This window comes from Stegodyphus dumicola, chromosome 11 (genome assembly GCF_044657685.1).
Source record: "Stegodyphus dumicola isolate Sdum_Otavi_A_Nest chromosome 11, ASM4465768v1".
NCBI classification, from domain to species: Eukaryota; Metazoa; Arthropoda; class Arachnida; order Araneae; family Eresidae; genus Stegodyphus; species Stegodyphus dumicola.
Genome location: NC_140778.1, coordinates 58,989,418 through 59,061,506, shown reverse-complemented (window position 1 = coordinate 59,061,506; position 72,089 = coordinate 58,989,418). Strand labels below are relative to the sequence as shown.

General features: G+C 32.9%; 2 protein-coding genes across 2 annotated transcripts; both read right to left on the bottom strand.

Annotated features, from left to right (window-relative positions):
• Positions 1-36,916: 36,916 nt before the first annotated feature.
• LOC146994045 (uncharacterized) lies at positions 36,917-38,065 on the bottom strand. The gene is made up of 3 exons (XM_085826296.1): positions 37,730-38,065; positions 37,314-37,640; positions 36,917-37,201 (listed from the first exon to the last, which is right to left on the bottom strand). Exons 1-3 carry the CDS (start codon positions 38,021-38,023, stop codon positions 36,917-36,919), a joined length of 906 nt encoding a protein of 301 aa, XP_085682422.1. The 5' UTR covers positions 38,024-38,065.
• Positions 38,066-38,584: 519 nt separating this feature from the next.
• Positions 38,585-41,602, bottom strand: LOC118188913 (uncharacterized). Its single transcript, XM_035359439.2, has 10 exons — positions 41,409-41,602; positions 41,206-41,247; positions 40,973-41,014; positions 40,791-40,871; positions 40,602-40,682; positions 40,422-40,481; positions 39,629-40,333; positions 39,236-39,541; positions 38,768-39,117; positions 38,585-38,663 (listed from the first exon to the last, which is right to left on the bottom strand). Exons 1-10 carry the CDS (start codon positions 41,454-41,456, stop codon positions 38,585-38,587), a joined length of 1,794 nt encoding a protein of 597 aa, XP_035215330.2. The 5' UTR covers positions 41,457-41,602.
• Between the last annotated feature and the right edge of the window lie 30,487 nt (positions 41,603-72,089).

Below are 72,089 nucleotides of genomic sequence, written 5' to 3'. Positions count from 1 at the left end.
TAATTATTTCAACATTCAGTGGCTTGGACAACTGAAAGAAGTGGGGAAAAGAGACAAATTCAATGAGACAGTTCATTTGTTTTGGTACTTTTATAAACTTAAGTTCGATTTGCCGTTCGAAGTCTCAGTGGATTTGTTGGAACGAAACTTGTTTTAGTTTCAAGACTGTTCTAAAGGGAAACTTTTACGAAAATTCTAGTCACGATAATAGCAGAGTTTTAGGAAATAAAGCTTCTTCAAAAAAGATCTCCGGTCGAAAGAAAAACAGTAGAATGACGTAATTAAGAACGTTTTAAAGGGGAAAAAAGATAGGATTTAACAGGGAACAATACAAAAACCTCACTGAAACGTTTGGTTCGGAATTTTTCTGTGCGAATGCTGAATTTAACCTCTATAGTTCTATTCTGCTTGTAGCATACAGCAGGAGGGTGATCCTCGGAGCGAAATTTGACATTTCTGAATTTCATTTCTTTTCCAGAATTTCTTTACTTGAAATCTTATATTGTACAGGTATCCTTCTTGTAACCCGGTTTCCTACAACACACACTTGCTCTTACACGATAAAATGTTTCTAAAAAAATCCTCGCGTAGCAAGGAAAGACGTTCCCACTCTAGCACGTTAAAGGATATGCGTAAATCCGCTTATAACACTTTACGAATGTACATATTTGCATAACACGACCTTAATCCCAAATATTTACGAAATTAAATTATGTATAATGCTATCGTATATACTACACAATTACAAGCTATTTACATATATACACACGAAACTAAAAGAAATTCTGGAAATTACCGCATTTTCTTACATTGAAATTCTTTCGAAATTAAGTCCTGCCAATCCTTTATACAGCGCGTATTATCTTGTGCTCCAAGTGTTCATTTGGGTACCTTGTATAAATTATGTGACTGTGATTTGGGTAAATCCTTTTAAATAAGGGCCCACCAGCGGCCGAGCGGTAAAGTCGCTGAACACTGGTAGTTCGGTCCGAGGTTCGAATCCCGCGAACGGGCTGGCTGCATGGGCGTTTTCGTGGTTTTCCCCATGTGTAACGTGTATACGAGCCAGTTTCCCTTAGAAAGTCCTCCACGAAAGGCATCCCTCCCCTTAGGCAGATAGCCCTAGTGTGCTTTCCCATAATTAAATACACACACACACTTTTAAATAAGTGTTACTAACTACCTTTGTCGGATTTAGGAATATTTATTGCGAAATTTTATTTCAGTCCCGAACTACGTCTTAAGGTAAAAAACCAACATTTAAATTAAAATTTATATCTTTAGAGATGAAAATACAAATTTTGTATTGATTGTTAAGGAGACTTGGTACCCCCAAATCGATGAAATTACCGATTTTTCCATTTTTTGCTAGAAAAATACCTTAATATTCTTACTATACTGAAGACAAGTTTTTAAATGATCTGACGATGATGTTAATATAATTTTGTAAACTTAAGCGACTTCTCGTTATGTTTTGGAAATTACAACAGAGGTTTGGAATAGCTGTAAAAAAACCCTTTTATAGACTCGGACAAATTAACAGAGTGCACAGCTTGTTCATACAGAATCAGCTAGCATTTATGGCGTAAATCAAAACTAACGAAATGAATTCACCTCATTTGAATACACTCAAAATTAGCATCCTGGCAGGAAAATGGAAAGGAAGAAAGAAAAGCTAAATATCATAAAATAGCTGGTTAATAAAAATAAATGAGAACTCTACAACCTCAATTCACTATTTTAATTTAGCCATTTTCATTTTTATGCAGCCTTTATATCGAAGTATGCATTTGTTTTGGTGTCAATAAACTTAATTCTTTCATTTTTTACCCGATTACATAACATCACATGCAACAGCTGTAAATATGAAAAACACTTGCATATATACAGCAGCATGTTAATTTCTTTTGAATATATGGTGTCTGTCATCTACAAAAGAAAACTGTAAATTCAAAATATAATTATGTGAACATAGGTCTCCTGTTGGATAATATAAGAAAGTCACACTTTCTGGTATTACTATTATTTTTTATTATTTGTAGGACCTAAGGTCCTACAAATAATAAAAAATAATAATTAAAAATTAAACATTGTGTAGAGAGTAAAAAGCATAACGCAGAAACTTGTTGAAAAATTAACATGTATATCACTTTGCCTGAGTGTTATGGTCAGAATCCCATTCTGTATAATATATGCATTTGACATTATTAGGTATTGCTAATTAAATTAACATTTAAATACTTCAATGAAATATTAAGAAAATGAGAAAAATTATGAATACTACTTACTATATGATATGAATTTTTTAAAAGTGAGCTAATTAATAAACAAAGAGCAAAATATATAGTTCCATATTCCTTACGCTGAAGTCTACTTCATGCTGATTATATCATCCTTAGTTATGAGGGCAGAACATTTGTGGTCTTCACCTTGCAAAATCATGAGGAACATTTTAATAATATAGGAAAATTTCATATAATGGCTAGTAGCTGAACTGAATGAAATGAGTATTTTAAATTCACTAGAAATTTAGGGTCGTGTAATGTTTAAATATTTCAAGTGTTGGAAGAAACTATTTAAAATGTCTTCTTTTTTGGAGGTGAGTTGCTTTAGCTGCTTTTGGGCTACAGATTCCAGCCATATAATCTCATAAATAGGATTTAAAGATTAATTTTTTAACCCAGGCAGATCATATTTCCTCATATGAAATTATTGTTCAAAATTTATTCACTGCCTTACTTATTCATTACACACAGTATATTCATATACTAATTAATAATATATTAATACAATATTCAAATACTAATAATTAAATCCTTAAAAAATGTTCCTCTATTAAAAGGAAAAACATTTTAAAATGTCCAATTGAGCAGTATTTATTTTACCTCAAAATATGTCACTATTGTATTATTTTTCAAATTCGTTATTAATACATGCATTAAGTAAACTCATGTATTATTTAGAATTGAGGATTAGTGATATGGGATGTTTAGAATGTTCAGGGTTTTATGGAAAAGTACTACTGAATGGTAAAAAGGTTTATTAAAATTCAAATACAGTAATTCAATGAAGTAATATACACATATAATTAATATGCACAACAAACAATTAGTATGAAATGCATGACAGAGCAAGAATGAAAACATACATGAATTTACAATAACATAAGTTGCAAAATAAACAGAATACAGGAAAACTCGCATAAATTTACAATAATATGAAACAATTAAGTGTTATGAGTAATAATATTACCCTCATTTTTTTATTTCATTGATTTTTCATTTTTAGTTAAATCTTCATTTTCATTGCTCTTTTAATATCTTGTGTTGGTGGTTGGCCTGCACGCATTCTTTAAGCGATAATCTCTGTGGCACTTCATCAAACCCTAAATTGTTGAAACAAACATTACCAAATGCTAACTTGTAATGACATTAATACATGCATCATAACAAATACACAATGAATATTAAGAAAATGTTAATGTACAAATATTTCTTGTTTCAGTAGTATCAATTCTTGAAATATCATAAAAGAGGAATTAAGGTATTTTTGATTAAACATTCAATTATACATCTATCAATTTCAGCGTTATAGTGTGGCACCAGGGTAACTACGGCAGACACACTAATCCCCTCGAAGATTTCGGATTTACAAAATAATTTTGGCAGTAACTTGTAAAGGCTATAAAAATATTATCAAAAAGATACAATTCTTAAGTAATTACGTATATTTTGCAGAAATACTTCGGAACTGTTTGAGCTGGTATTCGTGAGAATCCTTGAGTAATTTTTTGAATGCAGAATAGTTTAACTGAGAAAAAACAGAATGCAGCCAAATTATATCCCTAAGTATTCTTTCACTTCACTTTCTAATGCATGCATAATAACATTAATTAAGAATTTAATAAAAACAATAAAAATAATTACATGAAGCAAGATCTCTAAAATTTCAAAATCGCATATAATTAAAATCTAGTTTAATATCTGCAATACATTTTTAACTCATCATATTTTCATAAATTTAACTTTACAATCTAAGACTAATTAAAATAAAGCATACTCTATGACAAAAGAATATGAACTTCCAGATAATGTGTAACTTTTAGTCTGAGATTAAAAACTATGCTAGGAAACATTCTGGAAAACCACATTTAATACGTTTTAAACTATTTTACTTTCCTAGATAATCTCATCAAAATTATTATATATTCATCAATCTTTTGTTCGTCAGTTTCTGTTACCTACCAGTGAGGAAGAATGTATACACCAAGACACAAAGAATATGTATTACATACATGTAAAATATAGAAAATACAGTGGCTTTGCTCTGCGCGAGCATGCAACCTATAATTAACTTACTACAGTTTCAGGATCTTATCCTAGACCAATACTTTCGAGAACATTCTGGCATGTTATATAATCGCTAGTACACATACTGAATACGCGCCATTTTTCGTCAGACTGCTTTCTTCTACCGCTGCTACAAGAACTTGCAGCTGCTCCTCCCATTTTATTCTTTCCTTTGTTAAAGCAGATATGACGTAAAGTCTAAATTTAATCTTAGTTTAAATCAATATTGAATACATAATTTTGAGAATTTCATCTAAAGGCAAAATGATCTGCTGGGAGAATTGAATAAACATGTGGGATCTAAAAAGCTAAATCCTTTTTTGTCGTTATTTTGCAACCTTCTACCCAGCCATAACAATGCCCGGCCTATGATCTAGTTATATTGTCAAGCTTTGGTCATTCCTGTGCCTGCCAAAATATTACATATATACGTATGAAAATTATTAACATAAGCTACATAATGTAATATCCTACGATTGTTTTGTCACAGTAATTAGAATAAAAGTATGAAATATTGCCGTGTCTTGCAAAATATCAACTAAATCTGTACAGAAGATACGAAATATCAACTAAATCTATACACAAGAATTTTCCATTAAAATTTCTGTGCAGACCTGATAATCATTATATATACTACTCTTTGTATAATGTACTGAACTGTAACGCTCCATGTATACAAAACATTTCAAGACACTCGATATTTATTCTGTTGCAGAAGCAGACAGTTTATTTTCAACCCTTGGCTAAGCGCCTTGAGCGCGGGGCGTAGGTTTGTACTTTTGTCTCTTCAATAACTCAAAGGTTTCCTTCTTCAATTTATTTTACTTCATGTGAAAAAAAAAATTTAAATCCTTACTTGATCTACGAAAAGATAAACCAGAAAAGGGTGATGAATGCACCCAGTTCTCAATATATTTTCACCACCAATGTTCCTGAGATCTCCTAGATGTTGACTCGTCGTTTTCCCTCTGAGGATGTCCGAAGTTGTCTGAAGAATTTGTTCATAATTCCCCTCGTCTCTCCAATAAGGGACTGATCAACTGATTTGACCGTTTCACCACCAATGTTCCTGAGATCTCCTAGATGTTGACTCGTCGTTTCCCTCTGAAGATGTCCGAAGTTGTCTGAAGAATTTGTTCATCATTACTCTCCTCGTCTCTCCAATAAGGGACTGATCAACTGAATTGGCCATTTGATCCTCTTCGTTCTTCATAAATCTCTTCGTATTCTCCCCATCCGGAACTGCAATATTTACCAGAAATTCAACGACTCCATGCATTCGACGAACATTTTTTTTTTCTCTCGTTTCAACAGCAGCAGTCCTCATGAGCTTCAATGTAAGTTCTCCTTTCCTTTTTTTGTTTATGCTTGGTTAGTCAGGTATTATAGATTTCTGCAGTAAAAAAAAAAAAGAGCTTGAATTAATTTAATTGTTGAACCTAAATTCTTGTAAGTGATAATATTATCCTAACTCTATAGAAATCATATTTTTTTTCTTGGTATATCGATTAAATAAAGGCATTAAATTTAAATAAGTATTATAGCCTTATTAAAATTATGGTAACTTAACTTAATAGTTTTGAGAAAGACGTTCTTCAGGAATTAGTTAATTGAATTTTTGTTTGTATTACTGATTGGTGAGGTTGATTAGTAATAGTGCCTGTATTAGAGCATTCTTGCTCCTCTCAGTACTAACCTGTTGTATAAGTGTAAAGGTGTCACTACATATCTTTATCCGGTAAAACCATATTTAATTAATCAAAAAAAATATAGAGAGAGAGAGGTTAAAAATTTGCTTTAATAGTGTTTAAATGATGGTATGGAGTGCAATATTATGAAATATTATTTTTGTATTGAGCAATTAGGTGTGAAGTGGATAGTGTAACTTGTTAATTTTTTTTTTATTTTATTATTTTGCTCCCCGGGGGAGGGTATTGTTCTTAAATTTACAGTATAATTTTTCTTTTGGTATGGTTTACCTGTTGTTGCAATATTAAATTTAATAACTACAAGGATGTTATACATAAAAGGAAAAAGTAATTACTCAGAAATGTTGGATGTGTGAAAACAATGGTACAACTTTTGGTGAATATATTTAAATTTTTTAACTAATGGATATATCAGTCATTTGCTTTAATAGTTAAATAAATAAGTTTTTCTAGATCATTCAATGGTTAAATTTATTTTTGTGTGTTCATGATTTTTACCAGTCTTTACTCAAATGGATTTTAAGGTTAATCCGTAATAAACACAACGCAAAATTTTCAACTTTATTGTTACTAGTATTTTTCTGTGGTAAGAATATTCTGGTGTTATGGTCAATTAGTAGGGTACCTTTTGGTAACTTAGGAAAATTTAAAGGTAAAAATTCAAAAACACCATAACATTTTTGGTGCCGTGACCCTTCGAACCAAACTTAGCACTATAACATATTTTTGTTGTGCTGTGATTTTTGCACCACTTTTGGCTTGCTCTTATAGTTGAACTTAATTTTGACTTGAGACTGGTGATTGTCATGTGTACTATTGCATATTTATGTGAAAGTTTTCTTCAACATGTCTAGGCTTTTTACTGAAACCCTACTCGTTAGTTAGTTACAGTGACAGGCCTATACAGTGGTCGTATTACTGTGCTTATTTTATACTTATTGTTTGAGGTTGCATACCAGATATGTACTACTGATACACATTTGGACTTTGAAACTATTGTATCCAAACACAAACATTTTCACGCAGTACCTGTTTACTTAAGTATTTTCTTTTTGTGCAAAATTTTGTATTGCATTTTTACATATTGATTTTGAGGATTACTGTTTCACACTTTTTGCAACTGTATGTTTGCAACATAAGGTTAAAAGGCACGCGTGTTAATCACACATTGGGATACATTCCTACTTTATGTGCTGGCAATTGCTGATTGCAGTTTAAAATGCCAAAGAAAGTGTCAAAACGAGCAGCCAGAGCGGCTAGTAATAGACTGGGAGGAGAGTCAAGAAGTTATGGCTCTATCAGTTTTTGGTTCTGATCCTCTGGATTCTGTTCCTCTGTTCTCAGGTGCAGACAAGGGAATTAGTCTGAACGACTTCTTAGATAGGATTGATCTCATTGCCACTCATGTGGGTTGGTCAGATGAAGACAAGTTAACAGACAAGTGATCAGAGTCAAGGTGGCAGGTGAGGCTGCTGAATTAATTAGGAATAATCCTAGGTTAAAGAAAGAAGCCAGTCTTGACTATGCCGTTAAAGCGTTGAAAGAGAGGTTCAGTGCACAATTTGCACTCTAACATCCGTGCTCTTATTCAGGCTTTTCAGAAACCACACGAGTCAGTGCGACAATTTGCAGCACGTATAGAGGCTCTTTCGTACAAAACTGTACCAGTGGAAAGAAGAAGTGACCCTGCAGCAGAAGCTCAGAGGCAGGATTTACTTCTGTCAGTGTTTATTGAAGGATTGCAGTTGCATTTGCGACGCTTGTTGCTGCCACAGAATCACAAAACTTTTGCATCTCCTAAACAGCATGCAATTATTGAGGAAGACATGTGGGCTAAGAGCCATGCTAGTAGTGATTTTGCAACACCTGAGGTTAGAGCAGTGAATGCTGCTAAGCCAGCAGTCGAGAAGTCAGTTACAGCACTATCAGTAACCAACTCAGAACTCACTACAGCTATTAAAATGCAGCAGGAAAATATAGCTCAGCTTACAAAAATGATGGGCACTCTCCAAACACAGGTGCAGAGTTTAATATCACAAGGTACTCGTTCAAGACCCATACAGCCACGTTGTTACAGATGCAACAGAATAGGGCATGTTAGCAGGGACTGCTATGCGAATTTTGTGCCTAATCAGCACTCTAGACAGGGTCAACAGAGATTTAGAAATAACCAAGCAGCCATGAGACATCCTAATAACATCACACCAGCTGTTTCGGGTACTCCAAATACCACAAGTGTGGCTACAAATACTTTGAATCCCCAAGCACCAAGTTTCAATTTAAACTAATTCAGGATGGGGAGAAACCAGTCTCCGTTTCGTCTCCTAAAACCCTTTTGGAGGTGCCATCGGTTTTTACAGTATCCACTAGTGAGGCGTCTTTGCCTATTGTTGAGGGATTTATTTTGGGGAATAAAGTAAAGTTTTTATTGGACTCAGGGGCAACTGTAAACATCTTAGAAGCTAAATACATTAAATGTTTTGGAAATAAAATCTCATTGGATTCATGTAACATATATTTAAAGGGTATTGCTGCAGAAAAAGTAAAAATAAATAAGAAAATGAATTTAATAATAGAATTTCAACAACAATATTTTGAAAAAGAATTTTTAATTACTGACACACCTCTTTCATCTCAGTATGGTGCTTTATTAGGAACTAAATTTCTTGCAGACAACAATATGCATTTGGATTTCTCCACTTCTCAACTCTTAGGATCAAATGTAATTCTTAAATGGAATCTAAGTCAGCCTAGTGCTATAAATAGTAATGTTTTCTCTACTTCAGTTTCTCACTCATTTTGTTACTCTGTAACCAAACATATATTACCACATTTCTCTGAAAATATCATTAAGCTCACTGCTCGTTCTGAAAATTTTACTACTGATACTGTCTTAATTGAACCTTTAATAGAACATGCTCAAAGTTAATTTTCCATAGCCAGGTCAGTTAATCAGACTTCTTCATCTAACGAATTTTATGTCAAAATTGCAAATTTTTCACCGAATACACTACATCTCAATAAAGGAATGAAATTGGCCAGTGCCCAACCTGTAAATGTCATCACACATAACTCTGAAGTTGTAAACAATACCACCATAGGAAAAGGTGGGAATTTCGAGTCTTGGGGTTGTGAATTTGATCTTACACATTTACCTGAGCAGCAACAACATTTATCACACCTTCTCAATCAGTATAGTAACATCTTTGCTGCCTCAGTCACTGAGTTAACAGGGTGTGACACCATCTTGCACAACATCAACTTGCGGGATAATATTCCTGTTAGGCAAAAGCCTTACATCTCAAATGTACCTTACCATCTCAGAGATGAATTAGATAGACAGGTGGCAGAGCTGCTTGAAGCCAACATCATTCAAGGAAGTGACAGCTCTTACAGTGCTCCTGTTTTATTTGTTAAGAAAGCGGATAACACCGACCGTTTAGTCACTGACTTCCGCAAGTTGAATGAGAAAACGATAGAAGACAGTTTTCCTCTGCTTTCCATGATTGAATTGATAGAACAGTTAGGAGATTCGAATTATTTTTCCCCACTTGATTTAACTTCAGGGTTTTTACAGATGAAAATTCATCCTGATGACACCTTCAAAAGTGGTTTCTCGACTCCTTCTGGGCACTATGAGTGGTTATGAACACCTTTTGGCATGCGAAATGCTCCTAGTTCCTTTCAAAGGTTGATGTCTATAGTTTTGGCCAATCTTTCACCATTAAAAATAGAGATTTACATTGATGATATTGTCATTGCTTCTAAAACTTTTGATGAACATTTGGAAAAATTGAAGTTAGTTTTTGATAGACTAAAACAGCATAATTTAAAACTTAAACCTTCTAAATGTCATTTTCTGAAAGAACAAATTACGTATTTGGGATATAAAGTTACCAAGGGTATTATACAGCCTGATGATAAAAATTTAAAGACCATTCAGAGTTTTATTGCACCTAAAAATAGGAAACAAGTTAGGCGATTTTTAGGCCTTATTGGCTTTTACAAAAGGTTCATTCCAAATTTTGCCCAAAAGGCACTTCCTTTAACTCAGCTCACTAAAGATAAAGTTCCATTTTATTGGTCACATGAAGCTCAGCACTCCTTTGATATTCTAAAAGCTGAACTTCTGAATGAACCCATTTTGGCTTTACCTAATTTTCTTAAACCTTTTTCCTTGTGTACAGATGCTTCTAATTATGCACTGGGTGCTGTCTTGTGTCAAGAAGATTCTAACGGTTTCCAACATCCAATTTGTTATGCTAGTAGAAAATTAAAAGGTCATGAAACACGTTATAGTACTGTAGAGAGGGAAATTTTGGCAGTTGTTTGGGCCACAGCACATTTTAGACAATATCTTCTTGGTAAACCATTTAAAGTATATTCTGATCAAGCTTCATTATCTCATGTTTTAAAACTTAAAGATCGCACTTCTAGAATTGCACGTTGGATTATGGGTTTATCCCAGTTTGATTATAAGATTGTTCACAAACCAGGTAGATTAAATTTAACAGCAGACTATTTATCTAGAGCAGTAAATGTTACACAGTTAATTCAAACTTCCATTACTCCTGAATTGTTGGAATTATTCAAAAAAGAACAAGCTTCTGATCCTTCTTGCCAACAGATTGTAAATGATCTTAAGAATAATAAGTCTCCTACACCTAATTCTCAGATATTTTTAGTAAAGGAAGATGTTTTGTATTGCAAATACAAGAAACCCAAGTCACGTTAGCAGAAACAAGATAGACTAGTTGTTCCTAAAACACTAGTATTAAGAATTTTTCAGGAGCATCATGATTCTCCTACTGCTGCACACTCAGGCTATCACAGAACACTTCATAGTCTTTTTTCTGGAAGGGTATGCATAAACAGGTGCACAATTACATTAAGTCCTGCCACTCCTGTATCCAGAGGAGGGGTCATAGACCTGCTCATAAGGCTCCCCTCGTGAGAATGCCTATGGCTACCCGTCCCATTGATCGAATTGCGATGGATATAGTGGGTCCCCTTCCAGTTACTATGGCAGGCAAAAGATATATTTTGGTCGTAACTGTCTATTTTTCACGATGGCCTGAAGCTTATCCTTTGCAGGACACCACATCCATATCCATAATTGAGAAATTAGAACAATTTATTTCAACTCATGGTATACCTCAACACATTGTAACAGATAAAGGTACTAATTTTATTTCTCAAGCTATAATGGAAGTTTATAAGAAATTGGGGATTACTAAACATACTACTACGAGTTATCATCCACAGTCTGATGGTGTAGTAGAAAGATTAAATGCCACTTTAATTAATTCACTTAGCCACATAGTTTCTCAAACTCAGGAGGATTGGGATAGACATCTGTCTTTTGCCTTATTGGCACACAGAACTGGTCGTCATAGTGCACTTCAGGAATGTCCAGCTTTTGTTTTGTATGGCAGAGATTTGTGCTTACCAATTGATTTATTATTGCAAACCAATTTTAGAACTTATGATGACACAAACAATTATTCTAAAGATTTGGTTTTGAGATTACAAAAGGCTTTTAAATTAGTCAATCAGAATTTAACGGAGGCTGCTGATAAGCAAGAAAATTTACGTGGAAAGAATTCTCATGATAAGGACATAAAAGTGGGAGATTTGGTGTATTTATACACTCCAGTAGTTCAGCCAGGTATAGCTAGAAAACTCTCTAAATTGAATCAGGGACCTTTCAGGGTTATTGAGAAAGTCAACTATAAAATCTCTTCAATTACAAATCCTGATCGGATTCAGACGATACACGTGGACAGACTCACGAAGATACCAGAGAGAATTACTTTTCCCACACTTCAAAAGGATGACTCAATTTTGACAGATAATGTAAAGAACTCGTCACACGATTCACCTTACCATCTAAGGCCTAGAGGTACACATGGTTTTGTGTCGAAAAAGTGAAATGAAATATTTTGAGAATATAGTGTGTTTTGTATACAATTTTGGTTAAATTATTATGTGTTTCGGGTAATTGTATTCTTTTAGCTAAATTTTATAATCAATTAGTATAGTTGTGTAGTGTTCTTGGCTTATCATTGGTCGAGTGTTGCATTTGGATTTTACATGTTTTGGCATGTGAGGTTGTGATCAAGTTGTCTTGGCTTGGAACTTTCTAGTCTCAATAGCCCGGGTTTGTATTTGTTTTTTTTTTTGGAGGTTTTGCTGGGCTGGTCCCCGCTTTTCTCCTCTTCTTAAGTTCAAAATTTTTTTTTCTCTCTCTTGAAATCCCTTAGCCATGGTAGTCGGGATTTGTTTCGGTTAGAATTTTTGACTAGATAGTTTTCCAGCCAACACTTCGTGGTGATTGTCTTCTGTTCATATAGTGCAACTCGTTTTAATTTTCTTATGCCAAGAATTTATTAGTAGTTTAGTTTGCGCTGAACAGTCGCGGTGTTTACTCGTTTGCCCTCTCGTATTGGTGGGGTGTCAGTTCTTAGGGAAGTGAAATTCTGTGTGTTAGGGAAAATTAGGATTTATACAGTACACTTTTCCTTAAGCGTACTTTTGAGTTGATATTGTCACTTCAATGGGTGATTGCAAGAACTAGTTTGTTTACATTTTGTGTCAAGCGCCAGTAGCTCTTGAATTGTTTTGCTTTGAACACTCGTATACTCAGTGGTGTTTGTTTATTTACATATACTTTGTTTTTTACACACTTTTCACTTGATTTTCCTTTGGGGGTTTCGTGATTTTACATTTTACTTTACACATTTTATAATAGGGCGTGTCGCGTGTTGTTTGACAAAACTTTTATTTTGTTTTGATGTATGCTTGTTGTGTGCCAGGGTCACTTCTTGACCCTCTTACTCGGTTCACTAATGGATTTTTGCTAATCATACAATTATGGTAGGATTTGATTTTGCTAACCAATTATGGTAGGACTTTGGATTTGCTAACCATTGATTTGGTAGGATTTATATTTGCTAAACATGACTCATGGTAGGATTAATTGTAAATAGGTATATGTATCCTTCTTTGTGATTAACATGTGGTACCATTATGTACTCTGATTTTTTTTCTCTTCGTATTTAGTAACTTATGTAAACCTTTTCCATTGTCTGTGGGTCCAAAAATTTTTTTGGCTTCGCCAAAAAAATTTTTTTCCCGATCATAGGAGAGAGGGGGAATATGTTATGTCGAGAATTTCAATTATTAATATGTGTTTCAAGTTATTATTATTCTAATAGGAATATGTTATGTCGCGAATTTCAATTTTTAATATGTGTTTTAAGTTATTATTATTCTAATATTTTTATTTGTATTCATGTGTATTTTAATCTGGAAAAAAGGTATTCTTAAGCTCTTATGGTTTTATTTAACTCATTATTCTTGAGTTGGAATTGTGACAAAGGCGAGAGACGGTTGTGAGGACACACATCTGGTTTATGGCCTTTTCCAACAATGGAGGCAGTAGGGTATATGTGTCGCCCTTTTTAGCTAATGCGTGTGAAACGGAAATCGTTCGTCTTGTCGCTTTGTAAAAGTTTGCAGTTTTGCGAACTTCAAGACAGTGGGTGGTTAAACTAACTTTGGGTAATTGGATTCTCGTGGAGCTTATTTTCCGCTTGTTAGTGGGGGGTCTACTTTTTCTCACGTTATGCGTACAGATGTTTTTCGGATTTCATTGTCAGATTTTCTGGTGTTTGATTCGTCATGGGTGTGTCATTTTCTCAATTTAGATAACGTAAAATTCCGGGATTGGTAAGATTTAATTTTATGATTTTTTGAAAGCCTATGAACTCACAGAGGCGGAGAAACTGAGATTTCCTGGGTGCTTGCACCAGGCTAGAGATCATTCTGTTTCTTGATTCTTTCAAGCTAAGAGTAAGAAGAAAACGTGTGGCGGGGGCTTGACCCTTTTGCGGGTCTTGCTCTCGCGAATGCCGTGTACCAGCGGGCGGCGGTATCGAATTTCTGTCGACTTTCAGCTGATGAGAATTTTGCTCGAGTTGAGACTAAGTGCTTATGCAAAGTATAGCTTTGCTGCTGCTTCGTTATATTTTCCCAAGAACTTTAATTTGACATTCTCGAGGTTACTTTAGTACAGATTTTGTTGTAGCGTTAGCGTTCCTGATTTAAAGCAGTTGGACTAGCTGTTGAACTATCTAAAACTCCGTATTAATCCGCCGATGATGGCATTTTCGATCTCTTCGAATGGTCAACGAAATGAGTAGGACGATCTGTTGAACTCTCTAAAACTTCGTATTAATCCGTCGATGATGGCATTCTCGATCTCTTCGAATGGTCAACGCAATGAGTAGGACGATCTGTTGAACTATCAGCACTCCATATTAATCAGTCGATGATGGCATAGGAGTTGAATGTATGAACTTCACCCTGTGATTGAATTTTTTTCTGTCTTTTGTATTTAAATTGTAACCGAGTAATGATACTATATTAATATACGGTACAACCGCCTAAATTGTGAGTTATGTAATGTGAAAAAAATTTAGTACACCTAACATAAGATTTAAAATGATATATATGTTAATTTACCTCTTAAGGTTAATTTGTAGGGGACTGATCAGTTTACCTAGTTATCATATGTTTGAATATTCTAGAAATTAATAAATGTGTTTGATATGTATTTTATGTTTCATTTGTTTAATTTAGTGTAGTTTCTGTGGTCTGTCATGTCCCTCTATTTGTTTGAGCCGGGAGGCTTTTAAGGAACATGGAGTTTAATTGAATTTGGAGTTATTGATATTTCCTTTTACATAGGTTACTCACAACGCAAACCTTAAACGTTAAATTGTACTACCACTATACGATTGATTGATAGATATTATATACGATTGATTGATAGATTTACTATACGAATATTTATAAGAATGTCGAAATGATATATGAATATTATGAATTAGATTTTGAATGATGAATATTATGAATGTGAATTATGTGGTTTTTTTTTTTTTTTTTTTTTTTTTTTTTTTTTTTTTTTTTGTTTTTTTTTGTTACTTTTTGTCCGGCATCATCAATCAAAGTTAAAGTTAAAAGTATTAAAACAAAACATAATTTTTTTTCTACATAACAATGGTGCCGTGACCAGGATAAATTGTTTTCTATAACATTTATTTAGTTTTGATTAGTTTAAAATTATTCAATTTTTTATTTAGTTTAAAATATTTGTATGAAATGTCAACATATTTTAACATTTCAATTTATATTTTACTTCAATCTAAAATTTAATAGTTGAATATGGTTTATATTTAAACTTTTTAAAATTTTTTCCTATAATTTTATATTCTTTTTTCCTCTAATTTTAAATTTTAGCATTTCTATATAGCTATAAGATGTAATATATATTTAAAATTTAATTATTAGTATTTAATGAAAGAGTAGGAAATTTACATTGTGAAGTAAATGCAAAACTGGGCAAACTTTATTCTTTGTGTTAAATGCGCTTCCAGTTTGGATGATTTCAGCGGGAAATAGAATTTATCGATATAAGCTTTGATTCAAAGAAGTAATGGAGTCATAAAAATCCAGTCTAATACTTAATATGAATAATTGCTAATTACTGACCACCAGTATTTTATTTCCTTCTTGTGCTATAAAAATTTGGAAAAATCTCAGTAACCAAGGAAAAGATAATCTCAAGTATTCATTTACATAAAACTGCCTTGCTGCTTAGCAGGCAAAGCGGTGGTTATAGAACATGTATTAGAAGTTTTAGAAGTTGTTGATAGAGTTTTCAAGCTATTTAGAAAGTTATGAAACTTTTTTTTAGAAGTGGAGGTCCCACCAGCGGTTTAGCGGTAACGTCGTTTAACATTGGTATTTCGGTCTGAGGTTCGAATCCCGCGAACGGTCTGGCTGCGTGGGTGTTTTCGTGGTTTTCCCCCATGTGTAACGGGTATACGAGCCAGTTCTCCTTAAAAAAGTCCTCCACGAATTGCCGTAATCTAAAACACCAATACTTTCCAAGTTGTTTTAAATGTACGTTTGTTAAGATAAAATATTTAGGTCTTAGATCCTAGGTAGTCGCTTTGTAAGTGGTGTATGACCTGAAGATCTTTCCCACTCTGCATTGGATTTCTAGAGTGAAAAATATAAGAAAAGTAATTAAATTGGCGAAAAACGCCAGTACATCAGAGTGTCCAATTTTTAGCCGGGCCAAAAATGGAGGAGAGTGAGCCGCGTAATGGATTTTAACGTCAAAATATTCAAGTCTAATTCTTAATATAATTAATTGCTAAATTACTGGCCACCAGTATTTTATTTCGTTTTGAGGTATAAAAATTTGGAACATGTTAGTACTATGGCATCTGGAGCTACAGAAAACAAAAATACTAAAAATCAACTGAGCTGGACAACTCCAAAAGGAAAACAAAAATAAACAAGAAAGCAAAACTAAAGAAGTCTCATTTTTTGAGTGGATAAAAACCCAAGTCATAAAAGCGAAAGAATCCTTTACAGAATTTAAAAAAGCTAAAAACATCATGGGTAAACTCGAGGTTGGAATGGCCGCAATTGAATATTTCACTTCTTTAGACTATGTCTTTTAGAACTCATAGCAATATAAACGCGATGATTTCAGCTACCAAGAGCTTTTTAAAAATTTCCTATTTCAATGCGAACGGTGTCGTAAAACAATATCAACAACTTAAAGATTATTTGGATAAGTACAACATTGATGTCACGATGATAGGTGAAAGTCACCTTAAAGCTTGCGATAAATTTAAAATTAACGGCTGTAATATTATAAGGAAAAACAGAACCCAAAGTAGATGGGGTGGTACTGGTATTATTATTAGAAATCACTAACCCTACCCCACTTTTCGAATTTTTGACGTCATGAACAAATCGACTAGTTTCGCCTGGATGGTAGGTAATTCTTGAGCATGCGCTGAAGGACGAGAAGTAACATAAACAGAACTTTGGCTTGCGCTTGTAAACAGTATTAAGTATATTGTCTGAAAGTGTATTCGTTTATGTAATTGCATAATTTTACTGTGTCTGTAATAAGAAAACTTCATTCAGATAAAATTTATTTTAATATTATTATTATCTGGCTATAGGATTATACGAAATGCTGAATACTCTAGGTACATCGTAATCTTCGCATAACCTTTCACATTGGATTTTGCCTTATCATTTTAAAATAAATTGTATTATAAAGATTAAATCAAAGCAAATAACTTTGTTAGAGATGTGAATGTTCTAACTGAATTTTCTTTTTATCACTTATTATTTATTTCCTCTTTGAAAACACATTCATATTTGACAAATAATTATCTCTGCTGAAAATTTTTTGATTGTTTAAAAACTATATTTGTCAATAATGTAATAAAAACTCACTAATCTAATGCTTCATAGATCAATATGACAACGAATTCAAAATGTTTTAAAAACAGTTCTGTAATCTTTATTTTGTAGTAGATGCAACTAATGTCACAGAGAAAAAATATTTCAATAAAAAAGTTCTCCATGTTAATTCAATAGCAAAATTATTTCTATTTCAGTGAGAAATCCACTTTCAATACTTATACAACAGAAAAATGTAACATAAGCATTTTAGAAGTTTTAAATATAAGCTAAAGTTTTATTGTACAATTTTATGTAAGAAACGTAATAATTTACTTTCATTCCTTTTAAATCAGCATATTAGTTTCCAATCAACTAAAATTTTTGGCAAGTTAGAGACTTAACTTAACACACAGTATTCCGTCACTTAAAATATCAATTAATTGTTCTTTTTCATTTAGAGATACATTGGAATTGAAAATACCAAAGGCAAAATGGGTCACAGATCCAACCTAATTCCTTATTTGGAAATTTTTCAAAAACACTTCTGTCAGTTTTATCATATGTTGTTTTAAAAAGGAAATCTGTATTATTTTCTTTAGTAAATTGTCAAAAGCATTTTTTTTATTATTCAATTCTGCTTGCCAAAGTATTGGCTTAGTTTTAAAAGCTTACATTAGTACAAACTGCGACACAGTGTGTTTAGGTAAGATTATTTGTTTCAAAATGTCTGTTAATAATTTCAAATATTTTCTCTCCAGTTGCTTTTCCTTCCCAAATATTACAACATAAAAAATATTCTACTGCATCGTTTTCAAAAACATATCTCACATAAACGATGAATTGAAACATTTTAGTAATGTCGGTAGTTTCATCAAGTTTTATAGTAAAGACTGGATTTTGTATTCTATAGTGTCTGATATGACAAAAATTTGGTGAGAACATTTTTCTGCATGCATAAATGATGTCATTTTAATTGCTGACGGAAGAATGAGCGATTCTCCAATTGTACGAGGTTTTAAATTTTTTGCAATTAAATATGAAACTTTTAAGGATGCCTGTAAATCCTTCTCAGGAACTGTTGTATATTTTTTCAAAAATACATTTTCATTTTTCATGCTCTCAGCTCATTCCTTAAAAAAATTCTTCAGATTTATTTACTTAATCTTTATGTTTAGTTTCTGAGGTACTTTTCAGTTTCACTGGCGCAAATCTTGCCAAGCAGACTTTGTTGACGACAACATACAATATACACATACATAAAAAATGTTAAGAAACGTTAGTTCTAAGAATTTTTTATTTTGAAGGCACACGGTACTACTATAGTATTTTAATATCTTTTAAAATTTTGTAAAAAGCCAATAAATAAAGATAATAAATTTGTAAAAAGACATTAAGAATTTACTATGTTTTCATGGTTCAACATCCTGATTCGCCGGTTCGTATCACGTAACACCACGTGATCTCATCTCACGTAAAATACGCTACAAAAATCTAACTCTCTCAGTAATTATCTACATTAATTTTAAGTTAAATCTTAATTTGGAATACAAGTTTAAATGCAAAAATTTTTTCAATTCGTACAAATAGCTTACTGAGAAAATTATGTAAAACCGCAGTGCTTTACTTCGCTACTGCATTCTCATTAGAATTGATGAATTTAACCCTTGATTTTGCCTTTTCTATATTTTTGTCTTCGGGTGAGTGGTGTGATTGCAGTCTAATTGTCTTAATTACCGCAAATGGTCTTGGGGCATAAATTTTAATTATCTTGTAAAAATTCTATGTAGTTGTATGCCAGTATTGAAAGAAACAATCTGATAAGAAATGGCTGCGACTTGTTTTGAATATGAGCCGTAAAACGTTGGCAGCGAAGATATTCCGTTTGGCATCAGTAGTACCGTTGTTGGCGACTTTATTGTTTGCGACTGCAAAACGGGAAAAGTACCGTTTCTAAATATATTTTTAATTTCGCAGGTTTCATGCTTTCCATGTGCCAAGTTTTCACTGCATTTAACACACAATGGATATTCTTTTTCCATTGATAATGCAACATGTAAAACAGTATAAAATAAACTCTTCTTGATATTTACTCAATTTTTTTTAGAAGTAGAAAGAGAGCCAATGGTTACATTTTTGTTTGCATTTACATTAATAGTTATTCTCGAAGTTTATTTGATGTTGGTGCATCCATCCCATTTCTCTTACAAGAGATTTTGGGTCATTTAACCATCATGAACAAAATTGCAACGAAAACAAAATTGTTTTTATTATCCTTTGAGACACTGCTGAATTTTCCAATGCTTAGGAAATGTTATGCGCTTACTTGACAGCAAATTTGATTAGAAATAAGAAATATAGCTTATAAATGATGCATATTACAATTACAAATTGCCTGCAAGACACTACTAAGATAGCCGAAAAAACTAAATCTTAGCTGTGCGTATGCAGTTGCTTTGAAATTTGATTCGAGTTTTTTGGAAACCATCAAACATAACACATAAATCAAGTGGAAAGCAATAAAATCAGAATTAAAATATGGAAATGTTTAATTTAAAATTCCTGGCAAATGTTAAAGAACATCCAAAATTCTCTTCAGATTCCGTATATCTTTTATTGTCAAATAAATTTCTTTGAATTTGGTGACACCCCCGCAAATTTGTTCATGACTCCCAAGTTAAAATTTTGTAAAAAAACAAGTTATCAATTGCATTTTGGAAAAAAAAATTATTTCAGGCTTGTCTGCAACAGAACAGCATACAATAGAGTATTTTCAAATTTACGGGAAAGTACGACTTATGTGAAAATTGATAAACATTGGCTGTCCAATGTGAAAAGTGAATTACGGTTTAATATGTTCATAGCTTGTGTATTGTAATGTATTTGCAGTAATTTACAAAACAGACAATCTTCTTAGTAGAACATAAATTTTATTTTTAGTTCTCGGTGATAGACAAATTTTATACAATTCTTAAGTGGCAAAATTTTAATACTACTCCTAGCTGCTAAAATCTTCAGAATACTAATCCTCTTTAACAATATCTCTCGTTGCTGAGTAACGGTTTGATACAAATATGGCGTTGCCACTTCAACAATAATTATATTTATTTATTAAATAACAAGATATTACAACCTCTCCCCCCTCCAGATAAACTTTAATTTATATTTTTATAAATTAAAGTTTACAGTTTTTAAAACAATAATATCAGCACAACACAGAATTAAAATACATTTAGAGAATTAAACAAGAAATAACATAATAACATACACTGAAGAAGAGAGAAAGGAACAAAATATTTTTTTTATCTATATAAAGAAACAAATTATTTAATCAGGCCAGGGAGTACGACTTAATGCGTCTACATTTTTATGGTTTTTACCACTTCGATGAACGATCGTGTAATTGTAAGGTTGTAGTACCAGTGCCCATCTCATAAGTCGTGGATTTAGACTCACATTATTTTTGAGCCAAACTAAGGGATTATGATCGGTCATGATGAGGAATTTAGTATGCCCGTCTAAATAACATTGAAGTTTCTTTACAGCAAATATTATGGCGGCGCATTCCTTTTCTGTGGTAGAGTACTTTTTTTCAGTTTCTGTAAACTTCTTACTGAGGTATAATATTGGATGTTCATTGTCTCGTTCAACGTTTTGAGTTACAATGACACCCATACCAGAGTCTGAAACATCAGTTTGCAAAATAAACTCCTTATTGAAATCAGGTGAGTGTGACAGAGGCTTTTGTGGCAGTTTTTCTTCTTCAACAACTTGCTCTTGTCTGTTTAGTTTATTTAAAAACTTCTCCTTGACTTGCATCTCAACTCCAGAACTTGGCAATTCATCTGGAACTTTTAACTGAGAATCGTTTAATTTTGTCAGTTCTTTCTTTTCAGATAGTGTTTGCTTGTTGTGAGATGAACTTTTGTTCTTATCTGTTACTTGCATTCTCATTGAATGTGGTAACTTTGAGTATCCTCTATCATGTTTATGTCTCTTTGCTAAGTTTTCTGACGCGAGCTTATATTCTGAATGTATTTTTAATTTCTAAGCTTTAGAAGCACCTTCATGAGTTCTTTTATAAGAGTTTCTTTGATCTGCTGCTAACGAACTGTCAAACACATCTTTACTTTTTGGAGAAGAAGGAACTGGGGAACTTGTAGAGGAATAATCATACACATGATCCATAGAAGATGAATCACCAGGTAAATAAGGTGAGTCAACTTCCATATAAATAACTTCAGTTTTCTCATCAAGAGATGAACGCTTAGATTGTTTGTCAGATTTCTGTGAAGCATTGACAGGAGCTTGACTTTTAGGAGGGTGAGTATTGACCAAATTACCCTGAGTTTTAGCACTATTATTTGTTTGGTTCTGTATCAAAGTTGTGTAGTTCTGCATTTGATCCCTATATTTTTCAGGAATTTCCGTTTTTATCCATTTTCCTTTTCACCACCAATCCGTTTTCTTTTACTTTGAAATCATTTGTCTTGCTGGAATTTTCATTTTTAGCTTCCTTAAGTAATGACGTTAGATCTCTGCTTTGATGCTGAGATTCAATTAATTCCTTTGAATTAACATTAATCACTTTCTTAATTTCCTTGTCTTCCTCATCAGCTTGCGGTAAAATATCTTCGTCAGTTTCAATAAACTTCACTTCTTCTAGTTTCTCCATTTCAATTTCTCTGCTTCGGTCATCTTCATGAGATCTTTTTACTTGAGATCGTGTCAAAACCGCATTTATTTTTTCTAAATTTAAGAATGATTTATTTTTGAACAATTGGGCAGTTTTGTTACCCAATACATATCTGCCAGGATCATTTGTAACAACAGCTGCCTTTGTTTTTATGTGACCAAGTTTCAATTAATTTCAACTTCAGCTAACGGTAGACACACTAAATGGTCATTTAAGAGATATTGTACCCAGACATGATCTCCAGTCATTTTTGCTTTATCTACGTATTTTCGAGAAATAACATCAACAGTGGCTCCTGTGTCTCGAAGAATAGGCATTTCATACCCATTCACTAAACCGTTAATTGTCTATGTCTCTAACAAATCATCATTTGAAGATACGCAATTTACCTTTTCATTTGGTTTTAAGCGAGGACACTGAGGCTTAAAATGTTCATATGATCCACACTCGAAACAACGTGGTCGATATCTTTTGTCATATAAATTTTCTTGGTTTTTGTTTTGGAACTGATTCCTTTGCTGATGATCTTTCTTGTATTTTGAATCATTCCATCTATCAGAATGCTTAAAATGAGGCGGATGCTCTATTTTTTTCACAAAATTATCATAACGCAGTTTAAATGATCCTTTGTTAAATTTCTCAGTCTGATTGGTAGAAAATTTCGGTTTTATTGTTTTTCTCACATCTTCAAAATCTTCAATTTTCTTAACCATTTCAGTAAGTGAAATGATGGTTGTCCATTGATCCATAGAATGTTCTTTGAAATCAGGAGAAGTACGCTTTTTTATTTGATCAACAAGCATGAGATCTTTTAGCTGTTCAAAAGTTTTAATGTTTAATCCGTTAAGCCATCCTTCTAAATAATTTTTTAATTCATAGTAGAAATCATACCAAGTACTTTCAGTAGATTTTTGGTGTTTATTAAATAGTTGTCGAAATTTTTCCGCAGTCAATTTAAATCGTTGTAACAGTAAAGTTTTTACATATTCATACTTTTTCGCTTCCTCTTCTGGTTCTCTAGCAATAAGCTGAACAATGTCAGGAGGCAGTAATGAAATAAGTTGAGTCACTTGATTTTCAGCAGGTATATTCATTATTTTAGCTTGACGCTCAAATAACACCAGGAATAAACTTATTTCATCTTCTTTAGGGTTGAAACGTGGCATGACATCGTGAATTCTGATTTTTAAAGGCTGCTCAGGTAACTGCGTAGTTTCTGCCGGCTGTGCTGTGGCAGCCATTGCTTCCAGTTGAAGTTTCTGTAGCTCAAAGGCTCTAATTCGCTCTTCTCTTTCAAGCTCTTCTTTTCTTTCTTCTCTTTCGCGTTCTTCTCTTCTTTCTCTTTCTTCCCTTTCGCGTTCTTCTCTTCTTTCTCTTTCTTCTCTTTCGCGTTCCTTTTCTCTTTCTCTTTCTTCTCTTTAGCATTCTTCTTTTCGTTCCCTTTCTTCTCTAATTGCAGCCAGTAGTTCTCGAGTAAACTCCTCATCATAATCGGGACTTTCCGTAATCAGTTTATGCAACTGAGCAATCTTAAATTCAGGTTTCACGGTTAAACCTAACTCTTCTGCTAGTACTTTTAAATCCTGTTTTTTACTCCTAGCTAAGAATGACATGTTGACACAAGTTACTTTTAATAGGCTTCCTTTTGAAATTCAATCTAAAAGCTCGTACTTGTATTAAAAATATATAATTTCTGGCGAGATTTAATTTCTCGAATACGAAATTCACACGAACCAATTGGAGAGAATTATTTAAACAACTTTGCCAGGTTGGCACAAAATAATTTAATACTACGTCGGGTTGACGTTTTAACTCACTATTCACAAGCCTCGTTAGCTATAACTATATAAACACCTTTGCCAGTTAGGCAATACAATGGAATTTTACCAACGTCAGTTTGACGATTTTACTATCTATCTCCACGCCTGGTTGGCGATAACGAAAACAATTTTTGCCAGTTTGGCAATACAACTTTTAGAATATACAATCTGTAATACGTCGGGATGACGTTGCTATCTACCACACGCCTGGATGGCGAGAACTAAGAAAAAAACTTTTGCCAATTCTGCAGTATAATTAAATCACACTACGTCAGTTTGACGTTATTACTTATTTTCACGCGCCTGCTTGGCAACAAATTCAAAAACTCAGCTAGCAGTTCTTTTTTTTTATAAATGCCGGGATGGCTTACACATATCAATTATCAACATAAAAATTCAATACAAATAGAAGTAAAGCATAAATAATAATTTTAAAATACTTCTTTACCACAAATATCAATTATAAATTTAAGCTGAATATTCTTAGTGTCAGTTATTTTAAACAAAATCTTACACGATATACTATAATTCTGAAACAAAGTATTAAAATTCAATAAAAGCTTTTTTAAGAAAACCAAAAGTTAATCTTATCTTCAGAGATCACCAGTATCCTGTTTTTGACAATTTTTTCTCGGACGCAAGTTATAGAAGCACAGAAGATAACCTTAATGATCCGCTTCAAATCTGGATTTAAAACAGCAGACTTCTTACATCCATTTCTCCTTGAAATAAACAAACTCGGAAATTGGTATTAGCAAACTTGTTCTAAAAAAATTCAGCAAATTTCTGGGATTAGGAGACCAGCACCATCAAAATTGATAATTGCACTCCTAATTTCCAGTATCTCGGCGGAACCTCCAATTAATTAAAGACTGTAATGTATTTGCAGTAATTTACAAAACAGACAATCTTCTTAGTAGAACATAAATTTTATTTTTAGTTCTCGGTGATAGACAAATTTTATACAATTCTTAAGTGGCAAAATTTTAATACTACTCCTAGCTGCTAAAATCTTCAGAATACTAATCCTCTTTAACAATATCTCTCGTTGCTGAGTAACGGTTTGATACAAATATGGCGTTGCCACTTCAACAATAATTATATTTATTTATTAAATAACAAGATATTACAGTATTTTGATTAACTAACTAAATACAGAATGATCCGTTCTTGCAAACTTCTGCTGGAATAACTGCTAGAATATCTATCCCGTTTCAGATGAACAGAAAGCAAGTGTTGTACTCTTATTCAACAATTACAATACTCTTGCATAATACTTACAAGGAATGAGTTAGGTTATTTAACTAAAGTGCAGTCAATTTTATTTCTTATTTACCTGAATGATGTATCACACAATGCTGTGTAGGCTGGTGACCTAGCGATGATGACTCAAAATGCATCTTTGCATTCGGGCATAAACTCTTTATAAGAATATAACCATGCACTGGAGTCCTAACTTCAGCAGGTACATTTTGTTGTGCTATGCAATCTCTGTTGGGTCCTAAATTCTAAAAACTTTTCCACTCCTAAATTCAAAAAATTTTGCTACTTGATATTTCTGTAAATTCCAAAAATTGCATACCTGCACTGGCTGTGGCCTCAGTTATCCAATATTCCAACAAAATCAAATATTGTAATGTTATTTTAGACCAGACTTTTAACCATCATGAACAAAATTGCAACGAAAACAAAATTGTTTTTATTATCCTTTGAGACACTGCTGAATTTTCCAATGCTTAGGAAATGTTATGCGCTTACTTGACAGCAAATTTGATTAGAAATAAGAAATATAGCTTATAAATGATGCATATTACAATTACAAATTGCCTGCAAGACACTACTAAGATAGCCGAAAAAACTAAATCTTAGCTGTGCGTATGCAGTTGCTTTGAAATTTGATTCGAGTTTTTTGGAAACCATCAAACATAACACATAAATCAAGTGGAAAGCAATAAAATCAGAATTAAAATATGGAAATGTTTAATTTAAAATTCCTGGCAAATGTTAAAGAACATCCAAAATTCTCTTCAGATTCCGTATATCTTTTATTGTCAAATAAATTTCTTTGAATTTGGTGACACCCCCGCAAATTTGTTCATGACTCCCAAGTTAAAATTTTGTAAAAAAACAAGTTATCAATTGCATTTTGGAAAAAAAAAAAATGATTTCAGGCTTGTCTTCAACAGAACAGCATACAATAGAGTATTTTCAAATTTACGGGAAAGTACGACTTATGTGAAAATTGATAAACTGTAGATCGCAACCCCCATCTACAGAAAGGGGTCGTAAAAATTTTAGTAGTTTTGGTATTTCTTAAACTTAATATAATAATTTTAAAATTACCCAATATTTTTACACAATGTATCTGAAAATAGATAAAGATAAGACAATACAGACAAAGAGAAAAACAAAAATGTTTCAACGCATTCTGTTTATAATATAAATGTTCATTTTACTTGCTTTGCACGTGATGCTGTCATTTCGTCAGTTAATTAATTAAAATTTTCACATTGTTCTATGTCTTAAAATGAGAAATTAAAGATAATGACCTAAAACTGCAATACTGTCTTACAATACAAGTGAAAAATTGACAGTTTCACTCATGTGTGTGTCAGATTTTTGCAATGCTTATGGGGTCCCACAAAATTTTCATAAATATTTTGGGGTCGTGAAAAAATCTATGATAAAAAAGGGTCACGACTGAAAAAAGTTTAAGAAGCCCTGTTTTAGACCAATCAGTTTCCTAGCGCCAATCCATTTTTTTGCCTGTTTTGTTTCTCAGCTGAATTATGTTATTTTCTATATTTTTACTGTTTCAGCTGAATGGAAAAACACGCTAAAATGTTTCAAATGACTATTAGGGGGAGAGAATCGAATATCCCACATTATTATTATCTCTATTTATCTCCTGTTTTGATTCTGAGTTATGTTTTTTGATAGAATTTTTCCATATTCCATATTACATTCAACAAAAAATCAACTTTTAAAATATTGAGGAAAAGAATGTACTAAAATGTTTCAAAATGAAAATTTGGGATAAATAAATAAGTTTTTTTCTAGGAGGTCTTATATATAGTATATAAAGAAATTTAGAAACAACTTTTCACAAAGACTAAAAAATTGAAGTTCAAATGATCTTCATAAAATCCTATAAATGTGGAACAAGAATAATTTAAATTGTAAAAATTAACACGTTGACTGCCGCGGGCATTTTACGTGATTTGCGCATGACGCCAACTTGAAATTTTTATTATGCGATATATATTATGTCAAAATATTATCTACAGAACATAATGTTATATAATTGTGCTTCATGCTGGGGGTCACCAGCGACCTCCAAACATCTGCAGACCATTTTTGTGATTTATAATTTAAATTTTTACTATTTATTATTCTTCAAACCATTATAGTAACAATGGTACTATTTAAAAATTTATCAGTATCAATATTTATTCTAATTATGTATTTTACTCTTGGTCGCTTTGCCAGGGGCACCCACGGCGCTGTAGCCAAGTCGAGTGCAGGTCACCGGTGACCCCCACGGCAGTCAACATGTTAAAATAAACCATCACAAGAAAAACCAAAAAAGTAGTATAAAAGAACAAGAAAGGCGAGGAATCCAACCAACTTTAACATAATATTGTCAAGAGGAGGTATGTCGAATTTAATTACATTTCCCCTTCTAAAACAAAATCCTTGCTTTTCTGTATCCAGAATCAGCTGATGAACCATTTCAATATATTTTTTATCTTAATAGTTCACCAAAAAATTCTAGTCCTCCTCAAAGCGAAGAAAAATCATTGAAAATATCTTCCGATTTAAAAATATTTTTCTAATCTAAAAAGAAAGAAAGAAAACATGCCCTTAAAAATGTAGAAAAAATTAAAATCCTGCAGTGGAAAACCTTTGAAAGTTCAAAATTTAAACACAAAACTTTACTAGAACCTCTTACCAAACAGCAGTAGCAAAGGAAAATGGGAGGGGGGAAGTAAAATCATTAAAAATATCTTCCAATTTAAAAAGATTTTACTAGTATAAACAGGATTTTATCAAATTTAAATTTGAATTTTTATTCTTTCTGAAAAATTGGTTCTAAATTTCTTTCTTTATATATTTATTTATATAAAGCAATTTTTAGCAGCATAATGCATAAAAATTTTTGGAAGGATTATAAATTTTCCTTTTAAAAAATTATTTGTATATACATAGTCTAAACATATCTGTATACAGTGGAATACGTTTAACGCGAAATATCGGTTAACACGAAATAACACAACGGTCCCGACAAACTATTATGTATTTTCATGCATTTTGTTTCTCTTAACACGAAAAGGTATCCTTTCTGGAAATGAACAAAATACAGAAAACACTGGCATCGCTGGCGAGATTTAAGCGAGGTGTGAAATAAAAGAGAGGTGGTTTCACGTTTCGTAGAAAAGAGGCTAATTTGGCTTTGAAATACCCTCGGAATAGTCTGTGACACAAGCCAGTTTTGTTTATCTACGGTACTTTCGCCTTCCACGTCTACAAACGCCACACAAACATCTCATCTCTCATCAGTTAGCTTTGGAATTCAGTGATGAGTACATGGCAGTGTGAGTAAAAAATTAGTGAGTTTGGCTCATATGTTGCACTGCATAGAATTCAGCGACTTCAAGGTTGAATGAAATTTTCATTACACATGATTCTCAAAAGTATCAGATTCTTTGGCTCCGAAAGAAATGGAGAAGTAGGATATTGAAACTGAGCTGACACTTAATGAAATGTTCTGTATTAATGAAAGATTCTGTACTAATGAACTGTTCTACTGTACTATCGAAGAATTCGTTGCAGTAGTTTATAATAATGTGTGTACAGCCCCAATTATGGCAGACAAAGTTATTTTGGAGTTTGTTCAAAGCTAAAAAGATATCATTGATGCAGAGACGAAAATAAAATGAATGCAGTTCCTGTTCCCACGTCATCCGAAATGAGGAATATCATAAAAAGTATGAACAGTTATTTAGACGTACATTCCAATGGTAAAATGAATAACAAAATGTTTGACTTTGAACAATTTGATGCTAAAAAAGACAATGCAAAGAAAAATACCAGATTATTTTCCCAAAACTCAATAAATGTTTTGTTTTTCACGAAAAAATGTTTCAGTCCCCTCAGTTTTGTGTTAAATGAATTTCACTGTATATCTGTTGCACATAAATCCCTTTCTTACATAAAATATAAATGTATGTATAGAATAATTAAATAAATTGTAAAGGAAGTTTAATTAGCAACTATGAAATCTTAAAAAAGTACATAGTATGAAATTTATAATGGCAAACATTAAAAATAGATGAAAGTGAATAAAATTTAAATTATAGAATGTACTTTAAAGAATTAATAATAAGTGGTTAAAAATATATTTTTTAATTACTTAAAACATGGAAGTTATTTGGCAGAGATTGTTGGATATAAAATTACTACTTCAAATTTTCAGATTACTATTGTTGATATTTAAAGTCTCAACTAGCAGTCTTAAATCACATAACAACCATTGTAAAAATCACCCATTATCATATTCCAAAGATCAGCAGCATACATTTTTTTCAAAATCGTGCATAATATTAAATATTGGCTTTTGATAGTCAAGTTGATACAAATAAGATGAACTGATTTTGTGATTTTAGACTAGTAGTTTATTCTTCCATTCACTTATTACAATATTTCATTTTTTATATGCTCGGCTATCCAAAATTTCAAGAGCTTTCTGGATATTTTTTGTTGAGTTTTTACTATACATACATTTCAGTATTTACATCGTCAAAATTGCACATACACATACTTGAAGTGAATTTACTTTTACAGCTAAACACAGGAACTGGAAAACAAAAAAGTACTTATTCGGAGATTGTATTTCTTTTTCGTTCATAAAAATCAAAGTTCATTACACAAACATGCATTCACACTGCACAAGCATGTATGGAAATTCTTAATACATTTAGTAATCCTGATAATTGATTACGCATTTAGTAAGTAAATCAGAAAATATTTTAATGTATAACAAATGAATAGTAAGTAGCTAAGCTTTTAGTTAGTACTTAAGCTTTTATAAATCAGAGCATAATAACACAGTTACAAAGATATTTAATATTATAAAGTTAGGTAATTTAGTAAATTTCAGTTGTTCAACAAAGCAATGAATTATGAAGTTTTTTGTATATCTTTATAAATGAACTTTATTGCTGTTTTAAGCAATTAAACAACTGTTCAAGTTATTTTAATAATTTTGAAATATATACACTAAAAGAAACAATAAAATGTATTAATCTATTTGTCAAACTTGATTTTGGCACGAAAGTCTGCAGAATGCTTCGTAGTTTTTAAGCACATAGAGGCACTGCAATTCTTATTCTTTGATCTGAAGTTTTCTGCAATTTTTTTTTTTTTATTTATTTAAATTGCTGTATTGGCACACATACAATTTTTGTATAGTGGCTTCAGATGTGGATAAGTTTTTCGAACACTTTCGTTTATTTTACTGGCGTCGCTGAATTTTGCGATGAAATGCAGCACATTTATTGCCGAGTGTCACCTTCCAGATTTTTCATACTGTTAATGTATACAACAGCAGTGAATTATTCTCCTCTTTCCTCAAATACACTACGGCGATAAATAATAACCATTCACTAAAGATTTTGCGTAAATTCCCACTCATAATAATTTAAATTGCGAAAATCTCACAATTAGCACCTAAACACACTACTCAGCAGCAAAATTCTTTCGAAAGCGCGCCGTAGTAGTCAAAAGTGGGGTAGGCGTCTTGCCAGGTGAAACTAGTCGATATTTCCGTGACGTCAAAAATTTGAAAAGTGGGGTAGGGTTTGGAACACGTCCGTGGTCCTGGCTTGTCAGAAGCGGTCTCTGAAAGAAGATTTTCAGCAGTCTTTGGTTCATTGGGAATGAAAACCCGTTCGGCTACAGGTCATGGACCTTATAAGAGATAGACTAACCCACTGGGCGGGGGGGGGGACGCGTCACCGAAATGTCCGTAAGAAAGAGTAGGGACGAGGTGGTTTACTTTAACACTGAAACCTTTGGCGTTTGTATCACAAAACTGATTTTAATTATTAAAATGTGACACGTTGATTAGTCATGAGATTATGAAAGTCTCAGTTTTTTCAAATAGAATTTAATATATGTCATTAAAGCAGTTTTTACTACATTTCGCACATTGTTTTCACGCGTAATTCTTGTTCAAGTATCTTTACTTTGGTAAAACGGTAAAAACTTTAAGCACAAAATTTATGAACTTAATCTTGCGTAAAAATAAATAAGATTGATAGTATGTGATGCTTTGAAATAAATAAGGGAAAATTAAGCAAGACCTGATAATTTTTTTAAAAAATTTAATGAACATTTTCAGGAAGTAATTTTCAAAACTATAATAACATAACAAAACGATTATTCATTTAATTATATCATCATTAAATTATTAACATTAAATTGGGTTATTTATTTTAGTAATTGATATAATTCGAAGCATAACATTTTCTGAGTGTAATAAAGGGAAAAAAAATGATAAAATAAAATCTAAAAGCACTCAGATTTTATATTACATCCAAAAGGAACTTTTTTAATGTTTTGTGTGTTACCTATATTTATTGAACATCATGTTCTTCGCCCGTAAACCACATACATTTGAAAACAGCATATCTTTAGAATTTCCGCACTGGAGATAAAACTGTTATTTTCGTTAGAGTGCTCGCTCTGAACTCGTTGATTTTGTTAATCAAAAATTCGTTAAAAATTTAGAAAATATGAAATAGATTAAAATAAATTCGGAATTCGGCCGACCAGAAGCCCATGCTCGGGTGGAGGATTACATTATTCAAAATTTGATGGCTCTAGATTCCCTCGTTTTTATCACAGTGCAAGAAACACACATGGCTTCGTGCAGATTCTTCATTATTTAATTTCTTTACATATAATACGGGGCGATAATATAATACAGGGCGATAACTGTACATGTATAAAAGTAAACTGAATAATGAATTTTAAATTACTCGACATCATGCATAACTTGCTTTTTTTAAAATGAACGATTCCTTTGTTGTGTACCATTTTGCCAAATCTTCGTCTCAGCGTCTTCCAAAATGAATTCAATATTTACTGTATTTAACAAATTGTTATTTCTCACTATAATACCTCCACACGTATATTGGCGTTTGCCTCATTTTATGAGCAACACTTACTCGAGTATCTTTCTACCAGTTTCCGAATGCAGCACCTTCGAAAAATCATTCCAATTTGCATCACGTCTGAAAACGTTTGCTTCCCATTTCTGCAGCAGAAGAGCAGACATTGTAAATTGAACTTGTGATCCCGTTTCACGATTCTATTTTATTCATGAGTTCGGAGAGCATCAGTTAAATCGAGAATATACAAGTATAACAAAGTCAATATACCCATTTTCAAGTGAAGAACTCAAGAAATGAAAAGTTCATTATAATTGTGGATTACCACCATGCGGCCAAAACAGATCATTTCAAGCGTTCCACCTCAACTAAACAAAAAAAAGTTATTACCTTCTTTCTCTGCCGCCAGTCACGTGATCTAGTCGGCGACAGGCAAGATAAGAAATAAAAGCAGTTAATGAGTTATTTAATGTTAAAAAAAAAAAAAAAAAGTTTAGTTTTTTTAACGTTATTCATCGAAAGTTATTGAAATAATATTTCGAACCCATTTTCTCCCCTTAAAGAACAGTTTAAGGTCTTGTCTTCGAAACAGCAAAATAGAATTTTTTTTTTACTTTACGATACATTCAAACGGATTTCTAACGTTAAATATTTTGTCTTCGTGCCCGCTGTTCGAATTGCTTGAGAAACTCTTAACTGTTTTTAACTGTGGTGTTTCAGGTTTATCTCTATTTTATAATTTTGAATAAAGGTTGAGAATTTAGGTATTTTTGCTCTGCTTAAAAGTGGGAACTGAACTGATTGAATTAAAAATATATCTCTAAAATTCGAGAAAATATTTTAAATGAATTGCATAGAAAAACACCAAAAAGCACAGAAAATGAGGTAGTTTTAGAAAGCAATCTTATTGATCCAGTTGTCAATCAATTACATTCCGATCTACGTGGCATAATGGAGCCACGATGTGATAGGAGCCCTGATGTGAACTGAAAGTATTAATTAACCTTCAGGAATTAAGTAAAAAATTACGTTTATTACTGTTATCACTTTGCATCGTAACACAAAAAGGACATTTTACAACATCAAGTGAGTGATTCTAATAAGTGAACCAACAAAGCCCAGAACAATTTATCATATCAGAATTAATTACATGTGGTGACATATAAATTGAGTTTTGTAAAGATTACTATAAAAACAATGAAAACGAATATATCCGCCTACTTAATAGGAAAAGTTAGAAAATACTCGCTTCCCTATCTAAAGAAATATACAAATTCGCAATGATTATTTAGTAAATTAAGTATTTATTTGTGATAACGTTAAAAGACGTGTCTCATATTAAGTAACTTTAAACGAAAAGGAGATTACTGGTGTTGCAGGAAAAAATGGATATAATTTAATTGGCCGTACAAGGAAATCACGTAGTGTCCACATCAGATATTTAATGTAAGTCATTCTCAAAACTTTTATGATATAATTTAAGAACTTTCGTTTCATGGGAAAAGTTGACTCTAAGAAAGCCTGAAGGTAATTCTTTATCGTAGAGTGGGAAAACTGTGTAAAGTTTAATGCCTATTCAATGTTTTAACATTTTAGTTCTTTACAACAATCCTTTTTTAACATGCGTTTTAAAAATGTGCTATTCCTGCGCTTAAAAAACTGCATTTAGGAATAAGCTATTACAGAGAGTGTCAATTGGCATGTATGAAAATGATTTTGATAATTAATTTTTCCCCATAATAGTCGAATTCCTTGTGGTGCTCTGCTTCTACCTGGTAGCCTTAATTCTTGTTAATATCTCGAATTTATCATGAAAGTAAGTTCTTGTTAGCATTATAATACCCAGGCTTCTTGTGTCGTTTTTAAGACTCCGACTCCTTTAAAACATCGAAAGCTCAAAAGTCGACAGGAGAAACTTCAAGGGATGATACAGGTATTCTACTAAATGGGATGCATTTTGCTAATGTGTGTGATTCTTTCTTTGCTAAAAAGTGGCAGTTTGCTTAATATGTTTATATGTTGAATACGATACTTAGTTTTACGGAAGGGAAGAATACCATTATACCTCAGCGATGTTGTTTTCGACACACTTTTAAGTTCAGTAAATTAGACCGAGCTAACGAGATAATTTCTCAAAGACTTTCAGATAAACAAACTCTAAATACTCAGGCATTAAACTTATTCAGGCATTTGCCACATACGTTTGTTTAATCTGCTTCGTATAAATGCAGTAACATACACTTATGTTTTTTTCGTCCGCTTTATCTTTTACTTGTTTAATACTGTAAATGAGTACCAAATTAGTTTTAAAAATCCAAGGTTCTCAAACTCTCCATTTTGTAAGGCTTCTTCCATCGGTAATCGCATAAAACTAGCTTCTAGCTAATGAATTGTGAATTCAGTGATCTCTCTCGTGTATACGAGCCAATTCCCTTAGAAAGCCCTGTTTATGTCACTAAGCCTCGAGGACTGTCTGCCTAAAGAACGCATCCCTTCCTTTAGGCAGGCAGTCCTTGAGGCTTAGTCACATAAACAAGACCTTTCGGATATACTGACGGTAGAGCCCTTACAAAATGGGGCGTGGCTTAATGGCGTGCGAACAATGTAAATTTGCTTCGAAAACATTTTTTTTTCTAAAATGAATGCTACATTTGCGGGAAGTAAAAACTGAGAATGAAACATATTATACAGCTTTATATTCATTGTAGTATATTGTATAGTTTTACTGCTGTCGATCTACAAAATTGCATCGAAAGTTATTTCTGACTCCACCTACTTGAAATGTAGCAACTGCTTTGTGATAAAAATTTCGAATTAAATGTAGCAACTAATTTGATCCAGTTGTCAATCAATTAAATTCCGATTTACATGGCGTAACCGAAGTGTGGGAGACCTGATGTGAACTGAAAGTATTAATCAACCTTCAGAAATTAAGTAAAAAATTACATTTAATACTGTTATTATTTGCATCGTAACACAAAAGGGACATTTTACAACATCAAGTGAGTGATTCTGATAAGTGAACCAAGAAAGCCCAGAACTATTTATCATATCAGAATTAATTACATGTGATGACATACAAAATGGGTCTTGTAAAGAATACTATAAAAACAAAAAAAGAATATATCCGCCTGCTTAATAGGAAAACTTAGAAGACTCGCTTCTCTATCTTAAAGACATATATTAATTTCCAAATCATTATCGTTTAGTAAATTAAGCATTTATTTGCGACAACGTTAAAAGACGTGTTTGATTTTAACTTTGAACGAAACGGAGCTTACTGGTGTTGCAAACTGCAGCAACTGACAAATTTATACTTCCGTAGTTTGCACTTTCGGTTGAGTTGACATTTCGACATAGAAAAATATTGAAAAAAAACCCCTGCATTTTTTTAGCAGTTTTACTTCTAGCCTAAGTTTATTTGGTTACGCAGTGTGAATCAACATTTTTGCAACTCGGGTCGATTCGAAGAAGAATGCATCCTAAAACTAAAGGTGGAAACTTATGTTTATTATAAAAACATTATTATCAAATTTTTGACTACCAGTTTCTGCTTAAACAAAAATAGTGAAAATGTTTAAACGATATTGGAAAAGTATTATCATTTAAATGTCACTTATGACTCATGTCGTGTTTTTAAAGACACCGCTTTGCTGTTTTTCAGATAAAGCAGTGGCTGTGGAATATGTTCTGGCCGACTGGATCCCGTCGATGGAATTAAAATTAAATGCATAAATAAACATAAATAAAGAGCTTAGTACTGTGTTCTCCTGCAATTGGCCACGCTAAACGAGGAACATGAAAAGAAGGTGCATGGTGGGATCTGCTGATACGAAGGGGAACACATATAATGGTAGATGTTAAGCATGCAGTTATAGTTATGGTACATGTTAGTCATACACTATTATGGTACTTAGGCATACAGTTATATTAAGGTTATAATCAGGTACAGATGCAAAGATGAACACATACGTTACAAATTGTGGGATACATTAAAAGAGTTCTGGATTAATCATAAAATTAAATATATAATTAAAAACAAAGCAAGGCAAATTAAAAAAACAAGACATTGAGTAAATTAATATATATACAGAACGGGCTGCTGACGGCACGGTTTTCAAGGAAAGAAGTCACTCCAGGCTGTCAGCAATGCTTTTAGCAATGGTAGTGCAGTCTCTAATGCGGCTGAGCGCATATTTATTCGTAATTGTGTTCTTGAACCATGCCGGCATATTGAAAGTTATACTATATGTCAAGTCACATTAAGATTTGCTAAGACAGGCGTGCTGTTTTCAAAACCTGCTTATGCTACAATATGCCGCGTCGGAAGTCTTCAGCACTTACAGTGTATAGGTATGCTCCATTTATTGGATTTCATTTCCTTGGACTATTTAGAAAACGCTAATTTATCACTTTCAGGAAAAGCGTGGCTTTGGAATATATTGTAGACTAATGGAATATATTGTAGACTATAATTATCTGGTAACTAATGCCATAGCTTGTTTTTCAGCATATCATTCACCTTAAATTTATTACGCAATGTAATCAAAACTTTGATTTACTTCGTGTAAGCCAAGACTCCACCATTTAAACTTTTCCACCTGGCTCGGACATAAATGTCCCGAAGCGCCATTGCGAGTTTAGGAGGGTTTGTCGTCGTCCGCATAAGTAAGTAATTTACCGCTCGCTTTTTGAAGAACATTTTGCGACTCAGAGTACAGTGCGCTTGTTTTTTTAGAATCCTGTTTTGATCCGAGTGGAATTATATATAAAGTGAGCCCATATACTATTTTTGCGATTTTATTTTGAGCATAATTTAATTTCGTTTTGTTATCTAAAAGTGCATTGAAAAAAAGACCCCGTTTCAAGAACAGAAAGAAAAAAGTTTTATTTATTTGGACAGGAGACAATATCTGACGGGAGTAGTCACCCATGTGCCAATGATGGCTCTCTCATCATCTGAGTGCTGGCAAATGCCTTGATACATTAATTCAGCACAAGTCTTGCAGAGGGGAAACATCAGTTTATTTTGTGCTCTGTACGGCAATACGGGGAGGTATAAACCTCGAGGAGGCAGTATTCGGCACTTTATAATACCGAAATAGTTTTCCAAGGCATCAAAATTTTCAGTAATAATATTAGGGTGTCCGACGGGGTACAAACAGTATTTATTGACCTAGGAAAAATTGAAAAAATATGAATAATCGGAAAAGCGATTTTCTTTTTAAATAAGGCATGCGCGTTTAATAAGATTATTTTATGCCAAAACACAGAAAAAAAGTATTTACCCATGGATACAGTGAAGTGAAATCCACATACTTTGCATCACCCTCATAATACAGCTGAATGGCATTTGTCCGCCCGCCGAAGAAAGCATCTTTAGGATTCAATCGATCCTGAAGCTCGTGACTTAGAAGAAAATATTTTACTTTTTCATCTGTTTTCTTTTTCATCTCAAACTCATGCTCCCACATTTCAATTACATTATACCCTCGATCACATAGCTGGTAAGTCTTGTCTACCGTTTGTTGTCGCAATGTCGACATGGGTAATTTTGTTATGGGGTGGAGTGCATCTCCGTCAAAACAGGTGGAGCAACCGTGAAAGAAACATCCCTGCGATAGTTAAAAATTTTTTCGTATAATACCAATAAATAAATAAATTAAATAATATATTTATAAATAAATAAATATTGAACTCTTACGTAGTATTGATAAACAGTATTTGTTTCTTTGCAATATCCGTCTACAGATATACCATCCAATCGTCTTTCTCCTTTTCCGTTCAAAGCGTGTTCGATTTCAATGCTCTCTTTTTGGGCAATAAAATCAAGCCAACGAATACAGTCAGGACTATGATTCGTGCGATTGATATAACTTCCTACAGGTATCATTGCGATGGTATTAGGTATTATGTGTCGGGATCTGTAAACCGCCATACACGCTGATGCAATGGTTATGTAACTGAAAATAAAACGGACAAGAAAAGTGTAAATCATATATACATAAAGTATACATGCACGTATACAATACGTTGTTACAAAATGACAAAACCATGTAAAAGAAAAGGTTTGTAAAATACCAAAAGGGGTCTACTCCTGTAATTTCTAAAAACTGATTTCTAAATTCAACGCAACATCTACGAAGAATATCAACATCTGATCTGAAAACGAAAAGAGTAAATAAATAAATAAAACATGGTACCAAAAAAAATACACCTAAAAGACGGATCATAATGAAGGATTAGAAATAGATTGTTGATACAAACCGGCAATACGTGAGAATTTCTTCTTGGAAATCAAATATATCCTTCTCGTGTTCTTTATGCCATTCCAAAAAGGAGGTTCGCACCGCACTAGTCATACAATCAGGATTGTAGTACTTAGGCTCAGGTAAAAATCCCACATAATTTTGATTTTCTTTCTTGTTGAAAAGGTGCGGAAAATATCCTTTTTTTAGTTCTGTAAGGCCGAAACAAGCAGGCAGCTTTGAGAGAGCCATCGGCAGGAAATTAAAAGAATCAATAAGTTTTATGTTGAGGGCGGTATGGGTGATTACCATCACTTTAGAGCCATTAGGATTACTTCAGGTGCCGTACCCTGTTCTAAAAGCCATGCCATTATAAACTGACCGTCAAATCTGTAAAGAAAAAAAAATTATTATATTTTAAAAAATGTATTATATTTAAAACAATAGCCCTATAATATATATATGCAGATTAAAAATAATAAGAATACATTTACCCCTTCATATTGTGTGCAATAACAGTGTAATTTTTGTGCACTGTTGTAAACAGCCAAGAGCAGAATTCATGACATGCTTCGTATCCTTTAAATATTTTCTCTTGGCCATCTTTGTACTGCGCTACAGCAAAGTTTACGATGTGTTCCCCTGATGATTGGTCAGTTTCGAAATCAAAGAAAATTAATTTATCGGATGGACTTTTCGCAGAAATGAGTTGTAAGAAACAATGATGTTCTGACGCTATAACATACTCTTTACACGAAGGGCATTTGATAGTCCCGCAACGATGTAAAATTTTAGGACACTGCCGTCGCATGATAACTTTTGAGCATTGTCTGCACTGATACATCTGTAATTAGGAAAAAAAAAGTAGAACAAAGATTTTTTAAAAATATATTTAGAAAAAAAAACGTTTTAAAAATGTAAGTATTAAAAACTTTTTTTTCCCCTAGTTGAGTAATACTTACCCTATCGCATACTGAATGCTCTTGTCTACCTGTGACGGCTTTATGCGCTGCAAAGCAGTCCTCAGATTGACAGAGGCGATCACAATCTTTACATCTTTTAGGCAATGCTGGAACGCATTGAAATCTTAGGCAGACATGGCACATATTGTCACACCTGTGATCTTCTGGACGGTCATATGGCTTTTCACAATTTTCGCAATAGTTTTTCGAACCATAAAAACCGTGTAAATTTGTAATGACATCAAAATGGCCATTGTGTTGCCACAAATTAATGCGACGAGTTCGATATCTTCCTTTATACGAGACCTAGAAATAAACAGTTTATAAATATAATTTCATTTTAAATTTTTTTTCAATTTAATTAATTTTTTTTGTTTAAAATCTTTGGCTTACTTTATTTAAATTTTCACTGCTTATTACTACGATTTGTATATTTAGATGATTTTCAAATGTGCAGATTTCAGTGTATGTACAAGGACCAAGAGGAACTCCAGCACACTTGTGTAATTCTTGAGCTCGTAGCATTAGAACAGATCGTCTCCGATCCCGTAGAGAATTAAGCGCTGACTTGTCTTGCTCAAGATAAGCTAGGGCATGTACGATTGCTTTTGCGCAACACAACCCTTCATCATCTGACGGGATGGAAAGGACAGAGCGTTTTTTAAGACGATCTACTTGAATGTTGATTATCTTTGCTCTACCTGCACCGATATCCCTGTGAATCGTGATCACATCTACTAGGAAGCCTGAATCCAGCCGAATTTCATCTTTTGACTGCAGAGCTTTCATAATAACCGATAATATGGTCTCCACCGTCATGGAAGATACGGCAATAATTTTCGTAGACATGGGTTTATCCAATCCATCGGCTTGGATGCACATTCGTATCCAATCTGTCGGCCTTAGATTTTCTGTTGACCGTTGAATTAATATTTCAAACAGCTGTCTAACAGATTCAGTTACTGCTAGAAGAGGCCTGTTGCGAATATTTTGAGGCAGACGATTCATATCAACACGTGCCTGGAAGGTTATTTCCTCGCCTTGATACTTTCGGTTACGACGCCGTGCCTTCTCTTTGAGTATAATAGCATTTTCCATCTGGAAAGAAAAGAACATAATTCAGTGTAAATGAAAATAAGCACACACGCAAACACACCATAAGCCCTAAAACAGGAGAAAAACTCACATTTACTGAAATGTCATGTTCCACATATGCAGGTCCTTTAGATGGAGCAGAAGGTTGAGTCTAAAAGATGTATAGACATCACAGTGATATGAAAAACATAACAAACATAGAAAAACATAAAAAACATAGAAAAAAATAATTCTCATATATATTTATATATATATTAAAAACTGATATTACCTCATATCCCGAGCCTACTTGATAGTAAAGAGGCAAAACCAAAGGATTCTCCAAAAATATCTGCGAAGTTTCACTTAAGAGCTAAAGAAAAGTAACAGTTGTGTTTAAAGAAATTTAGGTTCAGCTTATATAAAAAAAAAATACAAAAAAAATTAATGACAGGGAAAAAAAAAAAAAAAAACTACGTACTTCATCTCCTGAATCACTAAAATAATTTTCAATGCCGTCAATAGGATTTTCGATGAATATTTGAGATGTTTCACTCAGGCACTAAATAAATTAAAAATAGTGAATAGTCTTTTTCTAGGTGGGGCAAAAAACTATACATTGTAAAAATAAGCCACAGAAGGAAATAAATAAAACTAGCTTACCTCATCATCAGAATCTCTTAAAAGCGCATGGAAATCCTCACACTACAAAATAATAGTATTTTTAATCATGTAAGTATTACAAACACGTGGTCAAAGAACAATTGAAAATAATATGGCGATATAACTGTTTTGAAACGTTAATATTACAAACACGTTTTTCAACAAAACAGGGTAAAATATAATAAAAAAATCTAAGCCGTGTAAATAAAACACATAAATAAAATTTAGCTTACTTGATCATTAGAATCTCTTACAGATACATCGGAATCCTCACACTACAAAAAATTTTAATTGCGTGTCAGTATTACAGGCACGTGGTCAAAGAAAAAAAAACAAAACACTAAAATAATAAAATTAAACACATAATAACCTTAATACATTTTATATATAAATAAAATAAAAATAAATAAAATAAATTTTAAATATGAATACTTACTTGATCAAAAAAGGGTTCCAAAGAACGTTTACTGTTTCTTGAAGCCATTTTCGCAGATACGAAGAGAATTTCTTGTTTTTTCAAAAAGCGTGGTAACAAACTTCTAGAATTTAGCAAGTAATGAATTTCGGAGGCAATCCAGCGGTTGAAACTCGGCTCCGAACTTTTTACTTTGTCTGAATACGCGGATTGGTTAAGAGGGCATGACATCATTTTTCTGCTTTCTGATTGGTTCACAGAAATGTATTCGTTCACCTACGCGGATGTCTACACAAAGGGAGTGAAAAGGCAGACGCCATTTTCCAACCAAATCATGCACAAACATGATAAGGGTGACGTCATTTACCCACCAAGAAAATTCTTCAAAATGGCGGCTATAGAGGAAATCCAAGATGGCGGAGCACGGAAAAACCTTATGCAGATAATTAAGAACCATATCAACCAAGGAATTGTGGGGTATCGCTTAAAGACTTGGATGCGGTCCCCCTCAATTCCTTTTTATTAATTATTGGGTGGTAGCGAGTTCGTACCCCGTGAAAAGGAAATATATTACATTTTCATATTATTTTTTTTACGATCCTGTTACTTTTAGATGATGTTCTGGACGCTAGATGGCGCCAGCAGTAACATAGCTTCAAGAAAATCAGTACAGATGTAAAAATATCATTTTAACTCTTTCCCTGCAGATAATAAATAATTTTAAAAAATTTCTTCCATTCGAAAATAATATCACCCACTTAGAAGAAAAAAAATTCATTTGATAAATTGAAAATATTAATTAAAAATTAAGCACAAAATAATCTTTATAATATCTTAAAGAAGGTAATCAATGTTCGAAAAAAAATTAAGAAATTAAAATATATGTCTTCTACCCCTCTTTCATCGTTTAAAAGAAACTTTTCAATCGGTAAACTCGTTGAACGCTTTGCCTTTTGTTTTTATAAGTACAAATTTTTAGCCTTCTGTGGTAACAAAAGCGTGGCTCAGTGGTTAAAGCGCGTAGCTGGAGGTCTCGACATCGTGGGTTCGGGCCCACGCAATTTTTGAAACTGTCATGAAGGGCAGCATAAATCACCGTACAAAACAAAATGGCCGATGTTCTCCAAAGACCACGTGATTAATAAATTAATTAGGTAAGTTAAATAATAATTAATTAAATCCTTCATAAATACTTACCGAATAAAATTAATGAATGCCTCAGCGATTCAGCACGCACGGCATGGCGGGAAAAGGATGAGTCATTCCCAACATGGCGGATGGAAGTCACGTGATCCAATATGGCGGAGGCCACGCCCCCGTTGCGTCATCCTTTGTTCTATTACGTCATGGCGGCATCCTTTTGCCGCATATAGTGGGGGTTATACTACTGACTTTTAGTTATTTTATCTTAAAATTTATTTATTATTCATATTGCTACACACATCCAGGCAATGTGTATGTCCCATGTGTAACACATATGAACACGTGTAATAATAATAAATATATTAGTAATAAAATTGGAAAAAAATTTACTTACCCTTAATGGAAAGTTTTCACTTTCGCTTATTATACTTTATGCCTGTATTTGGTATATATGTATATAAAACTCGGCTTGAAAGCATTTCAACACATCTTTGAGAACAAAATGCAATTATGATGTCTGATATAGTGAACTTTTATCAACAACTGAATCTTAAATAAGCCTTTAAATTTATAATATTGTTATTTTTTATCATTGCAATATAGGGAGTCAGCATACTTTTAAATAATATTTTTAAAATGTTTAATGTCAGTGAGAATGTTAGTAGAATATACGAGTATATCACATGCTTTTTTTTTGTGTGTGTGTGTGGCTTGTGTGCTATTTCTAAGCATAAGTATTATAGTTATTTGTATTCTTAAAATGCTTTTGCATAAAAATTAAGAATCGAAACATACTTCGCTCAAATATGTTGATTACACTCTTTGTATATGAGCTAGTTTTTAAAAATTAAATAAATTTATATGGTAGTGTGAGGTCAGTATCGTGAATCGCTTTCTATTTTTATCCTTTTTGAAGGGAACAATCTAAAATTAGCTATAGAAAATATTGTAATAACCGAAGAATTAACTCTTAATAGAACCATGCAAAATTTTTAAAATTTACTGTCATTGGTTTACACTTTCCATTGTCCTTTTTTAATCCGCGATGGAATCTCTTTTTGCCCCAAGATTGTATTTATGACGATTAGAGGATATGATAATCAAAATTTATTTCATCATAATGCAAGCAGAAAGTCTTCAAGAGGAAGAAAACAGATATAAAAAAACAACATGCATTTTGCGTTCCAAAGTGCCAATGAATTGTATATCTCCATTAACAATTGCTAATACTACCTATTGCACCAATGATTTTAGCAATGTTATGAGGATACCGTAACTTTTAAGCATTCATTTGTAAACTGTGACAGTTTGCAAGTAAAATCTAAGACGAAATGGTGTTGTTAACGATGTATCTCAGAAGAATTAGATAAGTGATAATCTAAATGACATTTAGAGAAAGTTTCCCTAAGAACACTTCTATGCCCTTTAGCTTTTTTTGCGTAAAACAGTTAAAAATCATTCAGTATTTACTTAGCACCATAAATAGCATCACTGAGATTATGGCATAAAAGCAAGATTTTGTTTGACATATGGTAGTTTATTGACAAAGACGTCCAAAGCAGAAATTTTGGTATTTCAAAAACAGAATGACGAATCATTATAATTATTTTACAAGAAGTAATATTAAAAATATGAAACATAATGTTGTTTTCAAAATATATATAATAGCGGAAGTTTTCGTTTAACAATATTTGTGTATACATATTTTGATTATTATAAGCCGACTACCCATGTGATCTTAAAATTCCATGCAATACACTGCATTAAACGTGTTTTAAGCAATTAAAAATTGCTATATTTAAAAGCGAATCATGAAATTTGAAATTCAAATCTGGATAAAACTCGCGAACGGCAAAGTAGATCTACATCAACAAGATGTTTTTACTCCTTGGGGAAGAGAACAACATGCCAGGTTCTCTAATTACAGTAGTAGCTCGATAACCTCAGTCAAAATGTATGTAGACTTCGGTTTTAGCAATAATTTAAACCTAAAACTAAATTTCAGACGCATGCCTTTGAAGTATTTATTAGAAGATCTAGAAAATAAAAGTAACATTAAAAAAATATTCTTGACGATAACCAATCATTATGATGTTTTACGGGGCAAGGAAGTGAGGCAGCACAATGAAATAGAAAGCTGTAACTGATTTTTTAAAAAATTATGTGATACGTTATCTATACTGCACTCTTATCTATGTGTCATTTATATTAGAGGTCACAAAATTTGTTAAATTCAATATTCAATATATTTGAGTAAAAGAATGGTATATGTATATGTATCTATGCAAGCGAAGTATTACAGTTTCGGCAATTAGTCAATATAACTCAGAACAGCATTATTTTGAAAGATTTGCTATGGACCTTTCAACAGCATTCAGTAAAAGCTTCTTTTCAAAAAGGAAGAATATTTCCTTGCAAAGTACTCTTGTTTGATGGAGAAAAACTTATGTCCAATATAATTGAAAGATCTTTCATATTATTACCAATCTGAAGATGAATTTTGTATAAGTTTCAAATTGATGCGCTTCTGCTTACATTAAATTATATATATATATCCTTTACATTACATTGTAGAGACATTAGGTATTTTTTTTTTTTTTTTTTGAAATCAGGAAAGATGAAAAATTAGCAAACGCCTTCGCCGGGAATCGAACCAGGCCCTCTGGAATACCGGGCCAGCGTGCAGAACCACTGCACCACGAAGGCAGGCTAGGAAGGCGGGAGAAATATCTTATATACTCCCTCTTTAAAAGAGGGGCTGGGGTTTTTAGGGGACCCAATCGACAAATTCTGGGTGAGGAGAATCATCATTTAACACCCTTTTAGTTCGGGCGCCAGTGTAAAGACATTAGGTTAATTGGAAAACCCGTAGAGATGAAAAATGAGCAATGCCTTCTCCGAGAATCCAACCACGGACCTCTGGAATACCGGCCCAGCGTGCAGAACGACTACACCACGAAGGCACCCTAAGAAGGGGTAAATGCCTTATATACTCTACACCACGAAGGCACGCTAGGAAAGCGGGAGAAATACTTTATAAAATAACAGAAAAATATCTGAAAATTACATTTGTCCTATCAAATAGCTGAGAAAAAATTAGTATACTCTTTTGTATGTTTTATTGCCAGTTCATGAGTATGCTCCAGATCTCTCTTCTCTGTTCAGGAATCTGAAAGGGAAACTGCCTTATTATTGTACGAAAAAGGTATTTGCGCTCTCGAAAATCCATAATTTGTACATTTCTCTAATGCAGCATTTTAAATAGAATGACGGTAAAAATATTTGTCTAGAACTACGAAATTTAGTTCTATCATATTCAAATTGTCCTTTATAATATTTGCGATTTGTTGGGTATAAATTTAGAGCAGACTATGATTGCATTAAATATAACGCATACTTATAATCTGATGTTGATGAAGGAAATAATTTACTATATTTCAAACTAATTACGAAAAGAAATAGACGAGAAGGAAAAAAAGAGCGAACGAGATTTTTCGCAGTTCTTATTATGCATCTGCATCAGGGACGAAGGAAGTAATTATTAAAAATTAAACATTTGCGAAAAGTATGTCCAAGGAAGTTAATCCTACACACTTTAGATCCATAACAAGATTTTTAAAGAACAAGAAAATAAAAGAAATATAGCATTTATAGTTTGAAAACATCAGTTTGCCGCCCAATGCTTCAAATAAAAGTTAACCACTGAAACACTTTTTAAGATAAATATCAATAAAATTTAAGCTTTTACTCCCTTCTTCTTTTAAACAATAATGCAATCTGCTCTTACCAATTTATAAAATTAAATACTTTCTATTTACTCATAAGACCAAATAAAAGACAAATATATAAAATTGAAACTCAAAATCAATCAAAATTTGAATTTTATGAGATCCATGGATTGTTTTTGTACTTCTTTATGGAAAAAATGTTATAAGCCAAAAAATATCAAACTATTAAAAAAAGTATATTACAATTTACCATTGAAATGTAAAAAAAAGGAATAGGTATGATGGTTTTTCAGTATACATTATAATATTTATTATGAAGTAATATGTATGTTTTTTGGGAGCTGTAAGATAATAACGTACATAAACATTAAAGGTAGGAATTTTGCAACTGAACGTTATCATAAGATGTTAGAAGCCTATTTTATTTATGGCACTCATGGTACAAAGAAACGCTTAGTGAAAAATGTTGCAATGAACTCCAGATAAAATGGCTTTTTGATTTTTGCTGTACTGAGCAACGATTTTTTAACGGACAAGATTTATCGCTAGATGAAAGTAATAATATTTCTTCCAGTTGCTTAAAAATAGATGACAGTACAGAAAAATATTTTCATTCTAAAATTAATTTATACATTATTAACCTTCTAAAACCTGGCTTAAATTCTCATAATATAACCTTTAGGACGGCGCTATCCAAAACACTTTTTCCCCCTCCTTTACTGTCCCCTAATGAGAAAAGCCGTAGGAAGTACTTTCTTACCTCTATGGTTAGGCTGGATATTTGTCCCTATGCAGTAAAATTTACATGTTTTTCAGACGCTGGACAATAATCTAGAATAGGTTACTATATTTGCGACTTTTTCGAGGTTTATTTTGATTTAATTTAAGCTAAACTGTATTTATTTTATTTACGTTAGCAGGGAAAATTTTCCGAATACCCATATAATCAATCCATTTTATACCTGCAGTGTGAAGTGAAGTCTGATGAGATAATTTCTTAAATTTTTGCATTTTCGTAGTGTCCGTAGAGAGAGAAAACTTTTAGGCTTCTTTTTAATATTTGCTAAAGAGAATTTTGATGTATGATTTAAAATTTCAGAAAATATAAATTTATCAAAAATATTTTTCAGAAGAGTTTTAAATGTTTATAAAGAATCCACGTCAGCTTTTTTCCTTGGCGGATTTCATTCAAAATCATCGTTATATCCAAAGTTTGATTTTTCCTTGGTTTTAAATGAATATACATAATATTCTACATAATAAATTTTCTAATTTATTTTAAATAAATTAATCTTTCATACTTTCAAAAGAATAAGGGCATACAAGGTGTTGACATTTACAGTGTAGGAAATATGTATTTTATATTTTTTCCGTGATCACAAAGAGTAGCCAGGAATATTTTCAAAGCAAAATTAAAGAAAAAAATTATGACAAATTTTTCATAAAATATCCTCTTTATTGGATGATATCCATTAAATCATCCAATAATCTTGAATGCTTTCTTTTTCAATATGCCCTGTGAGTAAGACTAATCCAAAAAATTTCTGAAGCTTATCTGATGTAACTGGCGTTCAGTGGCTTTCATGCTTCCTTTTTCCGCTTATATTTGGTGGCAACTCTAAGATTTGAGAAGCATATCGATTCGTTTCTCTGGTTAAAATTTTAAACAATTCATCTGAAAAGTATAATTTAAAAAATCAGTAGCAAGATGAGTTTCCGAAAATTCAGTCTTTATACCAGGATTACCACTAAATGTCAATATGTTACCTTTGTCATGCTCATTTCGCTGTCTCCATTCAAATAAATTATTAGCCTTGCTTTTGAAGTCATCGGTAACTTTATTAAAAGCTTGATTAAAATATATTTCTTCTGTATCTGAAAAGTCCGAATCTGTATCAGCAAAAGTTTCCTCTTCTAAATCTCTTTAGAAACTTATTAATTTCGTCCTGACTGGGACCTTTGACAGGAGGTGCCATTTTAAGAACTGAATAAGACAGCGAGAAAAAAAGGTTACACTGAAATCATGAGCAAAAGCTCTAATGTTTGAGAGATAGCATCTGTTTTATTTTCAAGTACACTGGCATAAGACGAAACCTACGGTCTTCGCCAAAACGTAGCTAACCAGCTAAGAAACGGGAAACAATGCATAGCCAAGGGCTGCTCCGAACAGGAATTTGGACCACCTAGGAATCTAAAGAAAAACGATTACTCGAAAAGGGGGAGACAGGCGTAAATGCGGAACTCGAAAGGGAGAGACAGGCGTACCCTCTTAAGCGTAAATGTTTTCGTACAGCTTTTCCTAAAATCACTCCCGATCATATACAAAATCCACACTGTTAAAAATGGTTTACTGGGCTTGATTTACTTTGAATTATCTTTTCAATGAAAGCCACAACCCCGATATATATCAACTTAACATTTTAAATCTGTTACGAGTTTGAATGTTTTTAGAATGCTGTGAACAAACAGAAACTGTTCTACGAATATCCTTACTTACAGAATATCTTGATAAGCATATCAGTTTTGAATGAAAATATTTTGTAAAAGCCACGAGTATGGCATTTTTATTTAAACGAACATTTGTACGATAATAGATGTACAAAATCTGATGTGTGCAGCACATGACTTCCTTGTACAGAATATTAAATTATACGCATTTTTTCTTGCATTTCATTTAAACTTAATGGATTCAATTAAATCTACTTCGCCGACAGCGCATAAACCACAATAGAATAAATGCATTCTTTAAAATTCACTCTATTTGTTTACCATAGCGACACTCTGCCGCGAGGTTCACTTAACAGTATTATATTTCGTTCATATTATAACTCAGAATGCGCAAAATTTATATTATTTAAAGAATTATCTAATCGTTGCCACATGTTCTATTCAAATACTATAATAAAGCTAGAACGATGTATAAAAGAAATTAAGCAAACAAAACAAAAAAGAAACAGTTTTTCACAGACGATTGAGTACTTCTCATTGAATTAATTCAGTTCTCACTTCGCGACAAGGCAAAAATGCCAAATATCTGTATTAAAAATTACGAAGTAAATCTGAAACACTTATTTCCTCGAAAAAATTCCAGAAAGGATTAAACATGATTTAATTCGCAATAACAAATGAAGGCGTTATCTTTGCTGTTGCGAAGATAAGTTTCTCTAGATTGGCAACAAATCCACTATTCTGCTGTTTCAAATGTAAACAAGCAATGACCACCATCAAAAACATTATTAGGCATTGCGGCACTTAAACAACTTTAAAATTGTTAATTCTAAAAATATTACATACAGATTTACTAAAAGCATAAAAACCTTAACCGGAAGATAAGAACAACATAATTAAATCATTTTTAAAGCAAAAAATGTACAATTTAGAAACATATAAGAGTAAAGAACCTCAGATCACTGAACCGGGTGGATATATATATAAATAACAAAGTGGATATATATATATAAATATATTTATATACGTTTGGTGCAGCCTATTGCAACCAAAATACGAGGTGCACATCTACATGTTATAGCAGTCCTATATACAAAACTTCAATGTTCTGAGGCTACTCGTGTTTGAGTTATGCGAGATACGTAGGTACGTACATACGTTCGTACAGACGCCACGAAAAATTGTCTTCAGAATTCATTTTAAAGCAGTTTTTTTAATTTTTTGGGGGGAAAATAGTCTTTTATTCTGTTCTTACGTACAGATATCATGTAAAAACATTGTTAAATTTCATTCGATAGCGGTCAAAATGGATATTTTCGTTGAAATATGCTGCCTGAAACTTTTTGCGATTACAGTACTTCCTTTTTACTTCGTACAAGGGAGTAAAAATCGTAAATGTCAATAAATTTATTCTATTAACCTGACATATTTTTCTCACAATAAGCTTCATTTTTACTTTAACATATAATCTCGCAAATTTAAAGTATAAAAAAAATAATTTGATGAAAGAGAACTATGAACACAAGATATGCAAAGTGTTACGTAGTACTAGGTAAGTTAAATGGTACTGCTCCGTTATCGGGATCGGATTCAGGAATGTATGTATGCATGCAAGTGCGTATGTATGTATGTGCGTATATGTGTACATATACGTATATGAATATGAATATATATGTGTATATGTATATGAATACATACATGCATTCGTACGTACATATATGAATACGTACATGAACACATCCATCCATACATGTGCACATACATACATTCCTGAATTTGGTCCTGACATTTTTTCCTCGCACAAATTAAATATCTATTATTTCACGCAGTTAGAATACCTGTTTTTTATAAATAATAACAAAGCTGCCAAAGTTCGTAAAAGGTATCAGCTATATAAAATTTTAATTTATACCTACATTGTCAAAAAAGTTAAATTAACATTTATATTATAAGAAGTGCTTTATAGACTTAAATCGCTCCTTTGGTTAATCAATAGTAAATTGATTAAATGTGAAAATTAATTAAAGATCTGATGTTTTACTAAATGACAACACTCTAAGAAGCTGCTCTTCCTGAGTGCGCATGGAAGGTAAATGAAAGATCTTACATTTCACGGCGTGGCAACTTTCGCCACCTTTCCGATTCTTTACTCATCCACCAAATTTTTGAAGCACATTCATGTCTACATTTTTTTTCTAATACGAGATTTTAATCGCTAAGTTTAAAAAAAATACATCTCGGAAAAAAAAAAATACGTCTTCTTTGAGGTCCAATAATTAGAACAAAGATAAACAAATAATTTGCAAGCAAGTGTTAGTCTTTTTGAAAAATTTTTAGATTTTTTGAGTATGGCAAAGGAAACGAGATCTATCAGCCGAAGGCAATGAATGTCTCCATGGACGACTTTCTAAGTAAAACGTACTCATGTTCATGTTACACATAGGCGAAATCACAAAATTCAACCAGTTCGTTTGTTTGGGTTCGAATATGAGTCGAAATAGCGATAATCAGATATCTTAGCTAGGAGGCCTTCGATTGGGTTTGACAAATTTGGAATCCTAATAAATAGTATTTAATAAATATAATATTATTAAACGAATCGGATTTATGTAAACCAAATAAAATTCTTATGTCGAACACAACTAAAACTCGATATAACTTACACTGATAAACTGATGTGCAATAAAACTGATAAATTAAAATACTAAACGGAATATACATCAATTCTACATAGATAATTTTTTGTAATGTATTTTCCTGGGAATGTCTGGCCGCAAAATCCTGATTATATATACCCTTACTTTAAGGTTATCACATATCTGATGGTTTGACTTTTACCTCAAAACACAAAGAATCCACAGAATTCAGTAAAATTAATAACTTTATTTCCCTGTTGAAAATTCTCTGAATCTTTTCAAATATAAAAGCACACGCGCCAAGCAGTTTGCTTTAAATAAATATATGCAGCAATGAGAAGATGCGCTTTTGACAGCAACTCGTTTCGAAAATCGAAAATTTTTCTAAATGTAAGAGATTTGTCGCTTAAATTAATTTTTCATTAAACAAAAAAAAAAAAACAAAAAAAAAAAAAAAAAAAAAAAAAAAAAAGAATCGCATATTATTAAAAGAATTTTATTGATAATTCAGATTCTGAAAACAAGAACATTGTTGTTATGAAAAACAAAGAAAAAATAAACATATTTCATTCAACGGGGGCCAACTTTGGCGCATGAACTTTTCAACATAAAAATATTTGAAGCATGTTATGGATAAAGGTTTATTTGATTATAGCAAAGTACTCGATGGTTATTTGCCTAAGGTGAAGGATGCCTTCGTTCGAGGACTGCCTAACGGAAATTAGCTTGCATACATGTTACACATAGGGAAAACTAAGAATATCATCCTGGCAACCAGCCCGTTTGCCGGGATTCGAACCCCGGACAGCTCCACCAGTTGTTCCGTTAGACTCCGCTCAGTCGCTGGTGGGCTGTCCGATAACGGAAAAGTTCAAAATTTCATATTTGAGGAAAAGTGCTAGCAAAGTATAATTCGAAGTTATTGCCATTTCAGTAATGTGAAGAGATTTCAAGAATTTTAAATTATTTTATTTAGCTTATGACAAACTAAATAAAATAATTAAACATTCTTCAAATCGCTTCTCTTAACATACTGGTAGTTTGACCTGCATTCAAACCCCCGTGAACAAGCTGATTGCATGGGCGTTTTTATGGTTTTAACTTTTTTTAGTCCGAGATTGTTTCCCTTAGAAAATCTGACACGAAAGCATACCTCTCCTTAGACCGATCGCCTTCACGTGCTTAATAATCTAACAAGCCAAACCAAACACAACCCGAGCGAGGACTCGTAGTCAAGGCACGTCATCATGAAAAGATAACTAAAATTGGCTCATATTCACATTAAACATGGGCAGCAAAAATTCGCTAAAACTGGTATGCAGGCAATCCATTCGTCAGGATTTGAACCCGCTTCAAACTATTAGTATTTAATGATTTTACCGCTACTTCGTTGGCGGCCTTTTGTAGTATCTATAAGAAAAGTAATCGCAAAGACACAATCATTGCGTACCGAAGGATGAATTAAGTTCGGAATTTAAAGAATAACTTTCATTCGTGCTATTCCTGTTAGCATTGACATTTGGACAGATGTTAATTTATTTTAAATTCTTTTAATGTAATTAATTTATATCTTTAAATAATTGATCTTCTGACTGTAATTTTTGTGCGGAGTATAACTAACCCTTTCGTACACTAACTGTTTTAATTAATTTACACTCCATTAATTTTAAGAGATTTTATATCGATAGATTTCTTTCCAAAAATGTTTCAAGGATTACATATTTTTTTCTTTAGATTTCAAAACATTTTGGATTTAAAATCTTAATAATCAAATTTTTAAAACAAATATTTCTAGAAATTCCTTCGGCGTATTCATTTATTCCATTTAGTTGAAGTTTCGAGTAGAATATCTTCCTTTCAACATTCACATAATTTTTATATGTCAGTTCGCCATTTCTACGGAGCATAGAGCCACACATACGAGTACAAAACTCAGGCATGCTGAAAGTACAGTTTTAACATTTAAGAATGTAAAAAGAAGAGTATACCATTATAATAACGCGCATTTGAAATACGAAGGCAAACAAGAAAGCTGGTTGCAACATTTTATATTTTTTCCTGACGAATCAGAAATTGTAATCCTTTTTCAATACAAAAATAAAATATTCTATAACATATAGGCATAAAGGCGTCCTCCGTTACAATTCTTATTTTTTCTTGTTTCTACTAAAATTTGGCTATGTACTATAACAACGTCGAATCCTGTTTGACTTTCATTTGTATAAGGTACCACAAGGCAAACAGTTGTAAAACGATTTATCTTCTTTCGCAAACTTTTAGTCAGCACACAGATAATACATACCTGCTGTCTGACAAAGATACTTCACTCTAAGGACTTTTTCCTAAAGTGCTCTTTTCAAAGAGACTTCACACCCTATTAAGACCTTTGTGTCAACTGACTGCCGCCTGCAGAAAGGTAGGGGAAGGAAGACCAGATCGCGTCGTCTAAACACGTCTTAAGCAATCTTCGCGAAATTCGGGCTTCGTGTATACACGTCTTAAGCATTTTTCGTGCGATTTGAAATTCGTGTAAAGACGTCTTAAGCATTTTTAAAGAAATTCCTAAAACGTCTAAACACGTCTTAAGCAATCTTTGCGAAATTCGGGCTTCGTGTATACACGTCTTAAGCATTTTTCGTGCGATTTGAAATTCGTGTAAAGACGTCTTAAGCATTTTTAAAGAAATTCCAAAAACGTTTAAACACGTCTTAAGCAGTTAAAGGGTTAAAAATAAACTTATTATATTCCCCTTCAGAAATCTTCAGAGAATGTCAAGTACTATTTAAAGTATTTCGCTAATTCCTAATAATTTTCTAATTTAAAATGAACCGAATAGAAATTGACTATTAGAATAGAAATTGAATTATAAATTGACTTACATTTTCGATTTAAATGATGCTCAGAAGCCAAAAAATCATGTCATATTTAAGAAAGTATTTTAAGAAGAAGCTCTATAAATAGAAAAGAAATAGTGCATAATTTTAATATTAATAATACAATAAACTTTGATCTTAATTTTTGTACCTTAACCGAATAAAATCGAATTACCTTATATTTCTCTAATGTAATTAACGAAAACTTATAAAAATATTTCATTCAAATTAAACCATTCTGAGAAAACTGTCCTGTGAAAAGTATAGCATTTAATTCCGTTCAGAATGAAATGTTGTTTAAAAACATGGATATTTTTTTTGCGGAGTATCCGAATTGTGTTTGTCCAGAACTAATAACTCGGATGGCATTACTCTATATAATTACTGCCAATTTAAGGATATGAACATTCATGCACCTGATAATCCTAATTTTATCTCTTCAGCTTATGGCTGCAAAGCCACACTGGATATTCTTATTACCGCCAATATTAACCAGCAACCGTATCTTTTCACCGATAATGTTTTATCCTCTGATCACTTTCCTGTACGTTTTACCCTTTACGGGTTAAGCTACGAACTACCACCTGTAAATAACAAGATCAACTGTGAAGACTTCTGCTATATTATGCAAGAGAATACACTTATTAATCGAAATCTAAACTCTCCCCAAGATATCGAATATATAATTGACAAATTCACCCATAGCATGCACGAAGCACTCGATAAATCTAAATCGGCCATTCATCCAAAAAAATTCACTCTCCCTGTCTACATCCTTAACAAGATTAAAGAAAAGAACAGGCTTCGAAAAATTTATCATAGAACTTTAGACTCCATCGATAAACGAAATTTCAATCAAGCTAACAGAACAGTTAAAAAACTCATCAAAGAATACAAAGGCGACAGCTGGAACAACTTCGTTAGCAGTCTATCACATATCAATTACTCCGTGTGGAAAATTGCTAAAGCTATTAGATGAAATAAAACATATTAATTACAATAATAAAGTTCTAATTAATCCAAAAGATATTGCAAACGCTTTTGCCAAATTGTATGAAAATCAATTCACTGTCAATCATATTGTTAACGCTAATGATTCGGCAGTCATTGATCATGTGACTCAGCAGTTAGAAAGTTTCAAGAATCAGACCAACCCACTTACCACACCCAGAGAAATTACAGAATTAATCCGAAAATTAAAACCAAGAAAAGCTCCCGGTTATGACCAAATTACTAATAAAACCCTGTAAAATTTACCAAGAAAAGCCATCCTGCAACTATATTACATCTTTAATGCTTGCCTGCGTATAGGATTTCTTCCTAAACAATGGAAGCATGCGGTAATCATTGTCTTGAAGAAACCTGGGGAAAATGGATCTTCCACTTCAGATTACAGACCCATCAGTTTACTTTCAGCTGTTGGCAAGCTGTTTGAAAGATTAGTCATCAATAGGCTCACTAAATTCGCTGAAGACAATAATATTATTAAGGAACATCAATTTGGATTTAGGATGGATTTAGCACCACTCAACAAGTTACAAGAATTACTGAAATCATCGGAGAAGCCTTTAGTAAAAACGAAACTGTTGCTGGCATCTTCATTGTTATTGAAAAAGCGTTTGATAAGGTTTGGCACCCAGGCCTCCTTATGAAACTTATCGGAAACAAATTTCCACCTGGATTAATCCTCTTAAATTCAAGTTTTTTGGAAAACAGAACTTTACAAGTTCGTATTAAGAACGAGCTATCTAATATCAGTGTAATGAAAGCAGGTGTCCCTCAGGGCTCGAATTTTTCACCTTTTCTTTTTAACATCTACATAAATGATCTTCCCAGCCACAAAGATGCCATTATCGCCTGCTATGCAGACGATACTGCAATTCTCAGCAAATCCATCAATCCGCAAAGAGCCATCCAAAACCTCCAAAATGCAATAGACTATATCTTCCCATGGTTTAAGGTTTGGAAAATTAAAATCAATGTAAGCAAATCCACTACAATTTATTTCCAAAAGAACCCTTCCAGAAGACATCTCAACAATATCACAATTAATAATATCTCCATCCCAAATGAAAAATGTGTTAAATATTTAGGCGTTTATCTCGATCAAAAACTAACCTTCAGAAACCATATCGAAAATATCTGTAAAAATGCTAACCAAGCAATAGGCAGTATCTATGCACTCATAAGGAGAAATTCTAAACTTAGTCTCGCTACAAAAAGAGTTATCTATCTACAAGCTATTCGCCCGATTTTACTCTATGCTTCCCCAGCGTGGGCTGCAACTGCAAGAACTTATCGCGAAAAAATACAAAGAATTCAAAACAAGGGAATCCGAATAATTACAAATGCGCCTTGGTTCATACGAAACAGCACTCTTCACAATGATTTAAAAATTAAACCCACGGATTCTGAAATTCTAAAAGCTTCTCATAACTTTTTTATGAAATGTGACAGTCATCCTAAGAATATCATCAAAAACTAGGAAATTATGATTTCACAATTGATCAACGCCACAAGAGGCCCCTCACTATTCACCATAATAGTCGGTGGTAATGTATATATTTTTGTTTTCTTCTTAGTTAGCCAAGATTTTACTTCATTTTCTTTACTTATAGATTTACTTATCAAATTACATAGCACTATGGACTTTGTTTCTGCCAAAGCAGATAGACTTTGTGTGTAAATAGTTTTTACTCTTGTGAAACGTTTCAGTGTACTGCAAATTGTGTTTTTCATCATTTTACTTGCCAATTATTGCTTATCAAAAGAATAATTTTTATGAAATTTTAAAAATGCCTTACTATATATCCTGCAAGAGATGGCGCAACCAGGGCTCCAGTCAACTAAAATGCTTTTGATCACTACTAATAGATGGCGCCACACGAGCACCTCTTTTGTTCAAAGTTTACTTATTCTACGGACGGCGGCACAGGAGCCTCTGTCGCTAGTAATCTCTGAGTTCTAGCACAGCATGTGTACAAGTACTTCCGTATTATTGGATACAACTTACTCGATTCTTCAAGCATTTAAAAGTCAAGTATCATATATTGGTAAAGGCCGTTAATGGTCGATTGCCTCTTACTAAGTGATAAGGCATAGACATAGACATTGTGTTTGTATTTATTTTAAATTCTTTCAATCAGGTAGTGAGATCTTCACATTTGCAAATTTTCAGAAGAAATCAACGATGCTTTAATTATTTTGTACAGAAAATTGCGTGGCAAAATATTTTCAACCATTTTGCTTAAATCTTAAAGCACGCGACGAAAGTTCATGTGACATGACAGAAATATTGCTGGATGCCCATTGGTTCATCCTAGAAGCCACACCCTCGGTGGCTACACAGATGTGCACTTGTGAAATATGCGTACGGGAGAAACTTGTTTAGGGCTACTCCATATTACTTCCTACCTCCATGCCTGTGTAAGCATTCAAGGAACATTTTTTCTTCCGCGATAAGTGCACATTCTTTTGCATTGAAAAAACTCTGTGTCGTCCGCTGGTCAGCGCCCCTCCCTTGGTCGGCGCCTGCCTGCAAAGAAGGCCTTGCGGGCCCGCTTCCGCCGGCCCAGTGTAAATATAAAGATAGAAGATCAGCCACTTCCCGTCGTCAATAGTATTAAATACCTGGGTGTCATTTTCAATTCACAACTCCTCTTCGAGGAACAGCCTGCATATGCCTTATGGAAAGCTACAGCCGCAAAAATGGCTCTGTACCCTCTCATCAAAAGAGACTCAAAATTAAACATTTAATTAAAGAAAAGAGTTTACATGATGCTGATTAGACCGACACTACTTTACACAATTCCCATATGGGCTACAGTGTTCAAAACGTACAGACACAAGTTACAAGTCTTTGAAAACAAGATTCTAAGAGATATAGTTAATTCTCCTTGTTTCGTTAGAAATTTGCAAATACACAAAGAATTAAAAATCAGACCAATTGCTGACCAAATTATTTCAACCTGCCACAACGTTTATAGTAAAATTGAACAGTCTCAATATGATCATATTAAGGAACTAATCAATTATGATCCAACACTTGAAAATGCTGCTAAGCGTCCTAGGAGTATTTTTCATAATCCAAGGTGGTGAAACTTGTAAATAGCTGTACATACTGTAAATATTTCCCCACTAGAGATTTTTTTGTGTTTTTTTTCCAACTTATTTAGGACTTAAAAAAGCTCAGTGGATTACTACTTCATATCATTATTTTCAAGAATTTTATACTTTATTAGTGTTCCTATAAAGAGACTTTGTTAGAAATATTGAACTTTGTACTTATAAAGCTCTTTCAGGACACACACACTGAATTAATTATGTGTGTTTCACCATCCCGCCTTCTGAACTGTGACTTATGCTGAAATATTGTGTCTTTTAAAATTACAAGTGTTTCTTAAAAAGTGTGTTTATTCCAGAAATTTGTACAGTGTGAACTGTTTGTGAATACTGTTAATTTATATGACTTTAACATTTCTCATACGAGAACTCTTGAAATTCACCAGAAATATATTGCTCTTGACTTATTCCTCAATTTCAGCCACTCCCACCAGTATAATTACGATCCATTTCATTCTGAACCTGTTTCAAAAGCATACTTAAATTAAATTAATGTTTATTTTTTCATTAAATTCAAATTAATGTTATATCTTTTGTCACAGCTCAAGCAGCTCCTAGATGCTTTTTCACTCTACATACCTTTGTATTTGCTTCAGCTTCGCCTAGTAGGCGCGGCGTTTTTTTTATTATATATACTAACGCCTAGGGGCATATTTTCAAGAGCGGTGGTTAAAGTAGCAGAGGCTGCAAATTGCCCTTTAATCATTCAAAAGACAAAGACAAGAGGGATTCCCCATTCCCAGGGGCACCGTGGTGAGTGAAGGTGGGGTCTTATTTCGCTCTTCAGTCAGGTTTCCGTGTACGTCCGATTACGAGGTAGGCGGAGTCTAACTCGTGTGCTTCTGGTTAAACCATGGAGGTTGGAACTGTCGTGTGTCGAAATACTATCAGAATCTTGTCAAGCGAGCTTCTGAATGTAAACAAGGAACACCCCGTCTGGTGACCCAAGCTTCACTTCCAAGCAGCCCAAGCTCCCAAGCAGTGCTTCACTTCTAGCGCGGAATGGCCCCTCCTCCCTTTCCTACCTCCATGGGTTAAACCTACTTTGGTTTTCGCCGCGATTGCTTATAATTGCCTTATCACATGCCATTAATTGCTGGTTTTGGTGATTGATTTTCCCGATATGATTGCTTATTAAATTTATTTTTGGTAAGTAATTTAAGTAATTAATTTCGTCTTTTCCAGGATCTTCTAAGGTACTTACGTATTATCGCAACCAGGTTGGCGCTATTTCTAAGTTTGAGTAAAAAAGTATGAATAGAAAGAAAATGTACATTTATTAATTACAGATAATTTTTAATAGAGTTTTTTATATTATTTTGTTTTAAAATATAAAATAGCAATTAAACCCTTCCGGTTTCGAATTTGAATAAGTTGCAGAATTATTTTTTCGGCGGAAATCTTTTGGCTGTTGCTTTTAGCACTGATTGAAAACCGTATTCGCCATAACCATGTACACGTCGACTTATTTTTACTTAAAAAAACATTCCAGAATTGAACAAAAATGGCATTGCGCACACTCTTCACTTTATCCATGTACACTGCTATTTTCTCATAAATTACAAAAATTTGCACGAAAATGCAGGAAAATTTTGTGAATCTCCACATGCTCTTTTTACAAAACTACGTATAACACGTAGGGTTGTCGTAAGTAGGGTCGCCAAATTTCGCAATTTATGCGAATTTTGGCCTGGTTGCGTTAATACGTAAGTACCTCTTCTAACTTAAAGACTCAGTGATTTGTCTAGATTTTGGATTGCATATTCCCGCATAGTTACCCTCAAGCTTTCGCTTCAGGTGATTGTCAGGGGCCTTGCGGGAATTTTCGCCAACACATCCGCCTGCTAGGACACCATCGAGTGGGCCTAATTCCGGGGTGTTGGACTCCTATTTTCAGGGCGCAGGATTTTGATTTTCGATGCGAAGGTGGATGCAGTGCTGGGTGCAGTGAAAGCGCAGATTAGCGAGCTTGACCATGTCAAAGAACAAAATGGAGAATTCACTGACACAGAAGGCAAACATTACACATTCTTGCATAGTCTTGTTGATATGTTGAAAGTGTTTAATGAACAAATTAATCATGAAAAAGGAAACACTAACGAAATCACTAATACCTTAGTGGATATTAGAAATACGAGTCAAAATTTAGAAGATAATGATAGGGGCAGAAGCCCAATCAAGATTAATGATTTTTCACCCCTAAACTCAGATAATGAAAAAACGCTTTATCAACAAACTAGTTCAGAAGACAAAACACAAAACAGGCGTAGAGGAGATCAAACACTAAGGACTAAATATCACAGAGTGCAGTATAAAAAACAAAAGATAAGTGATAGTCAAGTTATCACGTCCAATGCCACCACTGCTTCAGATAAAAATGCACAATCAAGTACAGATAGCTCCGTTACTAAAATCACAGAGCAAATTAACAAAACTTATAAAGCGAATCATGATATGGACACAAATGATGCACATAATGTTCAAAATTACACTACAACTATTGCTAAACCTGAAATATTAGTGTAAATTCATCTCGTACTAAAATCCCACCCATTACCCTCAGGGAGACTGATTTGAACTGGGGGGGGGAATTAGTAAAGTTTTTCACAGAAATAAATTAAAAATTTTTGGTCGACAAATTCCAGATGGAATTAAAGTTATTGCAGAATCCCCCGATGATTACAGGAGTATGGTAAAAATCTTAAATGATCTAGGAGATGAACATCACTCATTTAAACTACCAGAAGGGCGCAACTTAAAACCTGTAGTGAGAGGACTAACTTACAGAACTCCAACTGAGGATATTAAAAGACACCTTGTAGAATTACACTACAAAGTAGAGGATGTTAAACAGATGACCCGCCGCAAACACAAAATTGTCACAAAACTACCTCTGTTCATTATCACGTTGCCTAAGTCGGAAGAATCAAAGAAGATTTATCATGAACAATTTCTTTGTGACATGAAAATTAAAATCCAAGAATATAAAGGACGTCAGGGGCCCTTGCAGTGCTTCCGATGTCAAGGCTTTAATCATACTCAGGAAGGCTGTAAGTATCCTCCAAAATGTGTCCGATGTGCTACGGATCATTTCTCTCGAGATTTTCCTGATAAAGGAAAACCATATGTACCTTTATGCTGCGTAAACTGCGGAAAAGAACACACCTCAAGTTTTCGCGGATGCGAAAGGTTCCCTAAACCAAAAATAGTCAAGGAGAAAGTTTTCAGCAACAGAGTTGTAGAAAATAATTCTTATGCTAAGGCTCTCTCAGCTGGAATCTATCAAGAACAACTCACCGAGGCTAAAAAAGTCTTCGAGGGCGGAATTGGTGACCGTCATCAAAAGCGCAGGCTTCCAACTTACTCAACAGGTCAAACAGTTATCGCAAATAAGTCAAGAGAACATTCCCTCCAAATCTTCTAACAATGGAGAAAAATAGGAATTTAAAAGCGCTTTTAAACGTGATGATATGGAATGCTTATGGCATTCATGGAAAATTATTGGAACTCACCGATTTTATTCAAAACAATGATGTTGACATTGCTATGGTAACAGAGACACATGCAAATCCTGGTGTTAGTATTAACATAATGAATTTCAGATGCTATCGCACAGATAGACTCAGTCACTGTGGTGGGGGGTAGCGATATACGTAAAGAACTCTCTCCAATCATGCATGATTAAGCAGTACAGAAATAATGGACAAGAGTATGTCACTGTGTCCGTGTTTCTTCCAGGTTATGGAAACACATATTTCACATATTTCACAGCATTCTATAACCCACCCAGATACCCTTTAGAAGCTGAATTATTAAAGGACATCTTATTCACAAATCTTCTTGTTATATTAGCAGGTGATTTTAATGTGAAACATGGGGAATGGAACTGTCGTAAAACAAACCCAAATGGAGAACAACTCTTTGAATTTATAAACAACGAACCTGCTTATTTCTTTGCGCCTGAGGAATACACTTATCTTGCACATGACCCGAACAGAGGGGACGTTCTTCATCTACTCCTTACCTCCGCTTCAATTCCAGTATATCTTGAAGTTGTTAACGATCTAAGCTCGGATCATTTACCTGTAATGGCCACACTTGGAATCCTAAAAGACAAAATGACGCAGGAGAAAAAGATTAAGACTGGAATCAGTATAATCTGATCTTAAGTAATAGTACCTTCCTAAACACAGCTTTAAGAACCAAGCAGGACATAGACTTAGCTGTGCACCTGTTTACTAACAGTATCATTAATACAGTCAATACTGCCACCAAGAACATTCCCATTAAACAGACATCTGGGAAGACTTCCCCCCCCCACATCAGAGATAAAATCAGAGAAAGAAATAGATTAAGGAAAGCCTGGAATCAAACATGGAACCCGAGTGCTAAAACGGAAATTAATAGACTGAATCGTGACATCAAGCAATCAATTCTTCAGCTCAGAAATTACCTTTGGGACGAGAAAAATCATGAATTTTAATGAACCAGACAATGCGTTCTGTTCATTTGTCAGAAATTTAAAAGAAAAGGCTGTAGCGAACAAACCACTTCACTTCAATAATAGCGTGGCTCTCACTAATAAAAAAAAAAGCAAACGCCTTTGCAGAACATTTTGAAAATCAGTTTAAACCGAATGAGGGTCCTTGTGACATAGACTTCGCTTATGATGTAAGATACTGCATTAATGACTGGTTTACCTCACAGGAGAACTTAGAAGACAATCTAGAACTCACTTCTCCACATGAAATCCAAGAAATCATAAGGAAACGAAAAAACAGGAAGGCACCGGGCTATGATGCAATAACCAACCTAGCGATCAAGAACTTACCGAAAAATTCTATTGCAAGATATGCCAGTATTTTAAATGCTTGCTTAACTATCAGATACTTTCTACTTGCCTGGAAAAAAGCCAAAATGATTGTGTTACCTAAAGCCGGCAAGGTTACCACTCGCCCAGAAGGATTTAGACCTATCAGTCTGCTTCCCGTTTTGAGGAAAGTTTTTGAACGCATCATTTATCATAGAATCTTTCCGTACTTAGAGAAACTACCAGAAGAACAGTTTGGTTTCCGAAAAACGCTTTCCACCACGAAACAATTGGTCAGACTTTCTGAGTACATCGGCAGTGCGTTACATAACAGACAAGATGTGGCTTTACTCATGCTAGACGTGGCCAAAGCTTTTGACCGCGTCTGGCATGAGGATCTAATTTTCAAGCTCCGTTCCCTTGGCTTCACCAAAACTTTAACGTGTCTCATTTACTCATTCCTGAAAGACAGAAGTTTTCATGTTTCTATTGGAAATGAGATTTCTGAAGTCAAAAGAATTCACGCCGGCGTCCCGCAAGGGTCAATTTTAGGTCCGATCTTATATCTTTTCTTTGTGAATGACTTCCCTAAAACAGGCTTTAACTACAATTACTTCACTGGCTGTTATGTTAATGATACGGCGCTTGCTGTAAAATCTATGTGTCCTAATCAAGCTGTCAGGAAACTTCAACAAGTCATGCCGCAAATCGAATTTTGGTGTACCAAATGGCGTATTTCAATTAACGCAGATAAATCCAAACTGCTCATTATCCGAAAGAACTCTGCCACTGAAATCACAGAACAGCTTAAGCTATTTGACACAGAAGTTCCTAGAGTACGCAAGGCGAATTACCTTGGCGTTATTATTAATGATAAATTTTCCTGGAAGGATCACCTGTCTCATGTCAGGGGGAAAACACTAGGAGTCATTCAGAGTCTTAACCCACTTATTAACGAGCACTCGAAACTGGCCTTAAGAAGAAAACGGCACTTATATATCTCTGTTATACGGCCAATCTTCACGTATGCGTGGGCATCAGTTATAGACAGGGACATATCTAAATTACATATTACGCAGGACAAGTTGCTGCGCACCTTCACGAATGAACATTATTTTGTATCTAATAGGACTTTACACAAGGATTTGAAAATTGAAACTGTCATAGAGCATCTCCATCGCTTAAACTCCAGGTCTTTCCAGAAAGCAGTTACATGCCCTCACATGACAAAATTACATGTATTTGACTACATTCCACTACCGGAAGATAAAGAGTTACGACCGCTGGCAGTCCACAGCCAGAGATGTGAACTTTCCTACATAAAGTAGAATATTCCTATTCTCTTATCATTTTGCATCGTTAAACAAAAGGAATATCGCAAAATATCAAACACATGCTTATCAGAAGTTAATTAACAAAATTCCCGTTTATTTGTGCCATCAGAATTAGTTATGCGTAACTAGTTGGAACACATTAATCAAGTCTGACAGTTTAAAAATTAAAATAAAAATTTAAAATTGTATATTACACAGTTAGGGAATCTTAAAATACTTCGCTGGCCTGTCAAAAGAAGTATATAATATTGCAATGAGCACCATTCCTTAAAGGGCATTCACCTCTGATAATCTAGTCACCAGTTTTTATTTTGTACATTCTATGTGATATAAAATTATAAACGTTAATTTCGTGTGGATAAATTCTGGACAAATACTGGGTATCTGGAACAAAACTGCTTGCCTTGATGAGGTAAAGCGGTGAATGTGTAAAGCATTGCGGAGCTTTTGTATCGTTTGGGATGTCGTCGCTAGCATTTTTCTCCAACATGATTTTCGTTTCAAAATATTCCAGCAATGAAATTCAAAACTCCCCATTTACCATATTTATAACTCTAATTCATCACATTTTATAAAATAATCGGGATAATTATAAAAATTTTAAAATCCTTGTTGAGAAGCGTTACTCATATAGAATTCATAATCATCTCTATGTATAATAAAAAAAGAAAAGAGTCTGTCTGTGTATGTGTGTGTGTCTTTTGTTCGCGTTGCGCATAAGCTAATAGACCCACAGCTACGAAATTTGGTACATAGGTGCATCTAGAGAAGAGCCAGTGCGCCTCGAAGCGATTTTTTTCGAAATTCGAATTAGATTTTTTTTTAATTTTATGTTTTGTGACGAAATCGCGTCATTTTGAAACTTAATGGGCGATAGGAAAGCGAGATTTTACTCTACACACTCCATTTTCACATCGTCATGAAACGTAGGCACCTAGCTATTTTACGAACTTAAAATAAATTTCGTGTTTCAATAAATCGATTAAATAAGAATTTATTTAACAAAGACAGCTTAACACCTTTTCAGCGGGTTGTTTTCTAAAAAAGTTTACTTTTAAAAATGTACAGTTTGTTTTTCTTTGATTTTTGGACACGTTAAACTTTCATCCTTGCGAATGCTTTTCCAAAAAGAGTTTTGGAAAAATGATAATATTTTGTAATTTAAAAAAAAATTAAATGAAGCTTCCGAGTACACTTCTTACATCTCACATCTTTAAAAATGTGATTTTGGCAACAATTTTCCTGTCTTATTGTTGTTGATAGATTTTTGATGAAATCGCATCATTTTGAATAGTTTCATTCTTTTAGAAATATGGGTTTGGCAACAATTTTTCATCGTATTCCTTATGTCACCGTTTTTAAAAGATTGGCATATTTCATTGTCATTTATATATATATATATAATACATTTTTATTGATTTTATGGCTAAATCGCAGAATAGGCAGCATCAGTGGATGCTATGTTTATTTCTCTTATGCTTGGATACGCCTTTTTATGACGTAATATTGGTTACACCATGGACCTTATAAGAAATAGACTAGCCCAGTGGGCGGGGCGAGCGTCACCGACATCTCCGCATGAAAGAGTAAGGACGATCTGGTTTACTTTAACATTGAAACCTAAAGCGTTTTGTATCACACAACTGTTTTTAATTATTAAATGCGATACGTTGTATAGTGATGATATTATGCAAGCCACATTTTTTTTTCAAATAGGATTTAATATAGATCATTAAAGCACTTTTTACTGCATTTCGTGCATTTTTTCATGCGTAATTCTTATACAAACATCTTTACTTTGGTAAAACGGTAAAAACTCTAAGCACAAAATTTATGAACTTAATTTTGCGTAAAAATAAAGTAAAATTAAATAAGACTGATAGTACTTGATGCTTTGAAATAAATAAGGTAAAATTAAACAAGACCTGATAATTAAAAAAAAAAAGTTAATGAACATTTTCAGGCAGTGATTTTTCAAACTATAATAACATTACGAAACAATTATTTATTTTATTAAATGATCATTAAATTATTAACATTAAAGTGGATTAGTTATTTTAATAATTCATAAATTTCGGAGCATAAAATTTTCTGAGCGTAATGAAGGAAAAGAAAAAAGATAAAATAAAATCTAGAAGCACTCAGATTTTATATTACGCTTAAAAGGAACCTTTATTTAAAGTTTTGTGTGTTACCTATATTTATTGAATATCATGTTCTTCGCCCGTAAACCACATATATTTGAAAACAGCACATCTTTAGAATTTTCGCACTGGAGATAAAACTGTTATTTTCCGTATATTGCTCGCTTTGAACTCGTTGAGTTTGTTAATCAAAAATTCATTAAAGTTTTACAAAATATGAAATAGATTAAAACAAATTCGAAATTCGGCCGTCCAGATGCCTTTTTATCGGGTGGAGGATTACATTATTCAAAATTTGATGGCTCTTGTTACTGTCGTTTCTGTGCAGTGCGAGAAATATACATGCATTCATGTAGATTCTTTATTATTTAATTTCTTTACATATAATACAGGGCGATAATATTTGATAACAACAATTTGCAAGGAGACACGGACATTTATAGTAAAACAGCGCAAAATGCCACTTCGAAACTAACAGCCTTTCTAGGCTACCGCCGCTTTGAGCTAATAAATTAAATTAACAGTAAATAAAAAAAAAAATCTTATGCAGAACTAAAAATATATTAAAAAAAATTAATTACTATAAAACACAAGCAAAATTAATTATTACGGTTAAATACAATTTTAATATTAGAATTAAATGTATAAAAATTTTTAAGGAGTCAAAAGTGTTTATCACTATGATGTATTATGACATATAATTGAAATAAAATTCCTTTATAGAAATTATGCTGTAATAATCATCTATAATTTTAAAAAAGCAGCACAATTTAGAATTTTAAACAAAACTTTCGAAAATTCGTTTTTAAATATTTTAGTATTTTTTACTTATTTACACCAATAAAAAGCATAAAAATTACAAGATAAAATTGTTTGTTTGAAATTTTCTATTAGTTCAGATTTAAAATATTATTTTCTAAAAGAAGTAGTTACAAATTTCCTTACAACATAGGAAATGCTAAAAATATATCCAGGCCTGAAAGCATGCAATAGCTTCATAATTATTTGGAACGTTAATTATGCTTGATAAATATGCTAAATTTTTAAAAATCAATCTCAATTTCAAAAATAAAAATATGTAGAAATTCTAATTTGTGAAATGTGCGCTACAACCAGCTTTCTCTTGATAATTATACACGCTGCAATAGGCAATTAATGTTAAATTTCTGCAAGTCGTCCCTACTCCTCCGGATGTGATCAAGGTGACAGCCGGCAACGCCTCAGACGAGGGAGGAAACCCGTTTGGGTTAGGCTATTTCTTACAAGGTCCATGGGTTACACCTCTTCTTAAGAACAAGTTATAAGTATTCTATAACTTGGTATTTAAAGAAAACTTAAATTATATTTTAACTGAGTTGAAATGGTAGGTTTATAATGTTCTGCGCGAGATATTTTTAATTATAAATCTACTTTTGTGTGTTGTGTGGTAGTGTTAGCATTTAACGCAAAGAATTATCTCTCACAAATGTATTATTAAGGTACCAAACGATTGAAAACGATCATTAGCAAACGACTGAAAATATTGAATGCATGAATTAAAAATTATAACCGTAACTTCTGAAAATAGAGAAAAGAATTATTTTGCTTAAAGAATGTTTTGATTATTGATGAGTGTGTCTAATTCAGTGCTTACTGCAGAATGGATGAATATCTGAATCTGGATTTTTTTATCAGTTGGAGCGAAGAGATAAAAAAAGCGTTTTTGAGGGGTGCATGGAGAAAGGTTTGATTGCAATATCGTATAAGTGCCCAATTTGTGGAACAAATATGAAACTAGTAGAGCGAAAAAACCTTATAGACGGTTTTGAGTGGATGTGCAGAGTTACTGAAAGCGAATATAGCCATCGAATTTCAAGGTCTGTTCGAAAGAACTGCTGGTTTGCGAAGAGTAAATTGAGCATATGTGATGTTTCGTGAGTTACCTATATGTGGTTGGGTAAGTGCGGGAATAATTTTATACGAACGGAATTACGTATTGCTAAAAATACGGTGACAGATTGGAAAAGTTTTTGTAGGGAAGCATGCATGTAGTTATGTTTGAAGGAGAATGTGATGTTGGGTGGGGAAGGTGTTATTGTCGAAATCGACGAAAGCAAGTTTGGCAAGCAAAAGTATCATAGAGGGAAAGGAGTCGAAGGAAGATGGGTTTTTGGTTTGGTTGAGAGAGGGACAGATAAATGCGTCTTTAGAGTTGTTGAAAACAGAGGTGCCGAAACATGGCTAGAAATCATTAAAGAGAATGTTCTACCAGGATCGGTTGTTATATCGGATTGTTGGAAAGCGTACGATTGTCTCGAGTTCGAAGGGTATGCGCACCTGAAAGTCAATCATAGCTTGCGTTTTAAAGATCCAGAAACAGGTGCGCATACCAATAGTATTGAGGGAACTTGGACGGCAATCAAAAGAAGTTTCCGTGGCTCTAGTAAGGCAAAAGGACAGTTTGATTCCTATCTTGCGGAATATATTTGGAGAAGGAAACACAAGAAATCCGACGCCAGCCAACTGATGCGTATATTTCTCAATGAGATCACAGCCATATATTCTGCAAAAGGAGAGGACTGAAGGTAAGTTTCATTTATTATTATTGACTTAAGTAAAATATTGGGTGCTTTTCTAATATGGCAGTTTGGATGTTTGGTAGTTGCTTTATTCTGGCAGCTTTATTTTTATTTTCTATCATTTTTCTGGACACATTTTTTGCAAAATTCTCTGATTTCTTTAAGTGAAAGCAAATTTCTGAGTATATGAGCAATGGAGAATTTATTTAATGTCTGATTTTTTTAAGTAAAATAGATCGATGTTCACATGGGCAAAGCCAATCTGGTGCGCAATGTCGAGGTTGTGGCGCTGCCGAGTTTGTGCAATTCTGGGATGTTTTTTTAAATGAAAATAGATCGATGTGCACATGGGCAAAGCCAATGTGGTGCGCGATGCCGAGTTTGTGCAATTCTGGGATATATTTTTTAAGTGAAAATAGGTCGATGTGCACATGGCCAAAGCCAATGTGGTGCGCATTGCCGAGTTTGTGCAATTGTCTGATTTTTCTTTAAGTGAAAATAGATAAATGAGCACATGGACAGCGAGTTTGTGGAACTCTTTGATGTTTTTCGAGCGAATACTGATCGTTGTGTAAAAGGGAAAAAGAGGTTGTGCCTGATGTCGAGGAGTAATGTAATTTTATTTATGTGCAATGTTTAACGTATCGTTTGTGTATTTTTAATTTGTATTGTTGTTTTAATTGTGAATTATATTTAAGACATAATTTTTCATTTAAATTGTACTTTTAATTTTTTGTTTTTTGATATGTTTATAACGCTTTCCGACTTATGATATATATGGATAGTCCGACGATCGACTCAACAGTAGCAAAACTGTAAACTTTAACTCTTGGTGTAAAGTTTACCTCATATTTTAATACGTAGTGTTTGGTATCGTAATTGCACTTGATAATATGAGTTCATTGATAATATGTGTGTGCGTATGTGAAGCATTGCTTAGTGTTCCAAGTTTGTAGTATTTATTTTATTATATTATTTCCTTTCATTCTGAGAAATTAGATTTTTTTATTTATTAATGCGTAGAATTCTAGCATTCCTACACAGAATATGGCGTGATTTAGGAATTTTAGAAACTGATATGAAAGCTGTGTAATGATGTTCATATGCAATAAAAAATATTCTTCTTTTTTTATTAATGTAAAGTTTAAAATTTTTAGAAATAATGAAAATTGTCTAATTATTGGTATGTAAGGAATTATGTCGTTACGTAGCAAGAAGGTAATTTGTAAAAATGATAAAATTGAAATGTTCCACAATATCAATTTAAATTTAAAAAAATAGTTTATTTGTATAAATAAATAAAATAATAATAATTTAATAAAAAAATAATAATAATTTAATAAAAATCTTTGAAAATATTGAAGCTCTATAACTATTAGAGACTGCGATGTTGTTTATCGTTTTAATAATTGGGAGAATTCGCTCACTGTATCATGGTAATTTTAAATATAAACAATTTATTATACTTATTATCAGTAACGCCTAAACTTAAATGTTATAAATGTAAATTAAAAGTAAAGAATTTGATATTAATTTACAATAATAAACAATTTATTATTTCTGCGCTTTTACCAAAATTACAATAAAATAAGCTATATCCCTTAATACAAATATTAATTATCCTAATAAAAAATTAACCAACTTTCCGTTGAAGAAACAAAATCATGCAAAACTTTTCAATATCTTACAAACGGTGAAATAAGCAAAAAATAACGTGAAAATAACTCAAAAAACATAAAATTCCGCACAGAATTTTACTCTGTAGGACAACTTTATCAAAAAAAAAAAAAAAAAAAAAAAAAAAAAAACAATAAAAATGTATTATTTATATATAAAAATGACAATGAAATATGCCAATCTCTTAAAAACAGTGACATAAGGAATACGATGAAAAATTGTTGCCAAACCCATATTTCTAAAAGAATGAAACTATTCAAAATGATGCGATTTCATCAAAAATCTATCAACAACAATAAGACAGGAAAATTGTTGCCAAAATCACATTTTTAAAGATGTGAGATGTGAGAAGTGTACTCGGAAGCTTCATTGAATTTTTGTTTTATACAAAATATTATTATTTTCCAAAATTCTTTTTGGAAAAGCAGTCGCAAGGATGAAAGTTTAACGTGCCCAAAAATCAAAGAAAAATAAACTGTACATTTTAAAAATAAACTTTTTTAGAAAAAATCCTGCTGAAAAGGTGTTAAGCCCTCTTTGTTAAATAAATTCGTATTTAATCGATTTATTGAAACACGAAATTTATTTTAAGTTCGTAAAATAAGTAAGTGCCTACGTTTCATGACGATGTGAAAATGGAGTGTGTAGAGTAAAATCTCGCTTTCCTATAGCCCATTATGTCTCAAAATGATGCGATTTCGTCACAAAACATAAAATAAAAAAAATTCTATTCGAATTTCGAAAAAAATCGCTTCGAGGTGCACTGACTCTTGTCTAGATGCACCTATGTACCAAATTTCGTAGCCGTGGGTCTATTAGCTTACGCGCAAACGCGAACAAAAGACACACACACATACCCAGACAGACTCTTTTTTTTATTATATGTAGAGATAACCGCTACAGGTTACTTTAATCTAAAGCACTTTAGGTTTTATGACCGCTATAGGTTGCTTTTAACTTTATAATATATACTTTTTTATTTTGAAAACTTGCACTTGTTTAATTAATGTGACGGTTAATTCTTACATATTTCATCAAATGACTATTACAAAAACTTGATGTTCGCGGTTTTCAAGACCCTATTGATACCGATTGTATCAATAGGGACGATTGATATCGATTCCTACAGCCAAAGGATCGTCCTCTACACATGTAGATCGTCCTCTACACATGTCGCGATAGCCTGATTGTCGCACGTCAGGTGTATAAATATACTTTCAAACTAAACA

Bases quoted from the DNA above. Each gene is read 5' to 3' on its own strand.
- LOC146994045 (XM_085826296.1), bottom strand. From the start codon at position 38,023: ATGATTTACACTTTTCTTGTCCGTTTTATTTTCAGTTACATAACCATT. The intron at 37,641-37,729 runs GTAAGAGTTCAA...TAACTATCGCAG, and splicing joins ATACTGTTTATCAATACTAC to GGATGTTTCTTTCACGGTTG. The intron at 37,202-37,313 runs GTAAATACTTTT...AATTTTTCCTAG, and splicing joins TCACTTCACTGTATCCATGG to GTCAATAAATACTGTTTGTA.
- LOC118188913 (XM_035359439.2), bottom strand. From the start codon at position 41,456: ATGGCTTCAAGAAACAGTAAACGTTCTTTGGAACCCTTTTTTGATCAA. The intron at 40,334-40,421 runs GTGAGTTTTTCT...TTTTCTTTCCAG, and splicing joins AACATGACATTTCAGTAAAT to ATGGAAAATGCTATTATACT. The intron at 38,664-38,767 runs GTAAATGTATTC...TTTTCTTTACAG, and splicing joins ATTGCACACAATATGAAGGG to ATTTGACGGTCAGTTTATAA.